This window comes from Grampus griseus (genome assembly GCF_964374135.1).
Source record: "Grampus griseus genome assembly, chromosome: 10".
Lineage (NCBI taxonomy): Eukaryota > Metazoa > Chordata > Mammalia > Artiodactyla > Delphinidae > Grampus > Grampus griseus.
In genome coordinates this window covers 60402224-60474312 of record NC_139004.1, presented here as the reverse complement: position 1 = coordinate 60474312, position 72089 = coordinate 60402224, and the positions used below count along the sequence as shown (strand labels likewise).

General features: G+C 43.8%; 2 protein-coding genes across 4 annotated transcripts in view; both read left to right on the top strand.

Moving 5' to 3' along the window:
- The first annotated feature begins 31470 nt into the window (after positions 1 to 31470).
- On the top strand, positions 31471 to 34930 carry RPL14 (ribosomal protein L14). Its single transcript, XM_082664263.1, has 6 exons — positions 31471 to 31576; positions 32084 to 32185; positions 32780 to 32874; positions 34148 to 34247; positions 34336 to 34389; positions 34602 to 34930. Exons 1-6 carry the CDS (start codon positions 31574 to 31576, stop codon positions 34881 to 34883), a joined length of 636 nt encoding a protein of 211 aa, XP_082520389.1. The 5' UTR covers positions 31471 to 31573; the 3' UTR covers positions 34884 to 34930.
- Positions 34931 to 67177: 32247 nt separating this feature from the next.
- The window catches only part of LOC309828334 (zinc finger protein 621-like), a 17444-nt gene continuing 12532 nt past the window's right edge, over positions 67178 to 72089 (top strand). For 2 of the 3 annotated variants that reach the window (XM_082663590.1, XM_082663589.1), the window contains exons 1-2: positions 67178 to 67322; positions 67973 to 68058. In XM_082663590.1, coding sequence (XP_082519716.1) covers positions 68035 to 68058 — 24 coding nt within the window. In that variant the 5' untranslated portion in view covers positions 67178 to 67322; positions 67973 to 68034. Of the gene's footprint in view, positions 67323 to 67972; positions 68059 to 70506; positions 70579 to 72089 lie in introns of those variants that run through there. The other variant, XM_082663591.1, reaches the window with a different exon arrangement.

Here is a 72089-nt window from a genome sequence, read left to right as displayed (position 1 = left end):
ACATGAGCTCGTTAAAGGCAGAGTATTTTCTCCAGAAAAGGAAGTCATATTCAAAGCATGAGGAGGATTTGACTATTGCTAACTTGAAGATGGAGAAAGCTAGGTAGAAAGGGCCTGAGAGCAGCCCCTAGGAACTAAGAGCAACCCCTGGCTGACATCCAGCAAGGAAGAGGGACCTCTGTCCTACAACTTCAAAGAACAGGGTTCAGTCAACAACCTAAATGAACTTGGAAGCAGGTCTCCCCAGAGCCTCAAAATAAGAGATTGACCCAGCTGACATGTTCATTTCAGCCTGTGAGCCCCTAAGCAGAGAACCCACCCATACTTCTGAACTTCAGAGTTGCAAGGTCAGAAATGGGTGCTGTTGTAGGCCACTAAGTTTGTGGCCACTTGTAACACAGCCATAGAAAATTAATAAAACTACAGAACTCCAAGCCCCAAGGCTCCAAACAGAGCAAGTGCTTAGCTTTGAAATATGTAGTAATGATAAAATGATTAGGTGTCACAAATTGTGCCTCTTCCTTACAATAACCATGCAAGAAAAACATGGGCTCAGAGGTAAAATAACATGCCAGCATCACCAGCTGGAAGCACTTTTGGAGATGGAGATTGTGAGTTGAGATTCTAGTTAAGTCTAAAATGCATTATGTCCATCATATTTCCTTTCACAGACAAAGGCAGTATCGTGGCACTTAGGAGTTCGACTTTAGAATTTTGTAGTCCAACATACCCATTCACATACAATTGCATGATTTATGACAGAGATGTCACATCACAGCAGTAGTGAAAAATGTGGGACAATTGGATTTCCATATGGAGAAAAAAGGAAATTCAACCCCTTCCTCTTACATTTTCAAAAATCATTCCCAGGTAGTAAGTGTGAAAGACATAAGTGTGAAAGATAAACCTACAAAGGTTTTAGGATAGAATGGGGGAAAAAAATTTAAGATCTTGAATAAGGGAAGGGTTTCTCAAACACTATATAAAAAGCATTAACCATAAGAGAATACTGGGTATGGTTGATTACATTAGATTAAGAACTTCTGTTCAACAAAATACACCATTAAAAGAGTAAAAGGACAAGCCATAGAGTGGAAGAAGGTATTTACAACATATATAACGGATAAAGGACCAGATTGTATGAAGAGCTATAAATCAGTGAGAAGAAGGCAGATGATCCAGTTTTTCTCAGTGGGCAAAAGGCTTGAAAAGACATTTTACAAAAGAAGAAATCTAAATGTCCAATAAATATAAAAAGGTGCTCAATCTCATTAAATAGATAAGGGTAATGCAAATTAAAACTATAACAAGATAGCACAATATACCCATTAGTCTGGCAAAATATAAAAGCCTGACAATACCAAGTGTTAGTGAAAGTATAGAAAAATGGAACTCTCTTACAGCAGGTGGGAATGTAAATTAGTGCAACCACTCTGGGAACCTGTGCTATTGTCTAATAATGTTGAAGATATGCATACCAGATAGCCCAGAAATTCCAGGCCAAGGTATATATACCTTTGAGATGTGTGTTCTAATGTACATTAGGATACATGCCTAAGAATGTTCTTACCAGCAACCAAGATGCCCATTCCATAAAATGGAAGAATAAATAGTAATATATTTGTACTAGAAAATACCATACAGCATAAAAACGTAAGAACTACAAATATATGCTCAATGTGGATGGATCCTACAAACATAATGTTGAGGTTAAAAAGCAAGTCATAAAGTAGGTAGGTAGATAGATAGAATAATTCCATTTATATAAAGTTCAAAAACAGGTAAAACTAAACAAAGAAGGTAAACTCTAAGGAAAAGCAAGGAAATTATTACTCTTAAATTTGGAGGAAGATAGGGGTTGTGTTTGGAAAGAGATAAACAGATGTCATAGTTGGCTAGGGCTGCCATAATAAACTACCATAGACTTGGTTGCTTAAACAACGGAAATTTATTTTCTCACTGTGCTGGAAACTGGGAAGTCCAGGATCAAGGTGCTGGCCAATTCAGGTACTGGTGAGAGCTCTCTGGTTTGTATACAGCTACCTTCTCGCTGACCTTCCCTCTTTGCTTATGCAGAAAGGGAGAGTGAGCGCTCTCTTTTTATAAGGGAACTAATCCCGTCATCATCAGTGGACCCCCCTCATAACCTCATCTAATCCTAATTACCTCCCAAAGGCCCCATACCCAAACACTACCACACTAGGGGTATGCTTTCAGCATACGAGTATTGGTGGCATACAAGCATTCAGTCCATAACAACAAGACCTCTGGGGTGACAGTGATGTTCTATAACTGGGTATAGTTACAGGTGTTCTCTTTTTTCAACCATTCATATGCTTTCTGTATGTCCTATATGGCATTTACAAATAAAATACAGATCTGGGGTAACTCAAGGATTTGCTACTTGCTACCTCTATGATCTTCACAAAGTCTTTCAATCTCTTTGACCCTTAGATTTTTTCATGTATAATGGGGATAATAGGTACCTCATGGTAAATTTTTTTAAAAGAGAAAATTTAGCACTCAGCTAGTACCTGGCACAGAGTATAGCCAATGAATAAAAGTATAAAAAAGTATTTCCTTCACCCATTTATTTATTCACTCATCATACATTTACCAAAAGTGTATCATGTGCTAAGTAAGCCCTGGGCGGGGAGACTAAGGCTGGGAGAGAAATGATACAAGTTACTTTCCTCTTGAAACACGAGACACTGCCACCCCCTGCTGGAGCCATGGAGAAAATCCTTCCTGGTTGTGCACTTTTTTTCTCTCCATAACTAAAATGCTGAAAAAAACTCATAGTTCAAAAACATTTTCAGGGACTTCCCTGGTGGTCCAGTGGTTAAGACTCTGTGCTTCCACTGCAGGGAGCACAGGTTCGATTTCTGTCCAGGGAACTAAGATCCCACATGCCATGTGGTGTGGCCAAAAAAAAGGTTTTTTTTAAATTTTATAAAATAATGAGACAATTCGAAATTTAAACATTTGATATTATCAATGAATTGCTGTTAAGTTTTGTTTAGGTAAGATAATGGTATTGTGGATTTTTTTCAAGAATCCTTACTGTTTAGAAACTTGCTAAACTACTTCAGATGAAATGATGTATGTGCAGTACAGCAGTCAGGATTTAATCCGAGAAATAGAACCAATAGGAGATACATTGATATATATAATTTCAATTTCATAAGAAATTGTTTTTGAAAGAAATTGGATTATGTGATTGCTGGGGCTAGTGAGGCAAGTATGAAACTCACAGGGCAGCCTCACCTAGATTACGTAGGATAACCTCCCTTACTTAAAAATGACTGATTATGGTTTTAATCACATTAGGTTAATGAATAATGGAGGACTGTAGTCTAGCCAAGGTGAAACATAAAACTGACCATCACATCTGTGAATTGATTCAAAATAACATGGAAGGGAGAATGCAGATGGGACAGGACTAGTCCATGGTTTGATGGTCCTTGAGGCTGGGGTGATGGGTACATGGAGGTTTGCTATAGTTTCTATCTGCTTTGTGTATTTCACAATTTTCTACAATAAGAGGGTTTTAAAATATACTTTAAAAGCACTCAGAAACTCTGCTTTATATATGATATCTTTCTTTCTGGATCTTTTTCTCTATACGTTTTCACATAGTTAAGGTCATGCTAGAGTTATATCTTTATATCTACTTCTTTCATAGCATTATACCATTAGCAGTTACACATCTCATTAAAACTTCTTCCCAAATATCAAACAAAATGATTAATAACTCAGGCTCTGACATCACAGAAACCTGGTTTGAATCCCAGTTCTGCTATTTGTTGCTGAGTGACCTTGGTCTAAACTTCTTAGTCTCTCTATTGCTCAGTTTCTTTTAATGTATTCATTCATTCAGCTAATATTGTGAGCGTCCTGTGAGCCAGATCCTGTTCTTGGTGCCGTGGCTACACTAATAAACAAAATAGACAAAGTCCTTGCCATCATGAACTGACATCTGTGGAGGAAACTGACACTAAGAAACTAAATACATATTGTATAGGGGGTCACAACTAATCCAGAGAAAAATGAAGCATAGTAAAGGGGATAGGGAGTGCAGGGATTGCTACTTCACACAAATAAGTCAGCAAAGTCTTTTCTGATAAGGTGACATTTGAACAAAGACTTGAAGAAAGTGAAGGTGTCAGCCATTTGAATATTTGTTAGAAGAGCATTCTAAGGAAAGGAAACGGCATATGCAAAGGCCCTGCGGTAGGAGCACAAGGTACAGAGAGGAGGCCAAAGTGATTGGAGCCGAATGAAAAAGTAGAAGATGTGGGAAATGAGGTCAGAGAGTTAGCAGGAAGTAGACTATGCAAGATACAGTCATTAGGGGGTTTTGAACAAAGGAGGGACATCTATCTGGCTTCCGGTTTAGAGGGTTTACTCTCTAGCTGCAGTGACAAAAATAAAGTGAAAGGGGCAAGGGCAGAAACAAGAAAACCAATTGGTAGCCTATTAGAATCACCCAGACAAAAGATGCTGGTAGTATAGACCAGGGTGGTAATGCTAGAGGCTCTGAGCAACCGTTAGATCCTACATGTATTTGAAAATAGAGCCCACAGGATTTGCTGATGTGTGTACGTGGGGTGAGAGAGGGAAGGAGTCTAGGATTATTCCAAAATTTTTGCCTGAGCAACTGGAAATATGGGGTTGCCATTAACTGAGCAGTGAATGCAGCAGAGGGAGCGAGTTTAATAAGGAGGAGGTTAGGATCCAGACTGCTTTTTAAAAGTCTGCTTCTACCAGCACAAATCCACAAGCATGGGAGAACAGGAGGGAAGAAAATGGCAACAACATATTTGACACATAAAAAGCTGATGGACCAGGGTTAATGGGTTCGCAAACCAAGAAAGCCTAATCCTAAATCAATGAGGAAATTGAGAATCAACCATTTTAAACAGCAGCATCTTCAGAAAGCTCAGGAGTTCATGGTATCATGTACAGCTGGAAGCTGGGTTGGTGGGTATAAAATAAGGATGATCAAAAGATTAAAGATTAAAACAGTTTAAAGTTGTTTAAGAATTAGTAGCTCCCTAATCCCTTCTCCCACTCTTTGCTAATGGATGACTACCTCTCCCTAACTCAGGAAGAGGACTGGAAAGCACAAGTTACAGTTGAGGTTGGAGGTGTCATACCCAAAACAGTAGGATTTAGAGAACCAGAGCATATTCAGTGTTTAGACCTCAAGCCCACTAACCCCAGCAACCCTCAGGTTCTGGCTAACTCTCCCTCCAAACAGGCCTTTAGAAGAGTTTTCTATATAAGGGGAACCCAAACAGCCCAGGAGAAAGGACAAAATGTGCTGACATCTGGAGTTCCACAGTCAGGTCATCCGATAGTGAAGCTTGAGTCAACAACTCAGAACTTACATCACCTTTTTATCCTACCCACGCTTAAAAATGAGATGATAAACAAGGACTGTCAAGTATCTAAGCAGAGCCTTATTTTACTTTTACTGGAGTGTCAGGAAAGAATACAATTAGATGTTTGGGTTCTATCATACATCTTTACCCAGAGTCTGTCTGTTGTTATTCTTACCACCCCTCTACCTTTTGTCCTTTGCCCTATTCTTTCCTTAAAAAAAAAAAAAAAAAGTGATATTCTAAGAGGCCGCTGATTTTGTTCCTTTGTTCTTGTCTGCCTAAAACTCACCTCTGAATCATCTTAGAACTTAGAACTGACCTTTCTTCAGGGGGAAAGTCATATTGCTTTTCTCTGGATTTCAGAACCATGGTCAGGGATAAAAACACACTCCTGGTGTGTGGTCAGGGGTGATGTGGGCTCCATCAAGCACTCCAGATGGGATGTAAATTGGTGTCAACATTCTGGAAAATTATTGGTAATATGCTGCAAGATTTTTTTTTTTCCTGCGGTACGCGGGCCTCTCACTGCTGTGGCCTCTCCCATTGCGGAGCACAGGCTCCGGACGCGCAGGCTCAGCGGCCATGGCTCACGGGCCTAGCCGCTCTGCAGCATGTGGGATCTTCCCAGACTGGGGCACGAACCCATGTCCCCTGCATCGGCAGGCGGACTCTCAACCACTGTGCCACTAGGGAAGCCCCAAGCTGCAAGATTTTAAATGAGCAACCCAACAATTTCTAACTTCTAGAAATTTATACTAAGGAAATTTTTTAACGTGAACATTATTATTAGTGATACATACTGAAGTGTTTATGGATATATTGATACAATGTCTAATACTTGCTTCAAAATAATATTTTGCGGGTATGTATACATTTTCTCATATGGAAGCCACTAAGTACATAGTCCCATTTAAATGTGCTATAAATGTATAACACACACTGGATTTTTTAAAAAATATTTATTTATTTGGTTGCACCGGGTCTTAGTTGTGGTACGCAGGACCTTCACTGCCACGCACAGGATCTTTGTTGTAGCATGCAGGATCTAGTTCCCTGACCGGAGATTGAACCCTGGCCCCCTGCATTGGGAGCAGAGAGTCTTAACCACTGAACCACCAGGGAAGTCCCTACATACTAGATTTTGAAGACTTGATACCAAAAAGAAAAGGTAAAATATGTCATTAATAACTTGCATACTGGTTATATATTGAAATAATATTTTGGATATACTGTAAAAATAAAATATATCATTAAAATTAATTTCACCTATTTCTTTTCTTTTTCAAATGTAGCTACTAGAAAATTTTAAATCACATTTAAGTAACATTTTTAATTATAACTGTGGCTTGCATTTGTGGTTTACATTATGTTTCTATTGGACAGCACTGGTGTAAAATCTATATACAGTCAGCTCTCCATATCTGCAGGTTCCAACACCCTTCGGATTTCACCAATCTCAGATCAAACATATTCAGGAAAAACAAAATTCCAGAAAGTTCCAAAAAGCAAATTTGAATTAGACATGTGCTATTAATGATTTACATAGAACAGGTGACCCTTCAACAACCCTAGGCTTAGGGGTCCCAACCCTCCGAGCAGTGGAAAATCTGAGTACTGTGTAACTTAGAGTTGGCCCTCCACATTCATGATTATTGCAAATTTGACGTCCCAAGCTATGGATTCAACCAACTGTGAATCGTGCGGTACTGTAGTATTCACTATTTAAAAATATTCAAATATAAGTATACCCCTGCAGTTCAAACTCATGTTGTTTAAGGGTCAAATGTATTTACAACCATTTACATAGCATTTACATTGTGTTAGCTTATTATAAGTAATCTAGGGATAATTTACAGTATACATACAGGAAGATGTGTATGTAAGTTATATGCAAATACTACATCATTTTTTAAAAGGTACTTGAACCTTTGCAGATTTTGGTATCTGTGGAGGTCCTGGAACCAATCCCCCATGGATACCAAGGGATGACTGTATACTATCAATAAAACAAAACTTTCCATTAAACATGAACATGTTTGGATGACTGACCATAAAGGGGTAATTATTGAAACTAGGTGATGGGTACACAGGAGTTCATTATATCATTTTCTATACTTTTGTATATGACTGAAATTTTCCATAATAAAAGTTTTAAAATATATGAATAAAGCTGTTTTCAAAAAGGTGTTCATTCCTGTTTATAGTAAAAACTGAGGAAAAAAGGCTCAGTGCTGGTAACAATAGAGGACAGAGGACTGGTTAGGTTAATTATGTTCATCTATGTGCTGTATGCAGTCACTAAATAGTAAAATAAAAGTAACATCTAACATTTGTAGTCTAATTATATTCCTGGCTCTGTGCTAATATTCTCAACAGCTATAAGAGGTTGATAAAATTTGTATCCTCTGACCTCTCCCACTGACTCCAGATTTATATATCTAATAGCCTGCCAATTGACATCTATTAGCTGGAATATAAGGATAAAGAACAAAACAAATTAACAGGAGAAAGTGAATTGAAAGAAATATAAACTATGCATGGAACAGAAAATTTTAAACAAAAAAGGAAATTTTGATTAATATCCTCAGAGAAATAAAAGAAGATATTGCTTCTATGAAATAGCAACAATTTTTTAAAAATATGTATTTATGGGCTTCCCTGGTGGTACAGTGGTTGAGAGTCCACCTGCCAATGCAGGGGATATGGGTTCGTGCCCCTGTCCGGGAAGATCCCACATGCCATGGAGCGGCTGGACCCGTGAGCCATGGCCACTGAGCCTGCGCGTCCGGAGCCTGTGCTCCGCAACGGGAGAGGCCACAACAGTGAGAGGCCCACGTACCACAAAAAAAAAATATATATATATGTGTGTATATATATATATATATATATATATGTATTTATTACGACTTCCCTGGTGGCGCAGTGGTTAAGAATGTGCCTGTCAATGCAGGGGACATGGGTTTGGGCCCTGGTCTGGGAAAAGCCCACATGCCACGGAGCAACTAAGCCCGTGTGCCACAACTACTGAGCCTGTGCTCTAGAGCCTGCGAGCCACAACTACTGAGCCCATGCATCACAACTGTTGAAGCCTGTGCACCTAGAGCCCGTGCTCCGCAACAAGAGAAGCCACCGCAATGAGAAGCCCCTGCACCACAACAAAGAGTAGACCCAGCTCGCCACAACTAGAGAAAGCCTGTGCACAGCGACAAAGAACCAATGCAGCCAAAAGTAAATAAATAAAATAAATAAATTTTTTTAAATGTATTTATTTACTTATTTGGCTGCATCAGATCTTCATTGCGGCATGAGGGAATCTTTTGTTGCAGTGTGCAGGCTCCAGAGCGCTTGGGCTCTCTAGTTGTGGCATGCGGACTCAGTAGTTGCAGCGTGCACGGGCTTAGCTGCCCTGTGGCATGTGGGATCTTAGTTCCCTGACCAGGGATCGAACCCACATCCCCTGCACTGGAAGGGGGATTCTTAACCACTGGATCACCAGGAAGTCCTGTGACAAATTTTTTAAAAAGGTAGGTGGGATTCAGAAAAAATAACTCTTGAAAATTAAAAACCTGATAGCAGACGTTAAAAAAAAGCTAACTAGAAGGGTTGGAAGATAACATTGAGGTAAACCCTCAGAAAGTAGAGAAAAGACAAAGGAATGGTCTCACACCAGCCAGAATGGCCATCATTAAAAACTCTACAAATAACAAATGCTGGAAAGGACATGGAGAAAAGGGAACCCTCCTACACTGTTGGTGAGAATGTAAGTGGGTACAGCTATTATGGAAAACAGTATGGAGGTTCCTCAGAAAACCAAAAACAGAATTACCATATGATCCAGCAATCCCTCTCCTGGGCATATATCCAGACAAAACTCTAATCCAAAAAGATACATGCACTCCTATGTTCACAGAGGCACTATTCACAATAACCAAGACATGGAAACAACCTAAACATCCATTGACAGAAGAACGAATAAGTGAGCTGGAAGACAAAATGGTGGAAATAACTGCCGAGGAACAGAATAAAGAAAAAAGAATGAAAAGAATTGAAGACAATCTCAGAGACCTCTGTGACAACACTAAACGCACCAACATTTGAATTATAGGGGTCCCAGAAGAAGAAGAGAAAAAGAAAGGGTCTAAGAAAATATTTGAAGAGATTATAGTCAAAAACTTGCCTAACATGAGAAAGGAAATAGTCACCCAAGTCCAGGAAGCACAGAGAGTCCCATACAGGATGAACCCCAGGAAAAACACACCAAGACATATATTAATCAAACTAATAAGAATTAAATTCAAAGAAAAAATATTAAAAGCAGCAAAGGAAAACAAAAAATAACATACAAAGGAATCCCCATAAGGTTATCAGCTGATTTTTCATCAGAAACTCTGCAGGCCAGAAGGGAGTGGCAGGATATACTTAATGTGATGAAAGAGAAAAACCTACAACCAAGATTACTCTACCCCCGCAAGGATCTCATTCAGATTCAATAAAGAAGTCAAAAGGTTTTCAAACAAGCAAAAGCTAACAGAATTCAGCACCACCAAACTAGCTTTACAACAAATGCTAAAGAAACTTCTCTAGGCGGGAAACAAAAGAGAAGAAAAAGACCCACAAAAACAAACCGAAAGCAATTAAGAAAATGGTAAGGAACATACATATCGATAAACACCTTGAATGTAAATGGATTAAATGCCCTAACCAAAAGACACACACTAGCTGAATGGATACAAAAACAAGACCCATATATATACTGTCTACAAGAGACCCACTTCAGACCTACGAACACATATAGACTGAAAGTGAAGGGATGGAAAAATATATTCCATGCAAATGGAAATCAAAAGAAAGCTGGAGTAGCAATACTCATATCAGATGGAATAGACTTTAAAGACTGTTACAAGAGATAAGGAAGGACACTACATAATGATCAAGGGAATCAATCCAAGAAGAAGATATAACAGTTATAAATGTTTATGCACCCAACATAGGAGCACCTCAATACACAAGGCAAATGTTAACAACCATGAAAGTAGAAATCATCAGTTAACACAATAATGGTAGGCAACTTTTAACACCCCACTCACACCAATGGACAGATCATCCAAACAAAAAAAATTAAGGAAACACAAGCTTTAAATGACACAATAGACCAGATAGATCTAATTGATATTTATAGAACATTCCACCCAAAAGTGGCAGAATACACTTTCTTCTCAAGTGCACATGGAACATTCTCCAGGATAGATCACATCTTGCGTTACAAATAAAGCCTCAGAAAATTTAAGAAAATTGAAATTGTATCAAGTATCTTTTCTGACCACAACATTATGAGATTGGAAATCAATTACAGGAAAAAAAAACTGTAAAAAACACAAATACATGGGGGCTAAACAGTGCACTACTAAATAACCAGATCACTGAAGAAATCAAAGAAGAAATTAAAAACTACATAGAAACAAATGACAATGAAAACACGACAACCCAAAACCTATGGGATGCAGGAAGAAGCAGTTCTAAAAGGGAAGTTTATGGCAATACAATCTCACCTCAAGAAACAAGAAAAATCTCAAATAAACAATCTAACCCTACACTTAAAACCACTAGAGGGGGTGGGGGGTTGTTAAGATGGCGGAAGAGTAAGACGCGGAGATCACCTTCCTCCCCACAGATACACCAGAAATACATCTACACGTGGAACAACTCCTACAGAACACCTACTGAACGCTGGCAGAAAACCTCAGACCTCCCAAAAGGCAAGAAACTCCCCACGTACCTCGGTAAGGCAAAAGAATAAACAGAGACAAAAGGATAGGGATGGGACCTGCACCAGTGGGAGGGCGGAGACTGCGGGTGGCGGAGGGGGAAAGCTTCGGAGACATGGAGGAGAGCACAGAAACGGGTGCGGATGGCAAAGCAGAGAGATTCCCGCACAGAGGATCGGTGCCGACCGGCACTCACCAGCCCGAGAGGCTTGTCTGCTCACCCGCCGGCGCGGGCAGGTCTGGGAGCTGGAGGCTCGTGCTTCGGTCGGAGCGCCGGGAGAGGACTGGGGTTGGCAGCGTGAACACAGCCTGAAGGGGTTACTGCACCATGGCTAGCTGGGAGGGAGTCCAGGGAAAAGTCTGGACCTGCTGAAGAGACAAGAGACTTTTTCTTCCCTCTTTGTTTCCTGGTGCGCGAGGAGAGGGGATTAAGAGCGCTGCTTAAAGGAGCTCCAGAGACGGGCGCGAGCCGCGGCTAAAAGCGCGGACCCCAGAGACGGGCATGAGACGCTAAGGCTGTTGCTGCCGCCACCAAGAAGCCTCTGTGCCAGCACAGGTCACTATCCACACGCCCCTTGCGGGGAGCCTATACAGCCCGCCACTGCCAGGGTCCCGGGATCCAGGGACAACTTCCCCGGGAGAACGCATGGCGCACCTCAGGCTGGTGCAACGTCCCGCTGGCCTCTGCCACCGCAGGCTCGCCCTGCACTCCGTACCTCTTCCTACCCCCGGCCTGAGTGAGCCAGAGTCCCCAAAGCAGCTGCTCCTTTAAGCCCGTCCTGTCTGCGCTAAGAACAGACGCCCTCCGGCGACCTACACGCAGAGGCGGGGCCAAATCCAAAGCTGAATCCCTGGGAGCTGTGAGAACAAAGAAGAGAAAGGGAAATCTCTCCCGGCAGCCTCAGAAGAAGCGGATTAAAGCTCCACAATCAACTTGATGTACCCTGCATCTGTGGAATACATGAATAGACAATGAATCATCCCAAATTGAGGAGGTGGACTTTGAGAGCAAGATTGATGATTTTTTCCCCTTTTCCTCTTTTCGTGAGTGTGTATGTATATGTTTCTGTGTGAGATTTTGTCTGTATAGCTTTGCTTCCACCATTTGTCCTAGGGTTCTATCCGTCCATTATTTTTTTTTAAATTTTTCTTCTTAATTATTTTTTATTTTAATAACTTTATTTTATCTTACTTTATTTTATTTTACTTTATCTTCTTTCTTTCTTTTTTCCTTCCTTCCTTCCTCCCTCCCTCCCTTTCTTTTTCTTTCTTTCTTTCTTTCTTCTTCTATTAATTCTTTCTTTCTACTTTTTCTCCCTTTTATTCTGAGCCGTGTGGATGAAAGGCTCTTGGTGCTGCAGCCAGGAGTCAGTGCTGTACCTCTGAGGTGGGAGAGCCAACTTCAGGACACTGGTCCACAAGAGACCTCCCAGCTCCACATAATATCAAACGGTGAAACTCTCCCAGAGATCTCCATCTCAACACCAGCACCCAGCTTCACTCAACGACCAGCAAGCTAAAGTGCTGGACACCCTATGCCAAACAACTAGCAAGACAGGAACACAACCCCACCCCTTAGCACAGAGGCTGCCTAAAATCATAATAAGTCCACAGACACCCCAAAACACACCAACAGACGTGGACTTGCCCACCAGAAAGACAAGATCCAGCCTCATCCACCAGAACACAGGCACTAGTCCCCTCCACCAGGAAGCCTACACAACCCACTGAACCAACCTTAGCCACTGGGGACAGACACCAAAAACAACGGGAATTACGAACCTGCAGCCTGCAAAAAGGAGACCCCAAACACAGTAAGATAAGCAAAATGAGAAGACAGAAAAACACACAGCAGTTGAAGGAGCAAGATAAAAACCCACCAGACCTAACAAATGAAGAGGAAATAGGCAGTCTACCTGAAAAAGAATTCAGAATAATGATAGTAAAGATGATCCAAAATCTTGGAAATAGGATAGAGAAAATGCAAGAAACATTTAACAAGGACCTAGAAGAACTAAAGATGAAACAAGCAACGATGAACAACACAATAAATGAAATTAAAAATACTCTAGATGGGATCAATAGCAGAATAACTGAGGCAGAAGAACAGATAAGTGACCTGGAAGATAAAATAGTGGAAATAACTACTGCAGAGCAGAATAAAGAAAAAAGAAGGAAAAGAACTGAGGACAGTCTCAGAGACCTCTGGGACAACATTAAATGCACCAACATTCAAATTATAGGGGTTCCAGAAGAAGAAGAGAAAAAGAAAGGGACTGAGAAAATATTTGAAGAGATTATAGTTGAAAACTTCCCTAATATAAGAAAGGAAATAGTGAATCAAGTCCAGGAAACACAGAGAGTCCCATACAGGATAAATCCAAGGAGAAATACGCCAAGACACATATTAATCAAACTGTCAAAAATTAAATACGAAGAAAGCATATTAAAAGCAGCAAGGGAAAAACAACAAATAACACACAAGGGAATCCCCATAAGGTTAACAGCTGATCTTTCAGCAGAAACTCTGCAAGCCAGAAGGGACTGGCAGGACATATCTAAAGTGATGAAGGAGAAAAACCTGCAACCAAGATTGCTCTACCCAGCAAGCATCTCATTCAGATTCGACAGAGAAATTAAAACCTTTACAGACAAGCAAAAGCTGAGAGAATTCAACACCACCAAACCAGATCTACAACAACTGCTAAAGGAACTTCTCTAGGCAAGAAACACAAGAGAAGGAAAAGACCTATAATAACAAACCCAAAACAATTAAGAAAATGGGAATAGGAACATACATATCGATAATTACCTTAAATGTAAATGGACTAAATGCTCCCACCAAAAGACACAGGTTGGCTGAATGGATACAAAAACAAGACCCATATATTTGCTGCCTACAAGAGACCCACTTCAGACCTAGAGACACATACAGACTGATAGTAAGGGGATGCAAAAAGATATTCCATGCAAATGGAAACCGAAAGAAAGCTGGAGTAGCAATTCTCATATCAGACATAATAGACTTTAAAATAAAGACTATTACAAGAGACAAAGAAGGACACTACATAATGATCAAGGGATCAATCCAAGAAGAAGATATAACAATTGTAAATATTTATGCACCCAACATAGGAGCACCTCAATACATAAGGCAAATACTAACAGCCATAAAAGGGGAAATCGACAGCAACACATTCATAGTAGGGGACTTTAACACCCCACATTCACCAATGGACAGGTGATCCAAAATGAAAATAAATAAGGAAACACAAGCTTTAAATGATACATTAAACAAGATGGACTTAATTGATATTTATAGGACATTCCATCCAAAAACTACAGAATACACATTTTTCTCAAGTGCTCATGGAACATTCTCCAGGATAGATCATATCTTGGGTCACAAATCAAGCCTTGGTAAATTTAGGAAAATTGAAATTGTATCAAGTATCTTTTCCGACCACAACGCTATGAAACTAGATATCAATTACAGGAAAAGATCTGTAAAAAATACAAACACATAGAGGCTAAACAATACACTACTTAATAACAAAGTGATCACTGAAGAAATCAAAGAGGAAGTAAAAAAATACCGAGAAACAAATGACAATGGAGACATGACGACCCAAAACCTATGGGATGCAGCAAAAGCAGTCCTAAGAGGGAAGTTTATAGCAATACAATCCTACCGTAAGAAACAGGAAACATCTCGAATAAACAACCTAACCTTTCACCTAAAGCAATTAGAGAAAGAAGAACAAAAAAAACCCCAAAGTTAGCAGAAGAAAAGTAATCATACAAATCAGATCAGAAATAAATGAAAAAGAAATGAAGGAAATGATAGCAAAGATCAATAGAACTAAAAGCTGGTTCTCTGAGAAGATAAACAAAATTGATAAACCATTAGCCAAACTCATCAAGAAAAAAAGGGAGAAGACTCAAATCAATAGAATTAGAAATGAAAAAGCAGAAGTAACAACTGACACTGCAGAAATACAAAAGATCATGAGAGATTACTACAAGCAACTCTATGCCAATAAAATGGACAACCTGGAAGAAATGGACAAATTCTTAGAAATGCACAACCTGCCAAGACTGAATCAGGAAGAAACAGAAAATATGAACAGACCAATCACAAGCACTGAAACTGAAACTGTGATTAAAAATCTTCCAACAAACAAAAGTCCAGGACCAGATGGCTTCACAGGCGAATTCTATCAAATATTTAGAAAAGAGCTAACAACTATCCTTCTCAAACTCTTCTTAAATATAGCAGAGGGAGGAACACTCCCAACCTCATTCTACGAGGCCACCATCACCTTGATACCAAAACCAAACAAGGATGTCACAAAGAAAGAAAACTACAGGCCAATATCACTGATGAACATAGATGCAAAAATCCTCAACAAAATGCTAGCAAACAGAATCCAACAGCACATTAGAAGGATCATACACCATGATCAAGGGGGATTTATTCCAGAATGCAAGGATTCTTCAATATACGCAAATCAATCAATGTGATACACCATATTAACAAATTGAAGGAGAAAACCCATATGATCATCTCAATAGATGCAGAGAAAACTTCTGACAAAATTCAACACCCAGTTATGATAAAAACCCTGCAGAAAGTAGGCATAGAGGGAACTTTCCTCAACATAATAAAGGCCATATATAACAAACCCACAGCCAACATCGTCCTCAATGGTGAAAAACTGAAAGCATTTCCACTAAGATCAGGAACAAGACAAGGTTGCCCACTCTCACCACTCTTATTCAACATAGTTTTGGAAGTTTGAGCCGCAGCAATCAGAGAAGAAAAGGAAATAAAAGGAATCCAAATCGGAAAAGAAGTAAAGCTGTCACTGTTTGCAGATCACATGATACTATACATAGAGAATCCTAAAGATGCTACCAGGAAACTACTAGAGCTAATCAATGAATTTGGTAAAGTAGCAGGATACAAAATTAATGCAAAGAAATCCCTTGCATTCCTATATACTAATGATGAAAAATCTGAAAGTGAAATCAAGAAAACACTCCCATTTACCATTGCAACAAAAAGAATAAAATATCTAGGAATAAACCTACCTAAGGAGACAAAAGACCTGTATGCAGAAAATTATAAGACAGTGATGAAAGAAATTAAAGATGATACAAAGAGATGGAGAGATATACCATGTTCTTGGATTGGAAGAATCAACATTGTGAAAATGACTCTACTACCCAAAGCAATCTACAGATTCAATGCAATCCCTATCAAACTACCCCTGGCATTTTTCACAGAACTAGAACAAAAAACTTCACAATTTGTATGGAGACACAAAACACCCCGAATAGCCAAAGCAATATTGAGAATGAAAAACGAAGCTGGAGGAATCAGGCTCCCTGATTTCAGACTATACTACAAAGCTACAGTAATCAAGACAGTATGGTACTGGCACAAAAACAGAAAGACAGATCAATGGAACAGGATAGAAAGCCCAGAGATAAACCCACGCACATATGGTCACCTTATGTTTAATAAAGAAGGCAGGAATGTACAGTGGAGAAAGGACAGCCTCTTCAATAAGTGATGCTGGGCAAACAGGACAGGTACATGTAAAAGTATGAGATTAGATCACTCCCTAATACCATACACAAAAATAAGCTCAAAATGGAAAGACCTAAATGTAAGGCCAGAAACTATCAAACTCTTAGAGTAAAACATAGGCAGAACACTCTATGACATAAATCACAGCAAGATCCTTTTTGACCCACCTCCTAGAGAAATGAAAATAAAAACAAAAATAAACAAATGGAACCTAATGAAACTTCAAAGCTTTTGCACAGCAAAGGAAACCATAAACAAGACCAAAAGACAACCCTCAGAATGGGAGAAAATATTTGCAAATCAAGCAACTGACAAAGGATTAATTTCCAAAATTTACAAGCAGCTCATGCAGCTCAATAACAAAAAAACAAACAACCCAATCGAAAAATGGGCAGAAGACCTAAATAGACATTTCTCCTAAGAAGATATACACACTGCCAACAAACACATGAAAGAATGCTCAACGTCATTAATCATTAGAGAAATGCAAATCAAAACTACAATGAGATATCATTTCACACCAGTCAGAATGGCCATCATCAAAAAATCTAGAAACAATAAATGCTGGAAAGGGTGTGGTGAAAAGGGAACCCTCCTGCACTGTTGGTGGGAATGTAAATTGATACAGCCACTATGGAGAACAGTATGGAGGTTCCTTAAAAAACTAAAAATATAACTACCATATGACCCAGCAATCCCACTACCAGGCATATACCCTGAGAAAACCATAATTCAAAAAGAGACATGTACCACAATGTTCATTGCAGCACTATTTACAATAGCCAGGACATGGCAGCAACCTAAATGTCCATAGACAGATGAATGGCTAAAGAAGATGTGGCACATATATAAAATGGAATATTACTCAGCCATAAAAAGAATCGAAATTGAGTTATTTGTAGTGAAGTGGATGAACCCAGAGTCTGTCATACAGGGTGAAGTAAGTCAGAAAGAGAAAAACAAATACCATATCCTAACACATATATATGGGATCTAAAAAAAAAGGTACTGATGAACCTAGTCGCAGGGCAGGAATAAAGAGGTAGACATAGAAAATGGACTTGAGGACATGGGATGGAAGGGTGAAGGTGGGGCGAAGTGAGAGTAGCATTGACATATATACACTACTGAATGCCAAGTATTTGGCTAGTGGGAAGCAGCAGCATAGCACAGGGAGGTTGGCTCAGTGCTTTGTGATGACCTAGAAGGGTGGGATGGGGGGATGGGAGGGAGGCTTAAGGGGGAGGGAATATGGGGACATGTGTATGCATATGGCTGATTCGCTTTGTTGTGCAACAGAAACTAACACAGTATTGTGATGCAATTATACTCCAATAAAGATCTATTAAAAAAAAAAGATACATGCACCCCTATGTTCATAGCGGCACTATTCACAATAGCCAAGACATGGAAATAACCTAAATGTCCATCGACAGATGAATGCATAAAGAAGATGTAGTACATATATACGATGGAATACTACTCAGCCATTAAAAAGAATGAAATAATGCCATTTGCAACAACATGGATGCAACTAGAGAGTATCATACTAAGTGAAGTAAGTCAGAAAGAGAAAGACAAATACCATATGATACCACTTATATGTGAATCTAAAATATGACACAAAGGAACATATTTACAAAACAGAAACAGACTCACGGATGTAGAGAACAGACTTGTGGTCGCCAAGGCGGAGGAGTTGGGGGGGAAATGGAGTCGGAGGTTGGGGTTAGCAGATGTAAGCTATTATATATGGAATAGATAAACAACAAAGTCCTACTGTATAGCACAGAAAATTATATTCAGTATCCTATGATAAACAATGCTGGAAAAGAACATTAAAAAAATGAATGTATATATAGGGACTTCTCTGGTGGCACAGTGGTTAAGAATCCACCTGCCAATGCAGGAGACACAGGTTCAAGCCCTGGTCTGGGAAGATCCCACATGCCGCAGAGCAACTAAGCCCATGCGCCACAACTATTGAGCCTGCGCTCTAGAGCCTGCGAGCCACAACTACTGAGCCCGTGTGCTGTAACTAGTGAAGCCCACGCACCTAGAGCCCATGCTCTGCAACAAGAGAAGCCACCGCAATGAGAAGCCCGTGCACCGCAACAAATAGCCCCTGCTTGCCGCAACTAGAGAAAGCCCGAGAGCATCAATGAAGACCCAACGCAGCCAAAAATAAAATAAATAAACAAATAAATAAATATATATATTTTAAAAAGAATGTGTATATATATATATGTATAACTGAATCACTTTGCTGTACAGCAGAAATTAGCACAACATTGTAAATCAACTATACCTCAATTTAAAAAGAGGAGAGGAGAGAAAGGAATGGGGAAAAGGAGCGAAAAGACAAAAGAATTCTAAAACCAGTCTTCAGGGCTTCCCTGGTGGTGCAGCGGTTAAGAATCCGCCTACCAATGTAGGGTACATGGGTTCGAGCCCTGGTCTGGAAAGATCCCACATGCCACGGAGCAACTAAGCCTATGTGCCACAACTACTGAGCCTGCGCTCTAGAGCCCATGTGCCACAACTACTGAAGCCCGTGCACCTAGAGCCCGTGCTCCACAACAAAAGAAGCCACCACAATGAGAAGCCCGCACACCACAACGAAGAGTAGCCCCGGCTTGCTGCAACTAGAGAAAGCCTGAGCGCAGCAACGAAGACCCAACACAGCCAAAAATTAATTAATTAATTAATTAATTATTTAAAAAGCTCTTAGAACACATTTTTTTTAAGAAGCTCTTAATTAGAGCTCTTAATTATTCAATACATTACAGAGACTAATTGAAGATGGATTCTGTGATAGGTTAAGGACCTCATCTAGACCAGGGGTTGGCAGACCATGGCCCATGGGTTAATTCCAGCCACTGCCTGTTTTGGTAAATAGCTTATAGGAGCAGAGCCACACCCATTCATTTTTGTGTTATCTATGGCTGCTTTTGCACTAAAACGAATGAGATGAATAGTTGTGGCTGAGATTCTATGGCCAAAAATTCTAACATATTCACTATGACGCCCTTTACAAGGAAAGTTTGCTGATTCCTGATATAGATTATTCCTTTTAGTCCTAACAGCCCTTGGAAGTTGACATTTTTCACCTTTATTTTACCACAAGGGAAACTGAGGTTTAGAGAAGGCAAATGACTTGCCCAGATTCACAGACATTAAGTATTGGGAACATGATAAAACTGTCTTTTGACAATAACATATGGTCTCCTGTTAGAGTCATTTCCCCACCTCATGGGAACTTTGTCTTGTAAGGAATCAATGAGAGGACACAGTAGGTCATAGAATTCCAAGGTATTTAAGTATTGAGCCAGCCAAGATATCATGAGTACTCTCACTGGAGCTAAAGGTCATCCCATGTATCTTTGTCCCTTTACTTTTTCAGAAGTGACCCTGTCCACTGGTGCAGGAGCACCAACCTTGTTCTGGGATCCCAACCAACACTCTACTCCTTCCCACAAATTCCCCCTACATCTCTATCACCCCTTCATCCAGCAGAAAGCCTGACTTTCTGAGGTAAATTCATTCTACAGTTGGTTCAACACAGCCATCATAAAGGACACTCTTGTCCGTCTCTGCCAGAGTTCTGCCAGCCCACACTGAGGAAAAGCCCTCATTCCCAGGCTCAAATGAGCACAAAGGCAAGAGTAAACCAGATCCAACTCTCCAGAGGGAAAGGCAGTCCCAAGCTAGGATACAGGGTCCAGTCAGGTGAATTCATCCCAGGCTGCAGCACTGAGCTATCAGAGGCTAGAGCAAAGAGTCGTCCCAGGATAGAGTTTTTTGAGGGCAGGGCATGTCTTATTGCCCACAGGGCCTACTTAGCACAGGGTTTGGCACAAAAAAATATGTCCAACAAATAAGAGCTATGATCGTTATGTGTTCATAAGCGTTTGCTAAATAAATTAATCAAAAAACATGGTCTCATTACAAACCTTTCAGCACCAGGGTAGTTAAACACATATACAGTCTTATAATTACAAATTATTTTTCACATCCCCTATCTAAATTCACCCTACCAACAATGTTTAGGGAAATAGAGAAAGCTTTTAAACCCCATTTCACAGAGGAAAGGAGATTAAGAGATTAAGTAACTCAGACCAACATCACACTGCCAGGGGGCAGGGGTGAACCCAGAGAGGACTCAACAGCCTGTGTTTCCGCCAGAGAACCAGAAGCAACGACTGAATGTGTCTGCCCACTCCTTGCCACGCCACAGGCATGCCCTTCTTTTTTCTCTATCTCTTCCCTTCTCCCTAAAGGTCTCACTTTTCCTCCCTCTCCCCTGTCTCAGGTTCCAAAAAAAGGATTCCTTGACTGTACTAATGATTCTATACTAGATACTGTTGCCTTTTTAACAAGTGTGCCTGAGTTTCTACCCAAGGTTTCTCTGCAAAGTTTCATGTTCTAATAACAGAAGGTAAAGAAAATTTAAAAGGCCACTTGCATTTAAGAGTCTGCACACAACTTGTTTTCTTTACTGAACCACAGTGATTGGATTTCAAATGTATTGAACACCCCTGCCTGCCTCTTATGCTATTTTCTCTCAACCTAACTGCACTAAAGTTTTGCAGAATCTACTGTTAAGTAGTTAGTCAGACATGAGCAGGTCCCCACCCCGTCCTGGACAGGGTCATCGTTCCCTCCCCCCACCTGGACACTGGTGATCAGAACACACCCAGAGATCCTCCATTTTGTGGTCAAGGACCACTAAGTTTCCAGCCTCATCAGGATCAAGCAAGATAAAACGAGCAGCACAGGCTGACGCAGGTGCACCAAAAACTAAAAAGTAGCACAAAGTAACCTGGGGTTCATGATGCCATATTTGTAATAAATTAACATTGCAGTTTTGCACACACCCCCAACCCCGTGGGTTTCACTTGGGTAAGCGCCTGCGCACAGGAGAAAAGTTATATAAGCTAAAGCTGTCAGTCAATCAACTTGTCAAATAACAGGACACAGGGAGGGACCACCACCCTAAAAAACCCAACCCTATTCCCATTGCGAGGCTGCTTCTGGTTTCCAGACAGCCTGCTCTCCTTTCCCGGGAACATACTTTCATTTTGCTTAATAAAACTCGTGCTGCTTAAAAACTGCTCTACATCTCTCGATTGCATTCTTTTCTTCGGGAGGACAAGAACCGAGGAATTGCCATTTCCTTGGTAAAACTACTTCCCCTAGTACAAGTACAAACTCCATTTACTGGAAAGCCTTTTTAAAACTTTTTTTTTTTTGACCGCACTGCGCAGCTTGTGGGATCTTAGTTCCCCGACCAGGGATTGAACCCCGGCCACAGCAGTGAAAGCATGCAGTCCTAACCACTGGACCATCAGGGAATTCCCTAAAACAATCTTATAAAACAGACAGCAAATCCCAAAAACATGTTCAGCTGACACGTTTGCCCTGGGGCAAGTTCCAAGTACCCGTATATTCAGCAACTCAGAAAACATTCCAACCACGGTCAGTGTGAATATGGGTCAAAGTCATCCAAGACCTCATGCATATCAGCTGTCCTGAGGAATACATGTCAGGGGCAGCCCAGGCAAGCTCTTGCTTCCTTCCAGAGTGCTTCTTTCAGATTCTGATACTCTCCACCCTCCAGGCAGGACATAGACAGGTATAGTGGCCAAAATAGTGGCCAGAATGGAGAGGGCTGCATTAATGCTGGGGTAGGAGATGAGGTTCAAGTGTTACAGTGCAGCAAGGCTATTATTTGGTTGTTCTTGCCTGGGAACATCCATCTACCCAGCCATCTACCTCTCCAGCTGTGCTTTACACCTGGCCATGTAGGGAGTATATCTCCCTTGAAAGCCTCATACAGTGACACCTCGGCCTCACCATTCTCCAGCAAACACAGATTGCTTGGAATGAGGGACTAAGAAATTAATCACAGCAAGAACTTTGCTGTTCCTGCACTTCAAAAATGACATGGTTCAGAAGGGGAACGAACAAGGCCTTTCTGGGGCTCTCCTGGAGGCCTGTGGCTGTGAAGACACTGTGGGGAAATTTTTGGCCACAAAACATGGGCAGAGTAGGAGGAAATTCTTCTCTTCCCATGCTTTACTTCATTGTACAAGGACATCAAGCCTGGGTCTCACTGTCCTTCATTTTCAGGAACCTCTGGATTACAAGGTGGCTTCATTAAACAAGTCAATGAGGTCAGTATCAGCCTGCTGCATGTCCTGAGGCAAGGAGTTGGTGTGTGAAAGGGTTTATTCAACACACCATCATCACTAGGAAGTCAAACTTGGTGATGGAATAAAAAAAAGGTCTTTCAGCACGCTGTGCGTGCCTATTTCCTGCAAAACTTTGAGGATGACTGTACACTTAGCCTTGAAAAGACACAGACACTGAGATGCTGTCCACCTGGTATTTTCTCTGATACTACTCTGTTCCTCCTTGAAAAGGGTTCCCAGAATCAATTCCAACATGTGTGTGTGTGGAGGCTTCCCCACACCAACAAGAAATTCTTAGACACCAGCAGGTGTCTGAGAAATCAACTCAGTTCTGACACTAGCTACCCAGGTAAAGGGCTCAGTCTCACAAGACCACCCTTCACTTCAGACGCCAGTCGCAAGCCCAGGTCCTTACCTGTGCTTCTGACCAACTGGCTACAAATCAGAGGTTCCCAGGACATCCTCCTCGGGTCCAAATGACCTGCTAAAACGACTCACAGAACTCAGGAAAACCCATGTACTCACCAGATGACTGATTTATTATAAAAGGATATTAAAGGATACAAATTAACAGCCAGATGAAAAGACATACGGCGAGGTACCCAACAAAGGCACTTCTGGCCTCTTAGAGCATGGGGTCCTCATATGAGCATGAGGAAGCACTGTCGCTCTCCACGTGGAAGCTCTCCAAAAATGGGACCAAAAGCTGTCCTTCTGGGTTTTCATAGAGGCTTCATTACATACCTACAATTGACTAAATCATTGGCCAATGGCAACTGAGTCAATCTCAGGCTCCTCTCCCCTCTTCCTGAAAATCAGGGGGTGGGACTGAAAGTTCCAACCCTCTAATCACAGAGTTGGTTCTTTCCTGGCAACCCACCCCCATCCTACTTCTAAAAGTCACCTCATTAACACAACAAGAGACACCTTTACCACTCTGAACATTTAGGAAATTCCAAGGGTTCTGGCCATCTGGATGACCACATATGTATTTTCCTTATAAATCATGACATCCCACTCCTCTTCCTCCTCCCAGTGTTCACCCCCTTCACTCAGGAATGCCTGCAGCAAACCCAGCTGAGCTGTGAAGTGCTCTGAGAATGCCTTTAGCGTACCATCACTTTGCCCACAGCGTCTAGAAGTTTGGTGACTGGCTCCACTGCACAGGACCAAATAATAGCTGAGTCCAGCGCCTGCATCTTAGAAGCCAAGAACAAATCCTTCCAGCTGGTCATTCATGGAATCACCCTCTGATCACAGAAACCCTGCAGTAATTCCTTTGGTAAACCGCAGACTGCTATTCTCTGCAAGAAGCATTCTGTCGGGAGATTCTCAGTCATGTCAACAGCCTCTACGAAATCAATCAGATATTAAATAAAACTCCACTTACCTTCTTCAGTCTGGTGAAAACGGCACACAAAGAGGGAGAGATTTTCTTTGGAAGAGACACCAGTGTTCCCATCTATGATCACACTCAAGAATTCGGCTGCTTTTACCAGCTCTGGGAACTTGTTCTGGGTTTGGAGGCCTGTTAGCCTGTTAGTTCATTCTGCATTTCTTCAGCTATTTCGAGCACCATGTGGTACGTAGCTAATTTTCTCTTTCAAAACTGGCTTCAGTTCTGTAATATAATGTGAGAATGCATATGTAACCTTGGTGTTAGTGAGCCTTCTATGCAACAGAATATTCTGTGTTCCACAGAAAATGAGTTTAATGATCTATTTTAGAGCATGACAACTGTTTGTCAACAGCTTCTAATACTCAAAGGCAACAAAAGCCACCAACTTTGCTGTGGCCTCACCATGTTCCTTAGATCTGATATGTTTCCCAAGTATTTTTTTAAATTATTTTATTGAAGTATAGTTGATTTACAGTGTTGTGTTAACTTCTGCTGTACAGCAAAGTGATAGTTCCCTGTGCTATACAATAGGACCTTGTTGCTTATCCATTCTATGTATAATAGTTAGCATCATCTGCTAATCCCCTTGTTCTATCACCATATTTCCTGAAATCTTTTCTTGACACTGGACCAATTTGTATTGGCACAGAAACCAACACTAACTCCTTGGTTATTAAACAGAAAAGACAAACCACAAAATACCCCATCCAGGCATTTGGAGTATTAGACAAACTTGCACTACTGAAAGAAACTGGGCACTGTATCCCAAGAGTCCTGACCCATTTCAGGGTCCATCAACCTCTTTGGGAACTTGAAGTTGGAAGTGAGCAACCACTGGCTTGCTAAGTAAGCTTCATTTGATCTCACTCAGGTTCCTGTGATTTAATAGGCCAATGTCCTCCTCATGATGGACATCTTGCTCATCCAAGTTTATGTCATCACCTGTGGTGAGTTTACCTCCTGCTTTGCAACAGAAAAGATCTAAAATTTCCCCATTGATGAAACCCTCAGGGTACCTTCCTGCTATATCGTCAACATTTGTTAAGTAAAAGTTAGCTCTGGGGACTTCCCTGGTGGTCCAGTGGGTAAGACTCTGAGCTCCCAACGCAGGGGGCCTGGGTTCATCCCCTAGTGGGGGAACTAGATCCCACATGCTGCAACTAAGTCCACGTGATGCAACTAATATCCGGCACAGCCAAAATAAATAAATAAATAAATAAATATTTTTTTAAAGTTAGCTCTGACTGAGAAAGTAAAACCTGCATGGCTAGTCACTGGGCAGGAAAAACAGATATAAATAAAGACAACTGTAAAGTTAACAGGAAACAATATTTCTGCCAATGAATGCTACATCTATGAAGGGTCATAATAACCCTCTTCTCTGAGTAACTACTGATTTCTTACTTATTGAGAAACTTTGTTCTCTAAAATCAAAGATTCTCAGAAACTTTGATGTTTTACATTTTATCAGTATGAATGAAAGTTTCAATTTACAACCCAGGGGCAAAGCTTCAGAAAAGGGGTTTCTGGACAACATTTTCAAAGAAACAGGACCATGGGTTCATTTTGCTGTCTAGGGCTGATGTTGACCACTTTAGAAAGTCCTGCTTTCCTTTGAGTCTATCAAAACAGTGTTTCATTTAAATTTCATCTAAACTTCACATCTCCCCACAATCCTATAACCCTCTCTCTTCTTAGCGGTCTTAGGTTGATTGGGCTTGGACCCTGTCATGTTCAGCTTCCAGGCTCCTAAGATGAAAATTTTGAAAATAGATGTGTGAATGAAAAATGTTGCTTGACATATCAGTCAACAAAGGCTATTGCGGCCATCAACCCATCAACCACTAAAGCCATCCCAACTGTGCACTCTGAGGGGATTCAGGATGGAAAAAAGAACAGTATATTGGTCCTAGATAGCTAAGGTGCATATCAAAGGAATAATTTCAATGAGCCCAGACTCTTGCAACTTCCCATACACAGAAAAGCCCTAAATTCACTAACTTGGAATGTCTGTTCTTTTTTTTTTTCCAATTGGGGTATAGTTGTTTTTGGTTTTATTAACAGTAATCTTTTGATGTTCCACTACCTGGTTTTTGCTGGAAAACTCGTATATATCCTGGCTCCTCCCTTGCCTCTTTGGAGCAGTCCCCCAAAGCGATCTGAGAGGCTGTCTTCCTGGCTTAGGTGCTCAGAAAAGCCACCAAATAAAAAATAATTCTCAACTTTTAGGTTGTGCAGTTTCTTCACTTCACAGAAGTAACGTGCATTTTTCATTCCTAAATATATCATGCCAGGTAGGCATACATATGACGGCCATGCCAGTTCCATCATAACCGGGATTGGTTCATAACTCAGAAAGGTTACAGGAACAAGGATGTCAGGGTTCTGCGTAGCTTTTGCTTCACTTCTTGAACAGGCTGAGACTTTTTTCTCTTTTGGGCCCCAGACAGTTTGTCTGCTAAACTGAAGCCTCCATCCCTCATGACTGAGGGAAAAAAAAAAACAAAACCCGAGATACATCTACTCAGCTGAAGCTGACAGGTATACTGGGGTCCAGTGTGTACAGGTGGACAGCTCTGGCCACGCTGACACCCGCAGGGATTCTGGAAACAGCGGGGAAGGGGGCGAGCTGCTGCCCTCCCCCACATCGCCCGGCCTGGAGCCGACATCAGCGCTACCCCTCTGCTCGGAGCCTCAACGCTGAAACCCGAAGCAGGACGTCCGCCCTGCCCTTCACATCCACTTCTTGCCACAGACAGGCGCTGCGGCGCGCGGCTTCAGGGGAACATAATTTCCAACACAGCTTACGCCAACAGCTGACGAAAGACTGGAGCTCCAGAGCGTTCTGCGGTCGCCATGTTTGTAGCAGGCACGGACCTTGACCCGCCTTTCCTCTCAGTGATTGGACACGTAGGGACGGCGTACGGCAGGGGCGTGGCTCCGCAGGGAGAGGCCCCGCGAAATAAAGGGTGGGGCCAGGACGCCATCTTGGATCCTGGCGTCATCCCCGACTTGCCCTCCCTCCCGGTGATTGGACAAGCCGGTTGGGTGTCCTGGAAGGGGCGTAGCCGGCCAACCAGACCTGGGCGTGTGCTTCGTCTGGTTCTCTTGCGTTTGAACCGTATAGATGCTTAAGATGTTTTTGCTTATCACTGGACGCCGGCGATGTAGCGAGGTAGAGAAGGCTTGCTTGGAGAATTATCTTGCCATTATGATGAAGCTTTGAAGAACTCTGAAAACCGCCTGGGGCTGCTTTGAAAGGTGTCTTAAGATGCTTCTTCAGGGACTTCCCTGGTGGTCCAGTGGCTAAAACTCCGCAATCCCAATGCAGGGGGCCCGGGTTCCATCCCTGGTCAGGAATCTAGATCCCACATGCTGCAACTAAGAGTTAGCATGCTGCAACTAAAGATCCTGCATGCAGCCACGAAGATCCCGCATGCCACAACTAAGACCTGGTGCAGCCAAATAAATAAATATATATTTTTAAATTTATTTATTTTTATTTTTGGCTACGTTGGGTCTTTGTTGCTGTGTGAGGGCTTTCTCTAGTTGCGACGAGCGGGGGGCTACTCTTCGTGCGGTGCGCGGGCTTCTCATCGCGGTGGCTTCTCTTATTGTGGAGCACGGGCTCTAGGGGCGTGGGCTTCCGTAGTTGTGGCTCACGGCCTCTGGAGCGCAGGCTCAGTTGTAGCACACGGGCTTAGTTGCTCCGCGGCATGTGGGATCTTCCCGGACCAGGGCTCGAACCCGTGTGCCCTTTTTTTTTTAAAAAAAAGATGCTTCTTCAAGGATGGGCTTCCCGGGTGGCGCAGTGGTTAAGAATCGGCCTGCCAGTGCAGGGGACATGAGTCCCCCCACAACTACTGAACCCGCGTGCCACAACTACTGAAGCCTGCGCGCCTAGAGCCTGTGCTCCGCAACAAAGAGAAGTCACCCAATGAGAAGCCCGTGCACTGCAACGAAGAGTATCCCCGCTCACCACAACTGGAGATAGCCTGTGCACAGCAACAAAGACCTAATGCAGCCAAAAATAAAATTAAAAAATAAAATAAATTTTAAAAGAAAAGAAGGGCTTCCCCGGTGGTGCAGTGGTTGAGAGTCCGCCTGCCGATGCAGGGGACACGGGTTCGTGCCCCGCTCCGGGAAGATCCCACATGCCACGGAGCGACTAGGCCCATGAGCCATGGCCGCTGGGCCTGCGCGTCCGGAGCCTGTACTCCGCAACGGGAGAGGCCACAACAGTGAGAGGCCCGCGTACCAAAAAAAAAGAAAAGAAAATCCTGGATTCCTTTCAAAAAAAAAGATGTTTCTTCAAGGATGCACTGTCATTTTTCAGGGAGAAAGATGGGGACCACATTCTAGGAAGAGGGGGGTTGACTGCATGAAAAGCCATGAAACGTAGCTATAGCGGGATTAGGGGTGAGGGGCACAGAACGGCCAAAGAGAAGAAGCTAGGAAGGGGGGTTGGGGTGAGATTATGCAAGGCCTTGAATGGCTAAGGAGTTTGGACTTTATCCTGTAGATTAGGTGATAAAAATGGACTTTTGGAGGACTTTAAACCAGTGTGACATAACCATTTAGTGAACTCTAGAAAAATAATTCTGTAACTGGAGAATCCCAGTCTTTCCCAAAGTGTGTTCAATGAACCACTTGGGGAGCTTGTTTATTACATGCAGATTCTTGACCCTCCGCAGACCTGCAAATCAAGATTCTCTGGTTGTACAGCCAGGAAACACATTTGGGGGAAAGAAATGTGCAAATCATAAAGGTAGAGATTTGAAAGTTCACAAGCTGAACACACTCTGTGTAACTAACACCCAGACGAAGAAACTCTCCAGCAGCTCAGAAACCCCCCTTCCCCCTCCAGCCATTGCTGACTGCACCAGGGGTAAAAGTGACTGCTTCTAATATCATAGATTAGTTTGCCTGTTTTGAATTTTCTATAAATGAAATCACAGAGTATATACTCTGTCTGGTTTATTTTTCCCAGTGTTGGGTATAAATTCATCCATGCTGTTCCCATGTAGTTGCTGTTGACTCCATCACTGCAAACTTCCACAATTTATCCATTCTCTTGTTTATGGCCTTTGGGTAGTTTCTAGTTTGGGGCTGTTACCAAGAAAGTGCTGCTATGAATATTTTTATTCACGCCTTCTGCTTTATAAATTATAAAGCAGGATACCAAGGCCTAAAGACTACCCAATTACTGAGTCCCTCCCTATTCAGGTACTGTACCAAGAAAAGATTTCAAGGTTCTGCTTTTATGGAACCTATGTCAATTGGCACAAAACTACAACCTAAATGAATGGAAAAATCAGTCGAACAATTGCCATTATGATGATAGCTCTAAGGAAAACAAAAAGCTGAGCTAGAAAAGGGAGAAGTAGAACAACTGCAATTTTTTTATGAGGTAGTCAGGTTAAGTCTCAGAAGCGGTATCTAGAAAAAAATACAAGACGAAAGTTGCTACTGCTATTCAATGAGTATGAAGAGGGAAGGGCATTCCTGGCAGGGGAGACACCATGTACAAAAGTCACAGCACAAGACAGTTCTTGGTGGCCTGGTCAAGATCAGTGTGGCTGAAGAAGCACAATGGTGAAGGAGGGATGGCATAAGATGTGTTGGGATGTAGGAACACATGATGCAGGGCCTTGTAGGCCAGGGTAAGGAGTTTAGATTTTATTCTAAATACTGTAGAAAGCCACTAAAATATTTTATGTATTTACTTATTTATTTATTTATACATATTCTGGACACAAGTCCCTTATCAGATATTTGATGTGCAAATATTTTCTCCTGTTCTGTGGGTTGTCTTTTCATTTGGCTGCGCAGCGCGGCTTGCAGGATCTTAGTTCCCCCACCAGGGATCAAACCTGTGCCCCCTGCAGTGGAAGTGTGGAGCCCTAACCACTGGACCACCAGGGAATTCCCTGAAGTACTTTAAAAAGAAAGTGATGTAAGAGGAAAGAGATATGAAACATATGTATATGTATAACTGATTCACTTTGTTATAAAGCAGAAACTAACACACCATTGTAAAGCAATTATACCCCAATAAAGATGTTAAAACAAACACACACACACACACACACACACACACACACACACACACACACACAAAGAAAGTGATGTGATCCAATTTACTTTTTAAAAAGATCCCTCTAACTGGTGAGCAGAGAACAGAGTAAAGGGACCAATGGAGAAGGCAGGTCACTTAGAAAGCTGCTAGAACAGTCCTGGGAATATACACTGGCAGAGAGCTTAGAGGAAAGGACTGAAATACATTTGGGAATTGTCAGCACAATGATCAACACCTTAAGGATGAAAGTTAACATTGCCATATTGGGACAAAGATATATCCTGCGGGTGTTCTGATGTGATGCATCAAGGGCACGGCATTTCTACCAAAAAATGTATAATCTGAATCTAATCATGATGAAAACTACAACAAATCCACATTGAGAGACCATCTACAAAACAACTAGCCTGTATTTTTAAATGTCAGTACTATGAAAGACAAGGAAAGATTTACTACAGATTTTAAGACTAGACGTGATAACCAAATACAAATTGTAACGCTTCATGAGATCATAGACCAGGAAGATTTTTTTTTCATTTGCTGGAAATGACATAAATGGAACAACTGATAATATTTGAAAAAGGAGTACAGATTAAATAATAGACTATGTAGGAATTCCCTGGCTGATGAGGATTCTGGGATTTCACTGCCGGGCCGGGTTCGATCACTGGTCGTGGAATAAGATCCCGCAAACTGTGCCGTAGCCAAAAAAACCTCCAAACGCTATGTTATTATTAATGTAATGAGTTCGACCACTGAACTGATTATGTAGAATAATGTCCTTGTTTTTAGGAAATATCACATTTAAGTGTGTAGAGATAAAGGAACATCATGTCTGCAATTTCCTCTCAAATGGTTCAAAAAAAAAAAGATTAAAAGATAAAGCAATGGTAAAATATTACCACTTGGGGACAATTACCCGCGGTATCAACTAAGTCAATCCAGCAATTCCAGTCCGGGAAAAGGAGCGCGGCCTCCGCACGCTCCGGCGAGCTCCAGCTTGTTTTCCCAGTGAGCATGCGTGCGCGTACGGGCGAACGTCCCAACCAATCAGTGCCCACGTCGGCGTCTCGTGCATCGCAGGGGCGGGGCGGCCTTCTACACATGCGCACAGTAGGGTGGGCTTTCTTCCTTTCCGCCTAACGCCGCCAATATGGTGAGTGTCCCGGTCGTGGGCTCCGGGTCGGCCTGCCATGCTGTTCCATCTCTACTTGGGTTGGGGAGTGGAGGCGCGGAATGGCGCCCAGTGGGTCTTAGGTAGCGCGCGGTGAGGGTCCTCGGTTGGGCAGGACATGGAGTTGGCAGCTTTCCGGATGCGCGCCCGACGAGCGCGTGTGGGGCCCGGTAGGCCTGGCGCTGCCTGGGCCACGCGTGCGCGCTTCGGCCGCCTGCGTCGGACCGCTGGTGTGCCCAGTCGCTTGGCCCGGCCGCTGGGGCCAAGCCGGGATGGGGCTGGTGATCCGGCCGTGCAGGCCCCGTAGGCCAGCGAGAACTTGGGTTTTGCCGCCGCCTTTGCGGATTTCGTCTAAGTTCCATGGCACCTGGGCGTGTTACCCTCAACATTCTTTTTCCCTGTTGTTAGCCACCCTGCCTTTAAGCTGCAAAGCCTTACAAACTAGGGAGTATGTTTAATCATTTTCTCTCCCCCACCTCTCAATTTTAGGTGTTCAGGCGCTTCGTGGAGGTTGGCCGGGTGGCTTACGTCTCCTTTGGGCCTCATGCCGGGAGGCTGGTCGCGATTGTAGATGTTATTGATCAGAACAGGGTAAGTGCAAAGGAAGAGTGTCACAGCTTCACATGGCAGTGGATGGTATGCAGTGTAGATGATAATGGTAATTGTCCTAACAGCCGTCTTAGGATAGGAGTACTATGGGTGGTAGCTTTATTTTAGGAAACCCAACGCAGATAGGGGTTAGGAGTACAGACTTGAATTGGTGGGTACTGCTGGGTTTGAGTAATACTTATGCTCCTTCAGCTAGGCAGAGTTTTTAACTAATTCTGGGCTAAAACATAGGTGAGGTTTAAATCAGTTATTATGTTTAAAGCAAGTTTAGAACAAAGCCAGGCACACAGAAAGCCATTATTTGCTATTGTCACTATTAGAGCACCACAACTGAGGGATTGACCAAAGGCTGTGAATAATCATAAAGTTATTTGTTGGGAATGCAAGGATTAAAGATTTTAAATTATATGTAGTTGGGTTTTATGCTGTGCTGGTGTTGCTAAGTCTTTTTAACCTTTAAAGAAAAGCATTTAAATATAAGGATTTGATGATTCTGAAAGGAATAATATATAGAATATTTGCATTTTGAATGCTGTTACCTTTTTACACTGAGATCCTTGATTTTACGTCTTCTAGGCTTTGGTGGATGGACCTTGCACTCAAGTAAGGAGGCAGGCTATGCCTTTCAAATGCATGCAGCTCACTGACTTCATCCTTAAGTTCCCACACAGGTAACTATCCACCAACCGTCACCCCTCCCCTAGTTTTGTTAATGCTAGCAAAAGCATGCTTAGTTTAATTTAGAAATGTTTTTGCTATTTTGTTGTTTTTCTCTTGAGAACATAGTAAGCAGTGTGAAAGTGAGAGCAGTTTAGAAGAGGGATTTACATCGTAGAAGTGGACAGGCATTATTTACTTCTAAAATTCCCTGTGGTCTGGTAGTTCTCTGGCTTTCTCTCTATCCAGATTTCCCACCCTTTTTCTCTTGTTCCCCTTTCTTTCAGGTTTTACACAACAAAAGCCTCCCTGTATATGTGGTTCCCCCAACATATGTTAGTCCATTTTAGCTTCAGAACAAAACTAGCGATTGTCTCTTGCAACTCTATCATTAGTTGAGCTTTTTGTATGTGTCGGCTATTAAGTATTTAATATACATCATCTCCTTATGACAGCCACAAAGAGGTTCTATTCCCAGTTGTTTGTAAGGGATTAAGGCATTCTGTGATTCTTGACATGATTTCGGTTATAGAAGTTAAACACTATGGTGTGTTGCTGTGCAGTGACAGTTGTTTGCAATGGAACATGTGCTGTGACATATTGCTAGTTTATTTTCTAAGCATACTGGGTTTTGATATTTGAAAGGAATTTCAAAATGATTATAATCCCATTTTATGGTGTTTGAACGCAAATCTTTATAAGCGTTATTGTACAAAATAAAAGCATAAGGCATAACGATTTACTTTACATCATTCTTTATGAAAAGGAAAATGCTTTCTACACATCCACTAGTTGAGTGATATTGTATACATGATCAGGTGATTTTTAAACCCAGAAAGTGGAATGGTTTGCATATTTTTATTAAAATTTTGTTTGAGATTATAAGATATCCTGGCTTAGTGAACACCGTTCCAACAAGTAAAAGATATTGATACATTGTGCCAGGTGGTGTGTTTTCTATGGAGACAACTAGAACTGGAAGTAGAAAAAATGAGAAGGGTTCTTTTGGCATTTTCCTTATGCTTTTTAATTTGAGGGGTATAAATTGTGCTTTTTCAGAGGATGAAAAGCTGTCCTTGGATCTGTGTGGTTTCAAAGATGATATCTGTTTATTTATTTTATTTTTTGGCCATACTAGGTGTTAGCTGCAGCATGCGTGTGGGACCTAGTTCCCTGAGCAGGAATCGAACCTGGGCCCCCTGCATTGGGAGCACGGAGTCTTAGCCACTGGGCCACCAGGAATGTCCCAAAGATGATTTCTTAATCTATGGTATTGGCTCTTTCTAGTGCCCGCCAGAAGTATGTCCGAAAAGCCTGGGAGAAGGCAGATATCAATGCAAAGTGGGCAGCCACAAGGTGGGCCAAGAAGATTGAAGCCAGAGAAAAGGTAATGATTTAGAGTCATTTGAATTTGGACCTTCTCTGGGGAAGATTAGAAGGTGGTATGACAGAGATTTTTTTTTTTTTTTTAACAGAAAGCCAAGATGACAGATTTTGATCGTTATAAAGTCATGAAGGCAAGGAAAATGGTAAGTTTTTAATTAATTCAGGATTGTTGTATTCTAACCCTAAACTAGTTTGTCTGGTTAATTCTGCTTGCCTAAGCTTACAGACCAAAGTTGACTTATAGGAGTCTTAGACATCATAAGGGTTGTCTTCTATACATACATATTCCACACATATAAGATGGATATGTGTTTTGTATGCATATATGATAAACATTTCTATTGAAATTTTTCAGAGGAACAGACTAATCAAGCTTGAAGTTAAGAAACTTCAAAAGGCAGCTCTCCTGAAGGCTTCTCCCAAGAAAGCACTTGCTGCTAAGGGGGCAGCTACAGCAGCTGCTGCAAAGGTTCCAGCAAAAAAGATGACTGCTACGGGTAAGAAGGCTCCAGCCCAGAAGGTTACTGCCCAGAAAGCTGCAGGCCAGAAGGCAGCACCTCCTCCAAAGGCTCAGAAGTGTCAGAAAGCTCCAGCCCAGAAAGCACCTGCTCCAAAGGCATGTGGCAAGAAAGCATAAGAGGCTGTTATAAACAGAATAAAGGTTCTTTTTGACATGCTGGCAAATCTGTTTAATGTATGGATTAAAGTCTGTTACTGGGGCCGGGGTTATGAGGCAGATTGATGGTAGGGTTGTTAATGTTGTCATTGGAGAATCAGTTCCTTAGTCCCACTCTGCCCAGACTCAAAGTCATCACACAAAGTCATAAGTAATGTTCTCATGGGAAATCGTGATAATTAGACCACTGGGTTAATTTTTTTTCCCTTGTACAAATATATTTCCCGTAAATAAGTAAAATCCCAGCTGCTTTTGATGCTCGAGTTTAGTAAATTTTCTTATAAAAATAAACTAAGAAAACAAATACATTATACATTGGTTCCGTAAAGATTCTGGTTCCCAATCATTTCTAATCAAAAGCTGGCTTCTGAGCCTCACTGGGACAAGGAGGACAGCTCCTTTTTGCTTGGTGGTATTAATAGGCAGGTGAAACAGTGTAATAGTTTCTGTGATAGAGGAAATACAGGCAATTTTGGGTTACCTGTCCTTGTCTGAGGGGGTTGTCTAAAGTTGAATCTTCAGCTTCCACCCAAAAGAAAGATGGTGTAAGGGGAAGGGTGGTATGAACCTCAGGAATATAGAGGACTGGCCAGAGGACACTGGACCCGGAAGCCAGTTGTTGGGTCTGTGTTGGGCAGGTGGGGTGTAAGAAGCCATAGGGTGTTTTTAAATGGAGTGATACCTGAGATTCAGATCGTGTGCTGTTGAACTGAATGAAACCAGGCAACAAGAGTGGGAAGGTCAGATGGTGTCAAGCTTGGCCGTATTCCTTACCTTGGCAAGAGTCCAAAATAAAGTGGCAATGGTGATGCCATTTGGTAGTCTTGATGTTAATGTAAATAAGTGATGTCTTCTACTAGTCTCTTGGTTTACCACTAGTGCTTCTGTCCCACCTTTTCTTGGATTTTTTTTTTTTTTTAAGTTTCATGAACTGCATTCTCTAGTATTCCAGGTAGCATTCATGAGTAATAAACTTTTGAATGCTTGCTTGTCAAAGTATTTTTATTGTGTGCTTATGAGTTTTATCAGATGTGGGTCACATCTGATAGCGAATGTATGGGTTTTTTTGTTTTGCTTTTTCCCCCACACCATTTCTGTAATTCTCCATACACCATACACCATTACACCATACACCATTAACTGTAACTTCAGTTAAATTCTGACCCATAACTACCCAGGTGAGCCTCAGGTTAAGGGGTCTGCCCCGACTTCAGACGTCAATTGCAAGTCCCAGGCCTCCTGTACTTCTCACTGTGCAGCTGAAAATTGGAGTTCCCATGACTCCTTCCTTAGGTTTTAACAGTTTATTAGAGCTAAGGCTCATTGCAGAACTGGGAAATACGTTACCAGTTTGTCACAAAAGATAAAACTAGGGAACAGCCAAATGGAAGTGCATGGGTCAAGGTGTGGGGGGAAGGGGCATACAGCTTTCCTGCCCTCACTAGCTTACCACCCTGCCAGCACCTTCATGTATTCATCCTGGAAGCTCTCTGAGCCCCCCATCCCTTGAGAGTTTTTATGGAGGTTCATTAGGTAGGCATGTTTGTTAAAATATTGGCCATTGGTGATTAGCTAGATCTCCAGCCCCTCTCTGCTCCAGGCGGTAGGGGTTAGCATTCAAGCCACGTGGTCCCAATCCCCTGGTGGATTCCTCTGGTGACGAGGACCCCCCAACTGTCACCCCCGAAGTTAGGAGCCCCCAGCTGCTGACTTACCAGGAAACACAAAGGCAGTCTCACTACTCCGGAGACTCCAAGGATTTTAGAAACTTCTTGTGTCAGAAGTGAAGACCAAACATTTCTTTTTTTTAATTTAATTTGTTTAATTTTTAAATTTTTTGGCCGCGTGGCATGTGGTATCTTAGTTCCCCAATGAGGGATGAACCTGCGCCCCTGCAGTGGAAGCGAGGAGTCGTAACCACTGGACCACCAGGGAATTCCCCAAATATGTATTTCTTAAATCACAGTATTACAGCCTGTATCTGTGTGATAGTTTAGAACCAGAAGTTGTTATGCTTTGCATGAATTGACTCAGTTAATCCATTGAATTTATGAGTTTGAAACTATTACCATTCTCAACTGAAAAACTGAGGAAAAGGTTAGTAATTCGCACAAGGCCATACAGTGAATAAATGGTGGAGACAGGATTTGAACCTGGATAGTCAGACCCCTGACTTCATGACTTTAGGTCACAGTCCAGGCCATCAGCCACTAAAGTGGGAGAATGGGGCTTTACATTCATTAGGTTAAGTTGCTGCTAGCAAATCTTAGCGCCAGAACTCGAAGCATCACAAGAAATATAATGTCATCACAAGTGGTAACTGTCCTTGAGGAAGTGATCGTCAACTTGGGGTGAGCAGCCATAGGGAAGAGCCGCTGCGGGAGCAGCGGCTGAGGTCTGGCTTGGGGGAACCATGGAGAAGGGCCAGCCTCCCGGCTTCCTAGAGAGGCGCCCAGGGCGCCGGCCGGGAGCGCTTCCGCCTTGGCTCTGTTCGGCTGGGCTGCCAGCGCTCAGCGAGCGTCTGGGGATTACGTGACCCTGCTCCCTAGTGGCCCAGCCCTCCCCATCCGGAGCTCGGGCGTCAGGGCCTGGCACTCGCTGCGGAGGGGCCCTCGGGGCGCCACGAGCCTGGTCCCAGCCTTCTGCTGGAGAGGCGCGATAGACCTTCCTGCCTCGAAGAGCCGGCCGGATCTCCTCTGATTCGCGGTACTCAAGGTGGGGTCAGGTGACGTTTGGGGTCGCCTGCTTCCCAGGGTGGAGCGTCCAGATGTGGATGTGGTCTCCGGTCCGCATCGCCCACTGGGACGTTGAACGTCTTAGCTTTTCCTCCCGGGGTCAGAACACCCCTTGCATTTTTTTCCGCAGCCGGTGCAGAGGTCCACGGACCCCTTTTACCCTACTTTCTCTCCAGGAGCTTGTTTAGAGTCTGCCATTCATGATCAGTAGAAGCATTCAGTGCAGACTACTTAATAATGCATTCACAGTGGGTCAGGGATTTTCTTAAAAACCATGAATACACTGCAGTCCTTGACTCTTGCTTCAGAGATTCTTTCTAGGAATTTACATCCTCACCAGGCAAATTTGCAGAGTGTACAAAGGAGCAGTTGCAGCACACAATGAATCCCCAGCAAGGGTGCAGTGAGGCCATCCACAGTGTCCTAAGAGTATGTTTCCAAGGATAGTGGCGAGGAGACTGAGGGAGGAAGAGGTGGCAAGTGTGGGAAACAACACAGGTTCAGTCTCATTGTGGTTCTTTCCCCTCTTAGCTCTGCAGGTTCTTGCTTTTCCAAACAGAGAGGGCACCGCACGAAGCCAGGGGTCATCAGCCATGCTCCAGAAATGGTCCCAGGTGAGCTGAGCTTTCTTCCAGCTTTCCATATTCAAAACAGATATGAAAGGGCTTTGCAGGACCCATAGCCTGCCTTGGACAGTCCTGTGCTTAGCTTTGCATCCATCAAAGAGTATGGCAAAGGAGTGTGTTACGGGAGTTGATGAGGGAGAGTAGGATAAACTTGGGAGGATCAGGTTGGGAAAGAGGGGAGCACCGGCCAAGAAATTCTCCTAGAAACTGAGAATCTATGTCCATGCAAACTGCAAGTACGGTGCACAGATGAGCAGCTTTGGTCTCACTGGGGGGCTCATTAGAAAGGCAGAACCTCAGATCTCCTGAATCAGAAGATACATTTGTACAATCTGGGGAATTAATGGGCAAGTTAAAATTTGGGGAGTGCCAGTCTGCGTGACAATACACATAGGAAGGCTGCCTCCTAACATTAAACAGGCACGCCCATAAGAGGAGTTTACTCTTCAGACCACGGAGTCAGGGTACAATGAAGCCCAAACAGGGAGCATTGGAGGGTGTGGATCGATGAAGGAGGTGAATTCTTGGAGGAATGCTGAGTTTGGAGCTGAAGCCAGTGCCTCTAGCCCATTGCAAAGACTGCAGCTTGACCTGCGTAAGAGGCTGTATCCATTGTTGGCACAAATTCATGCAGCATTGGAGGAAGTTTTCCCTCCAGAGTTTTCTTAGTGGTACAGGATAATTTCAGTAAATTTTTCTCCAGAGTCCTACATCATGTAATGAGAAAGCTGGGTATATCATGTAATGGATGTATCATATAATGAGAAAGGTCCATCCCAGAAGTTTAAGAGCAATGTGTACTTGGTTCATTTTTCTGGACACTGGACCATCCACTTCTGTTTCAGCACTTAAGCCAACATTAGTTCTGTGTCAGGAAATGTTTAAACATCTTTGGGGACAGTCTGTTCTCTCCAAGTGCTTTGTCTGGACTATAGTAGTCATGGGGGATTATGTTCCACTAAGAGAACCCCAAGCGATAGTCGCTTAAACAAGATAGAAGCTTCTCTCTCACAGCAAAGAAGTCTGGGAGAGGCAGCCTAGGGCTAGTGTGGCAGCTCCACTGTCATCACACATCCAGGTCCTTTATTTTTTAATAAATTACTTTCGTTTTTAAAATTAATTATTTATTTTCGGTTGTGCTGGTTCCTCCTTGCTGCGTGCGGGCTTTCTCTAGTTGCAGCAAGTGGGGACTATTCTTCGTTGTGGTGTGCGGGCTTCTCATTGCGGTGGCTTCTCTTGTTGCAGAGCACGGGCTCTAGGCACGCAGGCTTCAGTAGTTGTGGCATGTAGGCTCTGGCTCGCAGGCTCTAGAGTGCAGGCTCAGTAGTTGTGGGTCACGGGCTTAGTTGCTCGGCAGCAGGTGGGATCTTCCCAGACCAGGGCTCGAACCCGTGTCCCCTGCATTGGCAGGCAGATTCTTAACCACTGTGCCACCAGGGAAGTCCTCCATGTTCTTTCCGTCTTTCTGCTCCACTGTCCTAGCACTGGCTCTCATGCCAAAGGTTACTTCATGATCCAAGGTGGCCGCTTGATTTCCAGCTGTCATGTGCATTCCAGCTAGAAGAGATGCTAAAAACTCAAACCTCTCAGCTGAGTTGCTCTCTTTTAGGACCTCTCAGAGGTGAGATAGATAGATAGATATATAGATAGATATAACTGTCAGCCTTTGCTCCAGTCTCTATGAGAAACATTTGTTATTTGGAATCTTTTAGGAAGTTCCCCTAATCTCATCTGTGGTTGTAATAAGTGCTGAGATTTATATAACATCATGTGCCAGGTGATGTTTGCTTTACACATATTAATTCATTCCATCCTTACAAGAGCCCCATAAGCTAGGTACTGCTATTATCCCAGTTTTCCAAATGAAGAAACTGAGGCACAAAAAGTTAAGTGTCTCATCCAAGTTCATACAGTTAATGGCTGTAGGGATGGGATTTGAACCTAGGGAGTCTGACTCTAGAGCAGGGTTTGTCAACCTCAGCACTGTTGACATTTTGGGCCAGGTAACCCTTTGCTGTGGGGGACCCTCCTGTGTCCCCCACAGTAACATCCGTCCCTGGCCTCTACCCACTAGGTGCCAGTAGCATCACCACCACCCGACAGTTGTGACAACTAAAACCATCTCCAGACATTGCCACATATTCCCTGTTGAGCACAGTATCACCCCCACCCTGCCCCCCATTGAGAAGCACAGCTCTAAAGTCTGTGCTGTTAGCCGTTATGCTGTGCTGCTCTGTTATCTGCTTCCCACAGAGAGGAATCTGCAACGCTGTTGATTAATAATGGAGAAGGAGGAAGTACTAGCAAAGGACCAAAGCAGAGTGATGAGAGATGGAGCCGGATGTTGAGAAGCTGAATGTTGCAGAGAACAAAGAACGAAGGATGCATCGATAATTAGAGAGGAGAGGAGGGTGGAAGCCATAATGTGAAGGAAGAAGGTCAGGACCATGGTCTCAGCTGTTGACTCTCAAGGAAGTAAAGACAGAATATTACATTCAGGATCAGCAAAGTGTCTGTTCTCTCCACTGTTCAGTAAGGGAGCCACTAGCTACAGGTGCCTATTTAAATTAAAATGAGAAATCCAGTTCATCAGTCACACTAGCCATGTTGAGATTTCCTGGTCAAGGTGTTATCTGATTTCTTCACTGTACAGTTATTATTTTCCCCTTGCAACTGATAAATCCGTTGGGAAACATTTAAGAGCATGCACATATCCTGCTTCTCATCAAAATTTCCGCCTAGATTTAGCATCCAGCGATGGTTCTTGTCTGAACCAATCTTTACAATGATGGCGTGTAAAGTATCGGATGGCTCCGATACTTCTTTGGTTATTTCTTCCACCCATAAGGGACTAAGAACAAAGAGACGGTTGTTGTCATGACAGACTGGGATAGGGGACAGTGTGATTCAGGGAGAGATATTATAGTAGGACTAATTTATGTAAGTGGTCAGTTCCTTTTGAAATTTTTGCTTCCTTATTCAGCCTTGTAATAAATACTCAGATAAAGAGGTCTCACTTTTGTCTATTTGAAAGTGCTTACTATCACTGATCCCCATCATCTAGAAATGGGAATAATAATTCTGACTTCACAGATGTGTTCTAAGGATTGAGCTAATTGATGTGAAAGTAACTGACACGGGACAAGGCACAATGGCCTAAACAAGCTATGACTTTCCTTCTCCCTTGGGAAGGTGGAAACGGCCCCAGTGAGAGGCAGGAAGAGACACACCTGGTGAAGAGGACAGTGTTGGCAGGTCGGACAGAGCTTAGGTGATCAGGGACAGGTCCATGTTGAAGAATGGAGACTGCCTTTCTGTCCCTGGAGTCAGATGTGTTAGGAAAGGAGAAGGTGACATTGCCTTCATAGGACAAACAGCTTCCTAATAAGGCAAGATGTTGGGAAGAGGAAGAATCGCCCCTCTGTCTATACTAAAAGATATGGAGGGGGCCGTCCAGAGAGGAACTGAGTGGGAGGCCCTGATGGGGGCTTCAGAATGGGTGGAGCCTGGGCAAAAGATACCTGCTGTGGTCATTTTAGAAAACATGCCAGAAAGATGGACCCAGCCCATGGAACCAGACGCAGGGTTGCTGTGATCACCAGGCAGACAACAGTAGGTGCTGCACTGTGTGCTTGGGATGACAGTAGTGGGACCCCAGAGGCAAGCACATTGAAAATGGGGATGCTGGCTGAGGGCTGTGCCTGACTGGGGTGCTGTGTGGCTCTTCTTTCCAGTACACACCCTCCCTAGGGCTCAGAGCCAGGGACTCCAGGAGATTCCTCCCTTCCCTGGAGTTCAGGCCACTCCCTCTGTCCCATCCAGGGCTTGAGCAGGAACCTGTTGTTTCAGGAATCAGTGAGCTTTGAGGACGTGGCCGTGTACTTCACCCAGAACCAATGGGCCAGCCTGGACTCTGTGCAGAGGACCCTGTATAGGGAGGTGATGCTGGAGAATTATGCAAACGTATCTTCCTTGGGTGAGTCCTCCTTCCTTCCTAAAACTCAGCTTTTGCCATTGTGGGCTCCTGGTTTCCTCCTTAATGGATCTGGGATCTCTAATACTACCAGGATTGATGCTCCATGAGCTGAGCTCCCCAATCCCCAGTTGTAGGAGTAGCTGCTGGAGAAAGATCTGGGTTTACTTTGGTTTTTTTTTTTTTTTTTTAATTATTATTTATTTGTCTGTGCCAGGTCTTAGTTGCGGCATGCGAGATCTTCAGTTGTGGCATGCAGGATCTTTAGTTGCAGCATGCGTGATCTTTAGTTGCATGTGAAATCTTTAGTTGTGACATGTGAACTCTTAGTTGCAGCATGTGGGATCTAGTTCCCTGAGCAGGGACCGAACCCGGGCCCCCTGCATTGGGAGCATGGAGTCCTAGCTACTGGACCACCAGGGAAGTCGCCACTTTGGTTTTAAACGAGACTTCTCGGGAATTCCCTGGCGGTCCAGTGGTTAGGACTCCACGCTTTTACTGCTGAGGGCACAGGTTCAGCCCCTGGTCAGGAAACTAAGATTCCCACAGGCTGCAAGGTGTGGCCAAAAAAAGACTTCCCCTCTTTCCCTGTGGGAACTCTCCTGGGAGGGGCTTTGCTCTGGGCACAGAGCACTGAGAAGGTTCCATGTTTGTTCCTTCACTCTTTCAGTTCCCTGGAGGAGACTCTGGCCCCATCTCCTCTGTGTGAGAGTCTCCTGGGGCTCCCCCATACACACTTCCAATGACAGTGGGAACTTTCTTTGTTCTCAGAGCCAGAATAAACTTCCTCCTGAGCAAAACAGTTTGAGCCCTCCTTACACCCCAGAATCTCTCCATACTGGCCTCACTTCATCTCCTAGGACATCACTTCTTTTTCCACCTGGCAAAGCAGAGGGTGGGCTGAGAGGGGTCAGAGGAGACTCTCCTCAGCTTCCTGTTCCTTTTCTTTCTCCTTCAGCAGCATTTCCGTTCCCCAACCCAGATCTGATATTCCAGCTGGAGCGAGGGGAAGCACCAGGGGGCCTGGATCCCTGGACACCCATCAGGAGAGAGGTGAGAGGTGTCTGCACAGGTAAGCAGGAGAACCTACCATGTTCCTCTTCAGCTTTCCTCCTTCGGTCTTTTAATGATTCAACATGAAAAAGGTTCCCTTGCTGGAGCTTCAGACCCAAACTGGAAAAGACGAGTCCAAACATTTCATTTTCTGTCATTTTTCTTTGTAAAACTAATGGATTTCAAACCTTTTGTAGTGAAAATAGGTTTCTATTGGTCAACTTAAGCATATAAACAGAATATAGTAAGAACTTGTTTCTGTAAGAATATTTTATATGGGTGTGTGTGAAACTGTACAGGAGAACGGAATGTTTATGAATTCCTGAACACTAAGTTATAAATTAGCTTTTGGAAGAAAGCCTGTTTATTTTGGGGAGTGTTTTTTCTACTTCTGTAAAAAATGCTATTGGCATCTTGATAGGGATTGCATTGAGTCTATAGATGACTTTTGGTAGTATTGACATTTTAACAATATTAGTTCTTCCAATTCATGAACACAGGATATCTTTCCATTTATTTGTGTCTTCTTTGATTTTTTTTTCCCTCAATATCTTGTAGTTTTCCGAGTAGATATCTTTCACTCCCTTGGTTAAATTTGTTCCTAAGTATTTTATTGTTTTTGATACTGTTGTAAATGGGATCAATTTCGTTATTTCTCAGAAAACTCATTGTTAGTGTATAGAAATTATTCAGATTTTTGTATGTTAATTTTATATCCTGCAACTTTACTGAATTAATTGATTAGATCTAACAATTTTTTGTTGAGTCTTTAGAATTTTCTATATATAAAATCATGTTATCTGCAAATAGAGACAATTTTGTTTCTTCCTTTCCATTTCTGGTACCTTTTATTTCTTTTCCTTGCCTGTTTTCTCTAGCTAGGATTTCCAGTATTGTATTGAATAGGAGTGGTGAGAGTGGGCACCCTTGTCTTATTCCTGATCTTAGAGGAAAAGCTTTCAATGTTTCACCCTTGAATATGATGTTAGCTGTGGGCATGTCATTTATGGCATTTATTATGTTGAGATATGTTCTTTCTATGCCTAATTTGTTAAGAGTTTTTATCGCGTATGGATGTTGAATTTTGTGAAATGCTTTTTCTATATCTATTGAGATGATCATACAATTCTCTTCTTTCATTCTATTAATTTGAAGTATTGGTTGGTTTGCAGAAAGCATGATTGGGAATGAGTGGTTTCCTTTCTTGAAAGATATTGAATTGAAGTAAATGTAAAGAACCATCCAGAGATTTGGTGTATAGCCTTTCTCATTCAATTGGCCCTGTTCTTATACTCTCTCAATCGCTAATGCTATTCAGAACCTCTGTAAACCAAATGCCCCTTTATTATTCACCCACACTCTGTTTTCATCAGTACCTTTAGGTTGACTCCAGCACTTCAGGTCACCTTGATGAAACCCTTTCCCAGGGACCCACCTGCAATTGTCAGTGTCTCCCTTTGCCACAGCTACACATTATTTAGTTAGCCTGCCAGCAGCTTTAAACCAGCATTGTCCAGTAAAGCTTTCTACAGTGATGCAAGTGTTACATATCTGCACTCTCCAATATGGTAGCCATTAGAGCACATGAGCACCTGAAATATGGCTAATGCAGCTGAGGAACTGAATTTTTAATTTCGTTCCATTTTAATTAATTTAAATTTAGGTAGCCACATGTGGCTAGTGACCACCTAGTCAGACAGTACAGCCTAAAACCATGAAAAAACAGCCTCCAACTGCCTCTTTTAGTTTCTAGATCAGTGGGTTTCAAACCCTAGTGTGCATCAGAATCACTTGCAGGGCTTGTTAAAACACAGACTGCTGGACACCACCTCCAGAGAGCCTAATTTGGCAGATTGGGGTAGGGCCTGAGAATCTGAATTTATAACAAGCTCCCAGGTAATGATGGTCCTGGAACCACACTTTGAGGACCACTGTTCTTGAGAATCTTGAACTGTGTTTTTAAAATTCTGGGTTGCAACTCCTCAATGAGTTGTGCTCAGCATTTAAAAATTAGACTAGACTGTGCTAGGCTTAAATAAAATAGACCAAACTTGTATAAAATCTGTCATACGTTCATTACTCTTAAGGGTATCATTCTGCGAAACTTTTGTTTCTGTTTCAGTTTTCTACGAGTGTATACGTTTTTGTGTGGAAGCATGTGTGTACTGAGTGAGTCATGATCAAAATAACTCAAGAAACACTAAGCTAGAAGTTTCACTTTTGGTGCCTGAAAAGGCAAAAACGGCTTCCCTGTTGTAGTGCCACCAGTGAGAGTGTGGGTCCCCCTTGCCCGCCAGTTGCCTTCTCCAGTCCTAGAAGGGTCTTGACTAGCCATGTCTTTTTTCCTTTCATGGGTAAGTCTCTCTCCCAGAGGACAGCACATAGGTTTTGAAATTGCGGTCCTTTTATGAACCCCTTACAACCGGCAGTGTTACAAACCGTTTTTGCCCCAGTCAGACTTGCTATAGAGCACATCTCCTTGAAGATTACAGAATACTCTAAAGCATTTGGACTTTCTTGCCTTGACAGGGCCTTGAGATCCACTGTTGTGGACAGCATCTCCCAGCCCTCTGGATGCTGTGTGGCATGAGAGCTGCTTACCCAGCTCTCTTTGCTGTAATTCAAAGATCTCCTTCCTCTACTTCAGCTCCCTCTGCTTTCCCTTTTTTTTTTGGCTGCTCTGTGTGGCTTGCAGGATCTTAGTTCCCCAACCAGGGATTGAACCCAGGCCCACAGCAGTGAAAGCGCTGAGTTCTAACTACTGAACCACCAGGGAATTCCCTCCCTCTACTTTTCTTAATTCCTTTCCATTCCAGCAATTTCTCCACCCCATTCACATTTTTCTTCTTCCATTCGTCTCCATTAACAGTTTCTGCTGTCTGCACTGGTTTTGTTGTCTTAATGGCATTGCTTTACTTCTCCACCTCCAGTATTTTTTTTTTTTCGGTATGTGGGCCTCTCACTGTTGTAGCCTCTCCCGTTGCGGAGCACAGGCTCCAGACGCACAGGCTCAGCGGCCATGGCTCACGGGCCTAGCCACTCCGCAGCATGTGGGATCTTCCCGGACTGGGACACGAACCCGTGTCCCCTGCATCGGTAGGCGGACTCTCAACCACTGCGCCACCAGGGAAGCCCCACCTCCAGTATTTTTAACTGTTCCTTCAGGGCACCATCAGGAGGCTATGTCTCCCTCCAAAAAGTATATATGTCCCGGGCAAGCTAGTACTGCTTAATCCCTTTCTCCTTCTAGCATAAATAAGTGACTGTTATGTTTTCTTTTTTCTTTTCTTTTTTTTTCTTTGATACCTTTATCTTTATGTAATGCCCTTCTTTGTTTTTTTGTCAGTCTTTGTTTTAAACTATATTCTCTCTGGTATGAGTATTGCTACTCCAGCTGGTATGAGTATTGCTACTTCAGCTTTCTTTTTGTTTCCATTTGCATGGAATATCTTTTTCCATCCCTTCACTTTCTCTGTGTGTGTGTGTGTATTTATTTATTTTAATTTTTACTTTATATTGGAGTATAGTTGATTAACAATGTTGTGTTAGTTTCAGGTGTACAGCAATGTGATTCAGTTATATTATGTTTTCTTTTTATCATGCTAGGTTGTAAAACCAAGACTGAGAATGGAGGGCAAACTCCAGAGCTGAACATTTCTAAAGGACCAGAGTCACACAGACCGATAATGGAGGTACTGCTGGTGGATGTTCCCCAGCACCCTCACTTTGAGAACAGCTTAGAGAAGCTGAAGCTGTATGACATGGGGAAGAAAACAAACTCAAAGAATGGCGATTTCACAGATTTGCCAGTCCAGGATCATACATCTTCCACTGTTGAAAGAGAAGAGATAGCCAGACAACTGGAAGGAAGATGTGGTGTCCACACACATCTCATTGCAAAGCAGGACCTCCCTAGAGAACAGGTATTTTATAAATGTGATGAGTGTGGCAGATATTTCAACCAACGTTCAGACCTTCACCAGCATCAGAGAATTCACACGAATGAGAAGCCCTACAAATGCAAAGAATGTGGGAAAGCCTTCAGATATAACTCAAAACTGTCACGGCACCAGAAAGTCCACACTGGGGAGAAACCGTACCCGTGCCAGGAATGTGGACAAGCCTTCAGTCAAAACTCCCACCTCCTTCAGCATCAGAAACTCCATGGGGGAGAGAAACCCTATGAATGTAGGGACTGTGGGAAAACCTTCAGCTACAACTCAAAACTTATCCGGCATCATCGAATCCACACTGGGGAGAAACCCTTTAAATGTAAGGAATGTGGGAAGGCCTTTCAGTGTAGCTATGACTGCGTCATCCATGAGCGAGTCCACACTGGGGAGAAGCCATACGAATGTAAGGAGTGTAGGAAAAGCTTCAGCTCGAATTCAGTCCTGATTCAGCATCAGAGAATCCACACTGGGGAGAAACCTTACGAATGTAAAGAGTGCGGCAAGGCTTTCTGCCGGAGTTCGGTATTTCTCCAACACCAGAGTTTCCACACTGGGGAAAAACTCTATAAGTGTCGTGAATGTTGGAAAACTTTCAGTTGTAGCTCACGCTTTATAATACATCAGAGAATCCACACCGGGGAGAAACCTTATGAATGCCAGGAGTGTGGGAAGGCGTTCAATCAGAAAATCACCCTGGTTCAGCACCAGCGAGTTCACACTGGGGAGAAACCTTACGAGTGTAAGGTGTGCGGGAAATCTTTCAAATGGAGCGCAAGTTTCATTCAGCATCAGAAACTGCATACTAGGAAGAAACCTGCCCAAGTTACAGGGCCGTCCCTCGTTAAGCCCCACTGCCCCACTTCAGTCCTCTCCCCTCCACCTCCCCAACATGAGAGCCCTGCCCCAGCCATGCCAGGGTCTCCCCCGTCTTCTCCATGTGCAGTGCTGCTTCCTTACTCTGTGCCTCTCTTCATGCTGCTCCCCTCATCTGAAATGGCCAAGTCTTCACCTGTCCAAATCATGCATTTCTTTCAGGATCTTGCTTCTCCTGGGAAGTCATCCCCTCATAGCCTGAACCCTTTATCTCATTCCCCCTGAGCTCCCTCATGTTCTCAACTCCATTGTCCCTAGGGTAGCAGACTTTCCTCTGGTCTCCTGGTCATGTCTTTAATGATACTCTTCTGGTCTTCCATAAGTAAATCATTATTGTTTTCCCAGCTCCATTTAAGTTTCATGCTTAAGGACCGTGTTTGATTACCCTCTTCTATCCCCTGGGTAGCAAACGGTAGTATATATTTTTTTTGGGGGGGGGGCATGCCTCACAGTTTGCAGGATCTCAGTTCCCTGACCAGGGGTTGAACCCAGACCACAGCAGTGAAAGCCGGGAATCCTAACCCCTAGCCCACCAGGGAACTCCCTGTAGTATTTGCTCTTTATCATGCCTAGTTTTGGCCTACCATCAGTCTGCTCCTGCCTTCTGGGGCTACTAGAGTTGGAAGAGTTGGCAGAACATTTTGGGCTTTAGGGGGATGTCATTACAATGAGATGAGCCATAGTAATTCAACAAGTAGGAAAAACGCAGAGTCTGTGGGAGGAAGTAATCAGAAAAAGTATCCAATGATTACCTTCAGTATTTAAGGAGGGCCATTTGGTGGGGCTAGTAGCAAATTTCATTGTGGGGAATCTGAGCCTTGGGTTTTCTATTACCTTGATAATGACCATTATGAGGATCTTGTGTAACTAAGCTGTAGTGCAAGGAAGTAATCAGTGACAAGAATATGATTGAAAGGGGATGTGCTTTTTCTGTTTGGGTTTCTTTGCTGTTCCCATCCATATCATTGTTTACTTTTAGTGTCCACTCAACTATGTAGGTACAAAAAGTGACTTGGGCTTGTGCAATTGAGGGCAGGTGCCTGGGTGTATACCTAAATTATACATGGGGTGATGCTGTTGGCATCACACTGGGGAACACCAGAGGGAAGGAGAAGAGAAACCCAACAGTGACTTGCTGTAGCTCCTGCCTTAGAAGAGAGCTCATTCCTGATCAGTTACCATGCGTGCCTCAGCCTGTTATCACACCTACTCCACGTCCCCTATCATTCATTTGTGACGGGTGGTGCTTTTGAATTAATTTCCTAATGAACGACTTTGGTAACACCAGAGAGAAGAGTTTAAAGGACGCTAATCTTACCAGATGTTATGATCTCACTGGCTTGGCCAGACTGTCCATCCAGTGGTTAGAGGCCCTGACCTTTCTCAGAATCACTGCTTTAGGACAGTGTAGTGACGTGGAAGGGTACTTTAAATAATTACATGGGGATAAGTACTAAGAAAAGGATACATACATTGTCATTATAACACCATAAAATTGTCTCTAAGGGAGGGCAAAGAAGGGTGGTTTTGGTTTTGGTTTTGGTTTTGGTCAGGCTTATTGAGATATACTTTATAGACAGTAAAATTCACCCTTTTAAAGTATACAGTTTGGTGAGTTTTGACAACTGAATACATTTGTGTAACCAAGATACAGAAAAGTTCTATTACCCCAAAAAGCTCCCTCAGCACAGGGAGAAAGTTAAAAGTTTGGCAGGATGTTAAGGATATTTTCTTTATTTTCATTCCTTGATAAAGTTTGTGCAATACATAGAATTCAGCGGACTAAAAGGCAGAAACCAAACTTACTTACCCAGCTGTGGTCAGAGCTTCCAGAATATGCAAAGATGCCTTATCCAGAATCATTGTTAAGAAAAGCAGTCAAAATATAGGAAAATGACAATAACGGTGGTTTCTTTATCACACATATTTCTGACACATGCACACATATATATGTGTGTGTCAAAAACATAATAATATATATTTATATGTAATATGTGTGTATCTATATGTATGTGTGTATATATATATGTGGATAACTATGTAAATTTTGTCCTATTTATTTTCCTAAAACACCATTAAACAGGAAGCGGCTCCTGGGAGGATTATAGCAAGGAAGGGCACCTGGGAGGATTATAGCAAGGAAGGGTGGGGGTGAGAGACTCTAAACTAGCCAGACTTCAGAAAAGGGGAACTTTTAAATATAGTTTGGAAAGGAGCAGATTATACCATGAGAAGAAAGCAAGGAGTGAGGGAAAAGTAAACAGATCTGCTCTGGGCTGAAAGTGGCTTTTGAGTGCTCACAACAAAGAGATTTATGGGTTTCTGACTTTGGTGACTTTTATTTTCTCATTTATTTTTTCCTTTATTCATTAATTCAACAGGCATTTAGAGCTTTTTCCTGTTGTTAATTGAATGTTATTACACAGCCTCCACAGCACCTACTAGGTGCTGAAAGGTGAGCGACGTGCTGTCCTATCTGATGCAGGGACCAGCATTGCCAGGTGTCTGGCACTTAATTAGACACTCAGGAGTTTTTTTGAAAAGGGCCATAATGTAGCTCACAGAAAGGACACGTGTAAAAATAAACTCACACATAACTTAGTGTTCTGGGGCTTCCCTGGTGGTGTAGTGGTTAAGAATCCGTCTGCCAATGCAGGGGACACAGGTTCTAGCCCTGGTCCGGGAAGATCCCACATGCCACAGAGCAACTAAGCCCGTGCACCACAACTACTGAGGCTGCATGCCTAGAGCCTGTGCTCCACAACAAGAGAAGTCACCACACTGAGAAACCCGCATAGCGCAACGAAGAGTAGACCTCACCGCAACTAGAGAAAGCCCATGCACAGCAATGAAGACCCAATGCAGCCAAAAGTAAATTAAATAAATTTTAAAAAATAACTTAGTATTCTTTCAGGAGTTTCTATTTTCTCTGAAAGTGAAATAACATTATAACCAGCTGACTGCCCCACGCCCCCCAATTTGCATGAGGACTGCCTGCTTCCCTCTGGAAAGGTATGTGGGTGCCATTTTACCTGAGTTAATTCAGTTTTGAGACTTTTACCTTTACCAGTGACTTGGCTTAGTACGTTATGTAGGACTCTGTTTCAGAATAGCAGAGACCTACTTGAATTAACTAAAATATACTTAATTTATTATAAGGACTCCTGTGTGCATCCTGACATCCAAGGGCAAGATTGCAGCCAGGAGGTCCGGGGGCTGGAAACCCAAGCAATCAGAACCACAGGCGGCACAGTCGGGCTCAATGTCAGCAGGCTCCTCGCTTCCCATCTCCTCTCCCCTCTTGAAATTCCTGTTTTCTTCACCCCCAGGCACAAGGCAGAAGTTGCCACAGGTCCCACAGTTTACAACTCCACTCCAGGGACCAGCCCGAATTGAGACTCTCCCAGACTTAATTCCAAATTCCTAGGAGAGTCTGAATTGCCCAGTTTCGGTGTTCACTTCTGGCCTACTCTCCTCTGGTGGGGGGTTGGGGGGGTGGTTCATACAGTGTAATGAGGCTGCTGGGGCCCCACCCTGTGGTAAGGGGGCAAATATCCAAAAGGTATCTGTTGCTGACTTCTTCGATTACAATCTTTTCCTTCATTTCTGTTGCTCCATGTCTCCTGGCAAGGAAGATAACTTCAGGATATTTTTTTCCCTACAGCCTGGAATCTTTGGGCAATTTATCTTTTTTTTTTTTTTTCGGTACGCGGGCCTCTCACTGCTGTAGCCTCTCCCGTTGCGGAGCACAGGCTCCGGACGCGCAGGCTCAGCGGCCACGGCTCACGGGCCCAGCCGCTCCGCGGCATGTGGGATCTTCCCGGACCGGGGCACGAACCCGTGTCCCCTGCATCGGCAGGCGGACTCTCAACCACTGGGCCACCAGGGAAGCCCTGGGCAATTTATCTTCGATAGTCTTCCATTGGATGTGTTGATCATCCTCCATTAACGTTTCCTGGCTCACAGTAGGCTCGGTCTGTGCATTCAGACTTTCGTTTATTGTTGGCTTGTGACTGGCTGGTTTGGGGGTGGATTTGCTGGTGGGGTTATGTGAAGTGATAACCCCTCTGATTTCCTCTGTGCTCTGTGTTTGGGGTAGACAGGTATTTCTGGCCATGGGTTGAGTGAGGGTGAATCTCTGTGGCTCTTGGGCCTTTTCCTTTGAGGTGTATGTGTGTAGTTGACCCAGCAGTGGCAACGCTGGCTCCCTGGTTATAGCTCTCCATCTAGTTCATTTCTGGTTATAGTTCTCCCACTTTTCCTTCTCTGTTCACAGTCACTCCAAAGTGGAAGCTGGGTTGTTGATCAGAAAAACAATGTGGCTGCGTGATTTCTCCCTTAATCTAGCTACCACTGCCACACCTCCTGAAGGAATAAGCCTCCAGCAGGGTATTCCCTGCATCTCCCTTAACTGCCCCCGCCCCTGCCCTCATCCCGCCAAGCTGAGACTTCTAAGCAGCACCTTCAGGGAGATCTCATTCTGTGCACTCCCTGTACCCTACACATAACAGAGATTAGGCAAGCTGTGAGGCAAACTTCTGTCTGCTCCTACGGTTCAGTTTAAATTGTAATGCGCTCCGCTGACAGTCCTCAGCATTTATAGTGTGAAATCGAGCTAATTCTCTAGCTTCTAGCCTTCTCCGGGAAAGTTAGCACTTAGTATGTGAAATTTTGCCTTGTTAACAAGTTAGAAGGAACAGCGATTGAGCCAACTTCAGACTGTTAGGTTAATCTTTACCAGTCCACCCTTGGACTGTGTCCCAGGAATAGGGAGGGATCAAGAAGAGATACAAACATTTGTTTCCATATATGATGTCACATCCTGGAGGCCAAGAATCCCCGCTTTTCGATCACAGTTGCACCAGCCCTGCTGCGGCCCCATCTGCAGCCAGCCGCTGAGATCTAGGCAGGCAGGGTTGCCACAAGACCGTCGCTGCCGCCACTGGCCATCTCCAACTTGCGGAGATAGGGCCCGGCGAAGCGGGAGGGTCACGTAAGCGCCCTGGACCGGCACCACCGAGAGGAAACCTCCGGGCTTCCTAGAGCGGACGGTGGGCTCCCGCCGTCCTTCCGGCTCGGCGCTGGCTGGGGGAGCCCGCCCTCCGGCGGGAAGGTGGACCGTTGTGCTAATCGTCCGCCGGGGTGATCCCGGCCTCGGAGGCGAGGTGGCTCGGCGCATTCGTGGTCTTGGCTGGCTTGAGAGCCTTGACCTGGAAGAGCCTGGCCGAAGAGGCCCGCGCCTCTGCCCGCGGTGACGGGTTCGTTCGTCTTCCTCCGAAGGGCTTTCTGTGCCCGCCTTCTTCGTTGGCGGCTGGAGATGTCGGCGTCGCCTGCTTCCCGCCGCTCCGAGCGGGCGTGCGCCCAGCATCACCCACCGGTCCACTTGAGCATCTCTTTTTCCTGTTTTGACCCGCTGCCAAGCCTCCACCAGCATTTTGTGCTGTAGCCCCTCTCGGTCCAGGCGCCCCCTTTCTTTCCAGAGGAGACCTCTCTTGGTCATCGTGTAAAAGTGTCCAGGGTGAACTGAACTCAGCTTCGACTTGTACAGAGGTGACCCGGTCTTTGAAAGGGAGAATGAGAGAGTAGAGAGGGGGCGAGTGGAGACTCAGTAAAGCAGGGAAGTCAAGTGAAACCCGTCTGGGTTTGCTAACTGGCGCTTATGGAAGTTAGGCTCCTACCCCCTCCCCCAGAGACTGGGAGACAGAGGCCCTATCTTCAGGAGTTGGGTGGAACAAGCACTATATTCTTTAGACAACCTTGAATTTTCTCAAGCAGACCCTCTAAGAGGGGGTAGGGTCATCCTAGGGATGTGGCCTTGAACTGTTAGAGATGATGTTAATGTCTTGTTCATGTCTTCATAGGCCAGGGTTTGAAGGCCTAGAGGAGAAGGGGCTCAGGGGAGCCTGCCAAGAGTCTGGTCAAGGACAGAATCTTTGTCACTGGTCAGGGTCACAGGACATATTAAGTAAAAATTTTCTGTTCCAACCCAAGCAGTCACTGAGGCCAGGATTCTCCTCTAGCCGAGACTCAGTTCTGGATAATGTAGTGTTGTGGCATATTTTGAGAAGCCTTGTGCCTTGCCAGCAAGTGGATGGAGCAGTTATAACTCTGTGGGTGAGGGGAGGGGCCGGGCTGCCATGGAGTGGTAGGGCAGTCATTGTCCTAAGAGTTAAGGGAGCCCAGGGATGGTGGTGAGAGATGTGACGGGGAGTAATGCACGTACGGGCTGCGAGAGAGGGGCAGTTTCCCTTGGAGCTCTTTTCTCCTTAGATCTGAGACTCTTCCTCTTCCCAAATCAGAGAGCAGTGCCGGAAGCCAGGGGACGGCAGCCATGCTTCAGACAGCGTGGTCCCAGGTGAGCCGGCTTCCTGACAGCTTTTCTTAGATCAGCTCTCAGAGAAGTCTATGCCAGACTCGGGCCTGACTTGGGTTCCCCTTTGCCAGGCAGCTGTGGATGTGTGTCTATGCGGGTGAGGGTGTGTTTGGGGAAAAGTGGTTTGAGGTGAGATGAGATTATCCCCAGTGGGAGATACCTTTGTCTACAGAGAGGACATGATTTTCAGAAGATCCATTTAATTGCATGAGTTGGAAGCACTGCCAGTAAAATTTTCTGGGAGCTACAAATCCACATCAGTTTCTACAGATGAAGTCTACCAAGAGGCAGGTCTCCTGTGCCAGTAGTTTGCAACTGTCCTTGGAGGCCATGGAACTTAGAAGAATTTGGAAGACACCCTGGGGATGCTAGATGAGTAGAGCATGAATCTAGGAGGGGCAGGAGGAGGACTGCAAAACCAATGACATTAGGCAGTTCCGACAATTATTGGGGAAATAAAGGAGGACTGAGTAGTGCAGCAGAGGCTGTGGGGTGTGGAGCCAGAGAATTCTGTGTCATGTTTCCATGGTGTTTAAAATGCTTCCCAGCTCCCAGGAGAAACTGCACGGGTATTGGTTAATGGGCTTTTCTAGCTGTGTGGCCTCGGATTACTTCTAAACCTCTTTGGCTTCAGTTTCCTCAGTTGTAAAATGAGGAACGTAACAGTACCAGTCTCAGAAGTGAAAATGAAAAGTGATGATGCTTACAGAGCCTTAGCACAGTTTCTAGCACCTATTAAGCTCCCATAAATCTTAGCTATTATATAAAGACTATTTAAGTGACTAGTGCAAGGAAGTTTAATTAATGAATATGAATTGATTGCAACAAAGTAATACATTTGTTTAATGTATTTAAAAAAATATTAGTTCTTCCTTTTGGATTGCGGTTGCTGTCTAGATGATTCTGTTTGGTTTCAATATCTATTTATATGTGTAGTTACAAAAGGGACTGGGCTGGAGCAATGTGCAGCAGATGCCTAAGTGCAGGAGACTGGTTACATGGTGCGTGAAAGGCCCCCATCATTGGGCATTTGAGACAGCAGAGGAAAGTCTCTGGATACTGTAGCACATGTGGTTACAGAAGAGAAGCCATTCCTTTTACTGTGCAGGCCCTCTGTCATGTAGTTGAACTAATTGAAGATGCCTTTGTAATTAAAACCTTTCTGGGTAGAAGCACTGAATTTCTCCAGGTTGGGCCTGGAACACACATCCGGGTATATGGTGGGAAAGGGCTCTAAGGCTAAATGTTAATAGCTGTTTCCCTACACTGTGTCACACATTGGAGCCCAAGCAGCACTTGTATCTCTATAAACAGCACAAACTTGTAAGCACTTATTACGTGCCAGGCACTACTGTAAACACTTTGTCAGTCCATGAATTCATTTAATTATTATCCTTCAACAGCCCTTTGTGGTTGGTACCTCCGTCATACCCATTTAACAATGAAACAGGCAAGGCAACTTGCTGCTGGTCCCACAGCTAGTAAGTGGTACAGCGGCCAGGTTTTTGGACCAGGTGCTCTATGCTCTCAACGCATACACATCTGGCGGTTGAAGTGATGGGCTCCACTCTTCCAATTTCCAATCCTCGCACATTGGTGTAGCCACAGAACCCAGGCCTCTTGGGCATATGTGGAGCAATGGTCCCCTCAGTACCTGGAAGGGCAACCAGAAGTAGTGAACGCCAGAGAACCCTGGGTAATTCCCAGGATTGAAACCATTCTGTGGCTTGAGCCAGCCGGCCTACATCCCCCGGAGGAGCTACCGAATGGGGGCGCTGCGGGACCCGAGCCTCCGGCCAGCAGCTCTGTCCTTTGCCATCTCCCAAAGTAGGGGCTGGACGGCTGCGGCTGCGATAGGGAACCACAGAGATGGGAAACTTCCCAGGTTCCTAGAGAGGAGGGGAGACGGTTACCGCACTTGCCGCTGAACCTGTTGGAAGCTTTCTCAGAGGCTGGCTGCAGTCCCATGCTTTCTCTTCGCTTGCACTGTGTGGGGTTAGTGGCTTCCTGGGATGCGGGTGCCGGTGTCCGGGTAACAGATTCCCTTTCCCCGGGTGTAGTACCGGGTTCTCCAAACCCTTTGCCTTTGTGGTGAGGGGGTAGCGGAATGGAAAGGGGCCGAGGCGGACAGAGGTATTTGCAGGGTGCGAGGCAGCATCACTCTTACCCGTACCTCTGTATTTTCCTTTCAGTGTCACATCTCAGGACCTGGAGGGCAGTGTGCGAAGCAGAGACGCCTGCCATGCTCCAGATCACCTGGCGCCCAGTGAGCGAGCATCCTTTCAGCCTCTGTGGCTCCCCTTCCCTGCCCTCTCACCCTTTTGATGTCAAAAGAGCAGGTGTCAGCTCTGCACCCAGATCCAGGTCCAGGCCTGTGGCTTCCGTTGTGCATCTGTCATTGTCGGGTGTGTTTGGGGGAAGGGGAGGAGTTAAGGGGAGTGGAGAAATGAGAATTCCCAAACTAAGACATAATCAAGATGGAAAAAACAAGTGAGTGTGGGGGATTGATTGGGATAGATTTGGCAGTTTGGGCTGAAAAATGGAAATGCACTAAAAAGTGGAAATCTGCATCACAGCATACAAGGAAGACCCTTTTCACTTCTGTCCACAAGATTGAAAAAGTCTTTGCTTGGATAAAGCAATTCTAGTAGTGTTTTTGTAGAATCCCAGGGCTCACCTCTCTGCTTCCCATCTCTCAGGAATTGCTGTCCTTCATTGCCTCATACCCAGTATCTTGAAAACCATTGTTTTATGTAACTTGTCTTATTTTGGTTCAGGCAGGAGGATAAATCTGTTCCCTTTGACTCCATCTAGATAAGAAGTGCACGTTTTTCCTCAGCATTTAAAAAACATAACTCCTTTTACTTTGCCATCTCGACTCCCAAGTCTTCATGTGTGTGTTGTTTTCCTTCTCTGAAAGCCTTTAGAATCTTTTTTTAAGTCTCTTTTTCTGAGGCTTCTCAGTGATGTGCTTTTGTGTAGGTATTTTTCATTCATTCCCTATATACTCTGGGGGTCCTCTCTCCTCCCTGGTGCTTTGAAACAGAATGTGTTACCAAGTTATAAATCAACTATACTTCAATCAGAAAACAAAACAAAAAAAAACCCAAAACAAAAAACAAACTTCCTTTTAAATAAATAAAAACTCAAAGAAAAAAGAATATTTTCCCAAGTTACAAAAAAGCAGTTCACACTTTAAAAATATCCAGAGCTCATCCTTTGTTCCGTGGTGTGAATCAGGCTCCTTTTTGTTTGCTTCCTCCCGCACCAGCAGTTAAGATTCAGCTTTCCCTTCTCTTCTGTGTCAGTTACCATTTATCCTTTCTCTGCCTTTCAAAATTCTGTTAATACCTCTAGTCTGATTTGACTCTTCTCCTGTTGGGCCTTTGTGTTCCAGTGACCTTAGCGGGATTAGGGAGGGAGTAGAGATCAGTACAAAAGTTCTGTGGGCTGTGTTTATACAGATTTCCCCTGTGCATGTTCACACAAAACCCACGTAGGGGAGAGGAGCCAGAGGGACCCATAGGCACACGGAGCAGGACACAGCAGAGTCGACACAGAGATCAGCAGGTGAAGGAAGGGCTGTTCGCTGGGGATGACCACAAGGGATGCAGTGAGTCTAGGGCTCCCCTATTGATGAGGGCAATGCTGGCTGAGGGCTGGCCCCTGCGGAGAGGGGTGTAGGGGGCTTGAGCACTGGACAGCTGTCCTCGGCAATAACACCAGCCCCAGTGAGTCTCTGCCCTTTACTTAGGCTCCTCTGCCCTCACACAGGGCTGGAGCAAGAACCTCTTGTTTCAGGAGCCAGTGACCTTTGAGGATGTGACTGTGTACTTCACCCAGAATGAATGGGTCATCCTGGATCCTGTGCAGAGGGCCTTGTACAGGGAGGTGATGCTGGAGAATTATGCAAATGTGACTTCCCTGGGTGAGATATCTTTTCTCCCTGCTCTTCTCTGCCTCTGCCCTTTGAGCATCCTGCCTTCTTTCTTCCTTTGACTTTGTGGGGTCTCTAATAACCCTTGTGGGCAGTTGCTCTGGAGGCTGAGCTCCCCAGAGGCTACTGGGTTGGGAGAGCCCTGGGTTCCCAGGTTTTGAAATCACTATCCTCTAACCCTGGGAGGGACTCTGCCCCATGCATGGAGGGAAATGAAGAGCTGTCAGGAGCTCACCAGAGCCTTTGCCTCCGTCTTCAAGTTCTCTGAATATTTGGAACTTGAGTAGAGGATTATTCCAAGACTCTGTCCTGCTTTGTGGGAATTTTCTGTCCTCTAAGATGCACAGGCTGACTTCACTTTGTTTCTCCTCACCTGGCTCACTGGAGAAAAAGAAGGCTGAGAGGTGACCTTGCTGCATGATTCCCTCTACCTTTGTTTTCCTGTTTCTTTCTCCCTGGGCAGCTTTTTCGTTCACCAGACCTGTTCTGGTCTCTCAGCTGGAGTGAGGGGAACTGCCATGGGGCCTCGATCCCTGGGAACCCGTGGGCAGGGAGGCCCTCAGAGGAGTCTGTCCAGGTGAGTATGAGACCCTACCTTTTTTGTGTAGCCTGCTTTCTTGTTTTCACATTTCAATATGCACAGTGTTTCTTCTCTTGTGAGACTGTTTTCATTCCTCTGGAATCGTTACATGTGGTGTTCTGCATTTATAGTGGTTGCCTCCCTCAAGTGAGGAAGGGCCCTTCTCTTCCAAGAAGGGTGTGGCTGCAAGATTTCTTTGCGTGTTCACATTTGCCTCTCCACCTCACTGCCAAGGGACACTGTCTGAGCAGCTCTTATCATCCCTGTCATGTGGAAACATTTTATTTTTCCATCAGTTTGTTTTTGCAAAGATGAGGATGTCAGCCACCTTATGAGGAAAATAGACTTCTGGGGGCCTGTCTGGCAATCTACGTATGCATAGGGTACATTATTTGTATGGGAAATTGAAGTATGTGTTCCCAAACACTAACTTAACAAATATTAAAAATTTATTTTTATAATGGAAATTTTCACACATATGTAGACACCAGCCAAATGCACCCAGTGTACCCCTCACCTCAACAGTACACCTATATCCTGCCGTTCTTGTTTCATCTTCCCTCCATGGACACTTAAAAATATATGGATACCTCCCTGGTGATCCAGTGGGTAAGACTCCGCACTCCCAATGCAGGGGGCCTCGGTTAGACCCCTGGTCGGGGAACTAGATCCCACATGCATGCCGCAATTAAGAGTCCGCATGCCGCAACTAAGAAGTCTGCATGACGCAATGAAGATCCCCCGTGCCGCAACTAAGACCCAGTGCTGCCTAAATAAATAAATATTAAAAAATATATATATATATATGTATTTTTTAATAGATGAACTTTTGAAGCAAAACTTGTAAATGAAAGGTGAATGGCTTCCTCATTTTGAGAGGTATTGATATGAGAATTAGAAATAACAACATAGTATATATATATATATATATTTTGCCTTTGTTATTCTGCTTCACCCATTCTCTGCCTGTTAAAATTTCCTGTGCTCTTCAGACTCTTTACAGAAAATGTCCATTAATAATGCACATCGCAGGACTTCCCTCGTGGTCCAGTGGCTAAGACTCCGTGCTCCCAATGCAGGGGGCCTGGGTTTGATCCCTGCTCAGGGAACTAGATCCCACATGCCGCAACTAAGAGTTTGCATGCCACAACTAAACATCCCGCATGCTGCAACTAAAAGATCTCGCATGCCGCAACCAAGATCCCGCGTGCCACAACTAAGACCCGGTGCTGCCAAATAAATATTAAAAAAAAATAATGCACATCGCTCCCCACCGCCTCCCCGCTCCAGCCTTGTGTGCTTTTCTGGATATGACCCCAAGACTTCAGGTTGTCTGGGTTAAAAAATATTTTCTAAACAGTTTGCTTGTAAACACATGAGGTTTTTCTCTGGCCCAGTGCTGATGATTATATTAGTTTTTCTTTTTTAGTTTAGGGTTTCACATTCCATATTGTTGTGTTAGACTGTATGTGCATCCTGTATAGAGTTTTAGGAAAAAGGACAACGATCGTTACGTGGTTGTCTCTAGAACTGATGTCCATCCTTGGAAGGGTTCTTCACATGTCCAGTGCTCTTTTCTTTTAGAGGCAAGCCTGCACGTCTTCCCCTTCCTTCTGTGGTGTTTGCCCTGCGTGGTCCCCTCAGCCACTGCATAGGAGCCTGCTGCTTTACTAGAGCCAACTTGATGACAGAGGTTGGGTCTCTCTCAAAGATTATGACATGGATAACATTTTAAAAAATAAGCAGCTCTTAAGGAATTTCAGCCCGTGGGACCTTTTGTGGGACTTGAGCTGTTCGACTGCCCCTTCTTCTCCACTCTCGGTCTCTCACCTCGGGCTCTCCATTCATCACTTCTTTACATCTGCACTGATCCATCCGATCCACTTGGGAGACAGCAATTGGTCCTTCTGCCCTAGTGAACAGACTCTGCTGTTTTCCAGTCTTCACGCTCTTTACGGGAATGCTCCTGGCCTTGCTGGCCTCCCTGGCCTCTTTCACAGAGTTCCACTTGTGGGGCTCTGCTGCGTGGTGGTCTTTGATCATTTGGTGTACATATTGGAAAATATCCCCTTACTCAGGGCAAATCAGAACCACTTGAACCTATTCCCTCTTTAGCATAAGTATTTTCTTTTTGTGATATTGGGGGCTGACACTTGTATTTTCTTTTTATGATATCAGGCGGGGAGACCAGAAATGACAAGGAAGAATCAACGCCAAAAGAACACATTTCCAAAGAAGCAGAGTCCCACGGACTGACATTAGGAGGTCTCCCAGGGAATGTTCCCCAGCACCTTGGCTTCAGGAGCCACCTAGAACAGCACAGCCACGGGATGGTGAAGAGGACAAAGTCAAAGAGGAGAGATTTCACAGATGGGTCAACCAGGCATCAGGAGGCCTGTGCTGTGGAGAGCGGGGAGAAGTGTGAGAAACTGGGAAAATACATTAGTGTTAGCACACAACTCACTACAAATCAGACAATTTCTAGCGGTCAGCTATCTTATAAGTGTGGAAAATGTGACAGATGCTTCATTCGGATGGCAGACTTCCACAGACATCAGAGATGTCACACTGGTGAAAAGTCTTTTGAATGCAAAGAATGCGGAAAATACTTCAGATATAATTCCTTACTTATCCGGCATCAGGTAATCCACACTGGGAAGAAACCATTTAAATGCAAAGAATGTGGGAAAGGTCTCAGTTCAGACATGGCCTTGATTCAGCATCAGAGAATCCACACTGGAGAAAAGCCTTATGAGTGTCGGGAGTGCGGCAAGGCCTTCAGCTGCAGCCCCGTCTTCCTCCAGCACCAGAGGTTCCACACTGGAGAGAAGCTCCATGAGTGCGACGAATGTTGGAAAACTTCCAGCTGTTAGCTCAAGTTTCATCCTCCATCAGCGAATGCACACTGGGGAGAAACCCTGTGAATGTAAGGAGTGTGGGAAATGATTAAGCTCCAACACAGCCCTGACTCAGCATCAGCGGATCCACACTGGGGAGAAACCTTTTAAATGTAAGGAGTGTGGGAAGGCGTTCAATCAGAAAATCACCGTGGTTCAGCTTGAGCGTGGCCGCACTGGTGAGAAACCTTATGAGTGTAAGGCGTGTGGGAAAACCTTTAGCTGGTGTGGAAGGTTCATCCTGCATCAGAAACTCCACGTGCAGAAGACATCTGTCCAAGAGTAGCACTCTCCACAGCTAGGCTCACAGTGTCTCTTCTTGTTTCTCCCCATCTTCATGCCTTTGATCAGTGTCATCACTGCATTTTCTGAACTGTGCTAATTCTATTTATTTATTTATTTATTTATTTATTTATTTATTTATTTATTTATGGCTGCATGGGGTCTTAATTGCAGCATGCAGGATCTTTCGTTGTGTCGCACCAGCTTCTCTCTAGTTGTGGCGTGGGCTCCAGAGTGTGCGGGCTCATTAGTTGTAGCTCACAGGCTTAGTTGCCCTGTGGCATGTGGGATCTTTGTTCCCTGACCAGGGATCGAACCCGCTTCCCCTGCGTTGGAAGGTGGATTCCTAACCACTGGACCACCAGGGAAGTCCCTAACTGTGCTAATTCTTAAACATATGCTGCTTCTCTCTGCATAACTGCAACGCGTGCTCCTCTGGCCTGTCCCACTAAGATGTTTAATTCAGACTCTCAGCTTGCATCATGAAACTTTCCTCAGGTTCTCTTAACCCTTGTTTCCCCAAGATGAACTCTCTTTACAGTTAGAAAAGACAAGAAACAAACCCCCAAACTTAAAAACATCAAAGGAAGGTTTTCAGATTGAAAGGATACACCAAGTGCCCAGCAAGATGGATTGGGGGGAAACCTACATCAAAGACCATCACTGTGAATGATCAAAGCACCAGGTTTAAAGAGAAGATGTTAAAACGTTTCTAGAGAGGGAAAACAAAAGATCAGGAGTAAGAATAGCATTGGATTTCTCAACAGCAACCTTGACAGTTAGATGACAATGGTGTATGCCTTTGACATTCTAAGGGAAATGATTTCCACCAGAATTTTATACCCTCAAGTGTGGGTATAGAATAAAGACATTTCAGAGCTTGTACCTCTTAAAATTTTATCTCCCCTGCATCCTTTCTCAGATGTGCAACCCTAAACAAGGGTTAAGAAAAGGCAAGCTATGTGGACCCTCTATTAAAATCTGTATATTGGAAGTCTCTTAAACACAAAAACAGAGGGGCCCTGTCTGTGTGGAGCCATCTGCATCTTGGAAGCACAGTCCTAATAGGGTGCAGACTTCCAGAGACCTACCTTGGGTACAGTGCCCACCCTCACTACTTCTGACTCTGCAGTGACTCTTTGCTACCCAGTTGTAGTCTATGCCTTTGCAAAAATGGGGTGTTTGTACCCTTTGAATGAGATGCAAGGCCCTATTTGTCTTAAATTTGACCATCTCATTACTGTTGTAAGTGACCACCCATCAGCAAACATTCCCTTGCAATTTCATCTGGTTATTTTTTATGATCTGGAAGAAGCCACCATTATTTTCTGTTACCTGTGGTTACAAGAGAAGTAAATATGTTCTGTTGTAGCATCCACTCGTGCAGACAGCTTGACTTTGCCCACTGCAGGAAGCAGAGGGTAGTGGTTAATCGTTCGGAGCCAGGCCAACTTTGGTATGAACCCAGGCGTGTGACCTTGGCTAAGTTACAGAAACTGCGCTAATTTCCTTATCTGTAAAATAGGGATGACCGTCTACCTCACAGGATTGTGCTGAGGATTAACTGCATTAATACACATAGAAGTAGTTAGAACAGTGACTGGAGCATAATAAAAGTGTTATTATCATAATGTTGTTGATAAGTTTTGACTTATGTATATACCAGTGAAACAATCACCACAATCAAGATAATAAACATAGCCATAACACCCGAAACTTCTCTTATGCCCCTTTGTAATCCCTTCCTCTTGGCTCTCCCCAAGCAAACACTGATCTGCTTTCTGTCACTGTGGGGGTTTTTTGTTCTTGTTTTTTGTTTTGTCTGTGCCTTGTGGCTTGTGGGATCTTAGTTCCACGACCAGGGATTGAACTTGGGCCCTTGGCAGTGAAAACATGGAGTCCTAACCACCAGACATCCAAGGAATTCCTTCTGTCACTTTGGATTAGCTTTCCTTTTCTAGGATTTTATACAAATGTTAACACCTTGTATGTATTCTTTTTGGTCTGGTGTCTTTCTCAGCATAATTTTTTTTTTTTTTTTTTTTGCCAAATCCTAACCACTAGACCTTAAGGGAACTCGACTCAGTATAATTATTTTGAGATTCATCCATGTTGCATAATATCAGTGGTTCATTCCTTTCTATTGCTGAGTAGTATGCTACTATCGATATACCACCATCTATTTGTCCGTTCACCTCTTGATGGGCGTTTGGGTTATTTCCAGTTTTTGGCTATTACAAATAAAGCTGCTGTGAACATTTGTGTTCAAGTCTTTGTAAGGATGTACACTTTTATTTCTCTTAGGTAAACACCAGAAGTGGAATGGCTGAGTCATAAGGTATGTGTATATTTAACTTTTTAAGTATCTTCAGATTGTTTTACCAAGAAGTTGTGCCACTTTACCTTCCTATCAGCATTGTGTGAGAGTTCCATTTCTAATACATCTTTGCCTACACTTGAGATTGTTAGCATTTTTAATTTTAGCTATTATAATAAGTGTGTAATGCTATCTCATTAAGGTTTTAATTTGCTTTCCCTAATGACTATTGATGTTGAGCATGTTTTCATGTGCTTATTTACCTTCCATTTTGTCTTCTTTGGTAAAGTCTCTGTTTATATGTTTTGCCTATGTTTTTACTGGCTTTTCTTTTTATTGATCTTTGAGAGGTTTTTATATATTATAGATACAGGTCCTTTTTCATATATGTGATTTCCAAACATTTTCTTCCAGCCTGTGGTCTGTCTTTTCATTCTCTTAACAATATCTTTTGAAGAGCAGAAGCTTTTGATATTGATGAGGTCTAATTTATCAGTTTGTTCCTTTATGGATTGTGCTTTTAGTGGCATTTTAAAGAAATATTTGCCTTGCCCAATTTTACAAAGGCTTTTTCCTATTTTTCCTTCTAGGAGTTTTATAGTTTTAGATTTTACATTTAGTTCTGTCATCTATTTTCAATTAAACTTTGTATAGGGCATGAGGTATGGATCCAAGTTCCTTCCTCCCTCTCTCTCACGCTCCCTTCCTTTCCAGCACCATTGTCCATATATGTGTGGGTCTAGTTCTAGATTCTGTTTTGTTCCTGTTTGTTGATCTGTTTGTCCATCTTGTTGCCATTAACACACTGCATTAATTACTATAGTTTTTCTAAGTATCAAAGTCATACATTGTTAGTCCTCCTACTTTGTTTTCTGTTGTTTTGGCATTTCCAGGTCCTTTGCATTTCCATATAAATGTTAGAATCAGTTTGTCAATTTCTACAAAATATATCCTGGGATTTTGATTGAGATTGTATTGAATCTATAGATCAATTTTGGTATAATTGACATCTTAATTATATAGACTCTTTTGATTTGTGAACATTGTAAATCTCTCCATTTATTTAGATTTTTATTAATTTCAACAATATCTTATAATTTTTACTGTATAGTAAGTAACTCCTGGGATAGAGTCATGTATACAGATATCTAGGGTCATTCTGTCTTCTAGCAGTGGGAGGCCAATTTCCCCTTTTAGCTCTGAAGTGCTTGGTGAGTAGGAACCATATATATGGAACTGTGTTCAGTAGACCTATCAGTGGTCAAAGAAAAAGTCTGTTCATGTTGGCAACCACACTGGCAAGAAGTGGTCACTAAAGTAAGGCTACTGTTGACGCATTGATTTTCAGAAGCATCGTCACTGTAGTGAGGCATTTGCTAATTAGCTGTTGTCCAGTGGGTAGGACTGTCATTGATTGGCTAGCTTTCAAGGGCATTTGTCACTGATTGGCTCATGTTCTGAAGATTGGGGCTGCCATTGATTTGATAACTCTCAGAAGCATAGTTGCAGGGGTCACCAAAGTGAGACTGTCACTGTCATTGGCTGTCTTAAGGGCAATTACTCGTTCGTGGCTTGGAACTTTGGTCAAAGAACAGTCTTTTCGTTTCTTGAATCTGAAAAACAGTCCTTTTAATGTTTCAATTCTCAGCCGCCGCTCCCCCCCCACTTCCTTTCCTCAGACAAACCTGCCGGAGAGACTGTAAGGGATTATCCAGATCTTCATTTGTGGAGGTATGATTGTTTTTTTCAGCCAGTGTTGAAATTTAAGTTACTTGCCAGTTAACTAGGCGGAATAGCTGTCAACTACAGAATTTTTGTACTCTATTGAAAAAAGCTAAACACAGGACATTTAGGGCATCCTGCCAAAGTCAATACAGGACAAAATCATTTAATATAGGACTTGTATATACAGGATGCCTGGCAACCTTAGTCACTGTTATTTTGGTTGTTAAATGAATCTGCCCTAAAAGGTCCCGCACACGCCTAGGTCCTAGGAAGGGAGAGGGCCTTAAAAAGGTAGATGGGGGCTTCCCTGGTGGCGGAGTGGTTGAGAGTCCGCCTGCCGATGCAGGGGAAACCGGTTCATGCCCCGGTGCGGGAAGATCCCACATGCCGCGGAGCGGCTAGGCCCGTGAGCCATGGCCGGTGAGCCTACGCGTCCGGAGCCTGTGCTCCGCAACGGGAAAGGCCACAACAGTGAGAGGCCCGCGTACCGAGGAAAAAAAAAAAAAAAAAAAGGTAGATGGGAACCATGGTTCTCCTAACGGCTGCCCAGCCTAGAACCCAAGCAGGATGCCTGGCGTGGGCCTCTAGGAGATGACACAACAGAAGCCATTCTCCCCACCCCTGCACAGCCCAGGCTCCACGTGACCCAGGGAATAAAGGCGGCCGACAGCTGATGGGGCAGTCGGTTAACTGGGGCCCCACCTAGGTCTAGAGGCCGAGATCTGAGTAGAGCAAAGTGACATCAGCGCCCTCACAGCCCGCCCTCAATCGGCTCAGCGATTGAAGCACAGGGGCGGAGGCACCCGCCGCTAGCACAGCGGTGCGGCGCCCGCAAACGACGTCACGGGCAAGAGCCCGCCCTTATTCCCGCCCCCTAAGGTCACGTGAGGCCGCGCCGCGGGGACCACCGAGATGGGCTGCTTCCGGATGGCCTAGAGGGGCGTTCGACGCCCGTGCTCGGTTTCGTATCGGCTTTCGGAGACTCACCTCTTGGGGTTTTGAGGGGAACAGGCTTGGTTCAGGCGAGTTCTTCCTGCTAGTCTCGTCCGGCTCCAGCTTCCTCGCTTTCCTTAGCGGTTCGTCAGCACCCCGCCCCTGAACTCGCCTCTCTGACCCGATGCTCGGGTGTCTGGGCCTCGCAGCAGCCGCCGAGGTGGCTGCGGGGCCTCCTAGAGCCCTGGTCAAGTCCCTTGCCCACCGAGGCGTGATCCTCTTTTTTGTCCTAAAGAAGTTGGCCCAACTGCCTCCCGTGCCCGGTACCGAAGTTTCTGATATTTGGGGTCTCCTGCTTCCTTGGGTGGAGAACCCGTTGGGGTCTCCTGTCATTGTCACCCACTGGAACACTTGAGTATTTTCGCTCAATCCAGATCCAGCTACCCCGTCTCCTTTCTCCAAAGGCACCCTTTTTGGGGTCAATGTCATGGTCCCTCTAAGCGCTTTTTTAGGTTTCTGTTTGTTCAGACCCAGCACTGTAGGGAGGGGATTCGTCTTGGATCCCTAGGTCCGCTCAATGTGAAAGGGCCCCGGAACGCTCTTGGGCAGAGCAGGCAGGTGGTGGATTGTCCCGAGGACCAGGCAGTGCAATTTATGAGGGTTTGGGGCGATCAGCCAGAGCAGGGCTGATAGAGCCTCCTGCCAGTGCTCGAAAGGAAAAGACGGAAGACTGTAGGCGGCTGTGGGTGACGTAGCACAGGGCCTATTGCACTCATGGCTCTTCTTCTCTTAGCTTTTAAGGTTCTTGCTCTTCCAAACCCAGAAGACAGTGCACGGAGCCAGGGAACATCAGCCATGCTCCAAACCACTTGGCCTCAGGTGAGCTGAGCTTCTTTTCAGTTTTTTAAAAATCACATTAGCTATCAGGTAGTCAGGAAAGGACCAAGAAGGCCTGACTTGGCCAGTATATGGTTTCCCTCTTGAGTCCATCCCAAGGACTATGGTTGTAAATACGTGGTGGAGGAAATAAGAGTCTTGTGTGTACAGAGTGATGAGTTTGGATGAATAGGTTTAAGTGGAAAAAGGGGGACCCAAGCCAAGAAATTCCCCTTGAATGTGGAAATCCAGATCATGTTCTACAAATAAAAGTTGCCAGCACAGATACAGGAAACAGCCTTCCAAAGGGGAAATGAGTTGGGGTGGGGGATAAATTAGGAATGTGGGATTTAAAAAAAAAAAGGTTGCCTGCCGAGATCAGAGAAATTCTTTTTTTTTTAATAAATAAATAAATAATTTATTTTTGGCTGCGTTGGGTCATCGTTGCTGTGTGCGGGCTTTCTTTAGTCGCGTCGAGTGGGGGCTACTCTTCGTTGTGGTGCGCGGGCTTCTCATTGCGGTGGCCTCTCTTGTTGCGAAGCGTGGACTCTAAGTGCGCGGGCTTCAGTAGTTGTGGCACGTGGGCTCAGTAGTTGTGGCTCACAGGCTCTAGAGCGCAGGCTCTAGTAGTTGTGGCGCATGGGCTCAGCTGCTCCGCGACATGTGGGATCTTCCCGGACCAGGGCTCGAACCCGTGTCCCCTGCATTGGCAGGCGGATTCTTAACCACTGTGCCACCAGGGAAGCCCCAGAGAAATTCTTTATTGAAGAGATTGCTCCACAAGTAGTAGATGTATCCCAGAGAGACCAGCATTGTTTTTTCCATATGTGCTTTCTAAATGCTAGGTGCATAGTACTGAATAATGCAGACAGGTTCCCTTTTCTCATGGAGGGTACTTTTACCAAAAACAAATAAGTTACCATAATTACCTGTTGCTAAAGTACAGTGCTTCGTAAAAGTGTGGTCCATAGGTGGGCAGCATCAGGATCACCTGGGTGCTCATTAGAATTGCAAATTGTTAGTCCCACTCTAGACTTGGAGTCAGATTGGTGAGGAGGGTAGGGTAAGTGGGGTCAGGAATCTGTTGTAACAAGCTCTCCAGGTGATTCTTAACGCACCTTCTCAAATTTGAGAAGCCCCAAGGAAGCTACCTTTGAAGGTAGTGGTCAGGGAAGCCCTCATGGAAGTGGTCACATGACGTTGAGACCTCAAGGATGAGGTAGAAATAGTCTTGGAAACTACTGGAGAAAGAAGTAAAGAAGAGCTTTCCAGAGAGGACAGCAAATGCATCGGCCCTGGGCTGGGAGAGAAAGCTGGGTGTACTCTGGAGACAGGGAGAGGTTAGAGGAAGTAGTTCATTGTGAGGTGGGACAGCTAGGCACATGGCTTGGAGGTCACTGTGAAGATTTTGGTTTCTATTCTGGGTTCAGTAGGAAGACACTAAAGGATTTTAAGCAGGGGAGCTGAAAGGGATGGATTTATATATTAAAAAGGTTTTCAGCCTGTAGTGGTGCATTGGTTGCAGAAGAGTGTGAGTCAGGATGATATTGCAGTCCAGGTAAGAGATTAAGTATTGCTCTCCCTGCCCCTTTCCCTTTCTTTTTTAGTAGACTTTATTTTTTTAGAGAAGTTTTAGGTTCATAGCAAAATTGAGCAAAAAGCACAGAGTTCCCATATGCTTCCTGGCTCCACACATGCAGAGCCTCCATCATTATCAGAGTGGTACATTAGTTACAACTGATGATCCTACATTGACACATCATAGTCACATAAAGTCCATAGCTTGCATTAGGGTTCACTCTTTTTTTTAGTAGATTTAGTTTATTTATTTAATTTATTCTTTGGCTGCGTTGGGTCTTCATTGCTGCACGCGGGCTTTCTCTAGTTGCAGCGAGCGGGGGCTACTCTTTGTTGCATTGCGAGGCCTTCTCATTGCAGTGGCTTCTCTTGTTTTGGAGCACAGGCTGTAGGAGCACAAGCTTCAGTAGTTGTGGCACACGACCTTCAATAGTTGTGGCTCGTGGGCTCTAGAGTGCAGGCTCAGTGGTTGTGGCACACGGGCTTAGTTGCTCCACGGCATGCGAGATCTTCCCGGCCAGGGCTCGAACCCATGTCCCCTACTATTATTGTAGTATCATACAGAGCCTCTTCAAAGGCTCTAAAAATCCTCTGTGTTCTGCCCTCCCTTCCTGGCAACTATTGATCTTTTTGCCTTTTCCAGAATGTTGTGTAGTTGGTATCATACCTTTTCATTTTGGTTTTATTCATTTAGCAGTATTCATTTAAGGTCTTGTGTGACTTTTCATGGCTTGATAGCTTATTTCGTTTTAGTGCTGAGTAATATTCCATTGACTGTACCACAGTTTATTTCTCCATTCACCTACTGAAGGACATATTGGTTGCTTCCAAGTTTTGGCAATTATGAATAAAGCTGCTGTAAACATCCTTGTGCAGGTTTTTGTGTGGACGTAAGTTTTCAACTCATTGGGAAGATACCGAGGAGCATGATTGCTGGATCATATGGTAAGAGTATGTTTAGTTTTGTAAGAAGCTGTTAAACGTCTTCCAGAGTGGCCACACCAGTTTGTATTCCTGCCAGCAATGAATGAGCGTTTATGTTGCTCCACATCCTTGTCAGCATTTGGTATTGTCAGTGTCTTGGATTTTGGCCATTCTAATAGATGTGTAGTGGTATCTCATTGATTTAATTTGCATTTGCCTGAAGACATATGTTGTAGAGCAGGGGTCCCCAACCCTGAGGCCAAGGACTGGTACTGGACTGGTCCTGTTAGGAACCAGGCTGCACAGCAGAAGGTAAGCGGCGATCAAGCGAAGCTTCATCGACCGCTCCCCATCGCTCACATTACCGCCTGAACCACCCCCAACACCCCCGTCCAGTCCGTGGAAAAATTGTCTTCCACGAAGCTGGTCCCTGGTTAGGGACTGCTGTTGTATAGCATCTTTTCATATACCTGTTTGCCATCTGTATAACTTCTTTGGTGAGGTATCTGTTCAGGTCTTTTGCCCATTTTTTGAATCGGGTTGTTCATTTTCTTATTGAGTTTTAAGAGTTTTCTATATACTTGGGATAATAGTCCTTTATTATGTCTTTTAAAATATTTTCTCACTATCTATGGCTTGTAGTCTCGTTTTCTTGAAGTATCGTCCTTTTAAGGTAGGGTTTAATTCCCCCTCATCATTTCTTTCAAAAATGTATTTCCTTCAAAACCTTCTCAGCTAGTCTTTCACACTTACTTTTTTCAGATTACTCAAAATGATCCCCTACCCCTGTATAAATCTCATTGATTTTTTTGGTGGGGGAGTGGATTGTTTTGAATTCCTAGGCAAAATTGGGGTAATTGACTTCTTTACAAGTTTGATTCTTCCCATTCAGAAACACTGTATGTTTCAATTTATTCAGTTCCTCTTTTATTTATTTTGATAAACATTTAGTTATCTTGTCTTGGTTTTGCAGGTTTTTGTTAGGTTGGTTCTTAGCTATTTTCATATGAATGGCATCTTATTTTCTCTTTTTTTGTCTTCTAATTGTTTATGGTGGTATTTAGGAAAGGTAATCTTTTTTGTTCACTTATCCTATATCTAGCTAACTTAATGAATTTTGTCAGTTTTAAATGTTTTTTGTTTATTCTCCTGCGTCTTGATATTTTTTAGGCAGATAGCTATTTCATCTGCAAGCAAAGATGTTTATGTTTCTTTCCTATATTTATGCTCCTCCTCCAGTCTTTCACAGAAAGTTGAACCTCAGTGCCTGGTGAATTATCAACTTTAATGGATGTGCTCTGGCACTTCACTGTTAAGGTGGTATTTGCTGTTGTTTTCTGACCTTCTTCATAAGTATAAAAATTTTTATTGGTGATCAAACCATTTTTGAAATTAATTCTTGCAGCAAATTCATATTAATCATCTTGCATCTGCCAGGCAAATGTACTGTGTGCTAGTAAACTAATAATGAACAAAACAGAATCCTTGCCTCATGACTTACAACCTGGTGGGGGGAGATAGACAATAAAAGT

Coding starts and splice junctions, on each gene's coding strand:
- RPL14 (XM_082664263.1), top strand. Junction 32,186..32,779: donor ATGTTATTGATCAGAACAGG/GTAAGTGCAAAG, acceptor TACGTCTTCTAG/GCTTTGGTGGATGGACCTTG. Junction 32,875..34,147: donor ATCCTTAAGTTCCCACACAG/GTAACTATCCAC, acceptor GGCTCTTTCTAG/TGCCCGCCAGAAGTATGTCC.